Source organism: Lytechinus variegatus, chromosome 7 (genome assembly GCF_018143015.1).
Source record: "Lytechinus variegatus isolate NC3 chromosome 7, Lvar_3.0, whole genome shotgun sequence".
NCBI classification, from domain to species: domain Eukaryota; kingdom Metazoa; phylum Echinodermata; class Echinoidea; order Temnopleuroida; family Toxopneustidae; genus Lytechinus; species Lytechinus variegatus.
In genome coordinates, this window is record NC_054746.1 from 17,780,325 (window position 1) to 17,848,939 (window position 68,615).

At 35.4% G+C, this 68,615-nt stretch overlaps 3 protein-coding genes and 2 long non-coding RNA genes across 6 annotated transcripts; 2 read left to right on the forward strand and 3 right to left on the reverse strand.

Annotated features, from left to right (window-relative positions):
* Nucleotides 1–603: 603 nt before the first annotated feature.
* On the reverse strand, nucleotides 604–15,262 carry LOC121418613 (proteasome subunit alpha type-6-like). The gene is made up of 7 exons (XM_041612592.1): nucleotides 14,837–15,262; nucleotides 12,035–12,129; nucleotides 7,672–7,753; nucleotides 7,094–7,249; nucleotides 5,927–6,105; nucleotides 4,283–4,377; nucleotides 604–2,363 (listed from the first exon to the last, which is right to left on the reverse strand). The coding sequence occupies exons 1-7, from the start codon at nucleotides 14,910–14,912 to the stop codon at nucleotides 2,306–2,308; spliced, it is 741 nt and encodes a 246-aa protein (XP_041468526.1). The 5' UTR covers nucleotides 14,913–15,262; the 3' UTR covers nucleotides 604–2,305.
* On the forward strand, nucleotides 7,250–25,344 carry LOC121418614. 2 transcript variants are annotated; one of them, XM_041612593.1, is made up of 4 exons: nucleotides 7,250–7,284; nucleotides 22,081–22,149; nucleotides 22,698–22,857; nucleotides 24,284–25,344. In XM_041612593.1, exons 1-4 carry the CDS (start codon nucleotides 7,272–7,274, stop codon nucleotides 24,588–24,590), a joined length of 549 nt encoding a protein of 182 aa, XP_041468527.1. In that variant the 5' UTR covers nucleotides 7,250–7,271; the 3' UTR covers nucleotides 24,591–25,344. The 2 variants fall into 2 exon arrangements, with proteins under 2 accessions (XP_041468527.1, XP_041468528.1); XM_041612594.1 differs by lacking the exon at nucleotides 7,250–7,284 and adding an exon at nucleotides 21,712–21,814.
* A 7,936-nt stretch (nucleotides 25,345–33,280) lies between these two features.
* Nucleotides 33,281–34,720, forward strand: LOC121418616 (putative protein TPRXL). Its single transcript, XM_041612595.1, has one exon. The coding sequence runs from the start codon at nucleotides 33,653–33,655 to the stop codon at nucleotides 34,688–34,690; it is 1,038 nt and encodes a 345-aa protein (XP_041468529.1). The 5' UTR covers nucleotides 33,281–33,652; the 3' UTR covers nucleotides 34,691–34,720.
* Nucleotides 34,721–40,498: 5,778 nt separating this feature from the next.
* LOC121418617 lies at nucleotides 40,499–42,392 on the reverse strand. Its single transcript, XR_005970485.1, has 3 exons — nucleotides 42,081–42,392; nucleotides 41,089–41,181; nucleotides 40,499–40,562 (listed from the first exon to the last, which is right to left on the reverse strand). It is a non-coding gene; the product is annotated as an uncharacterized LOC121418617 (long non-coding RNA).
* Nucleotides 42,393–61,043: 18,651 nt separating this feature from the next.
* LOC121418619 lies at nucleotides 61,044–66,319 on the reverse strand. The gene is made up of 4 exons (XR_005970487.1): nucleotides 66,154–66,319; nucleotides 64,106–64,235; nucleotides 63,357–63,469; nucleotides 61,044–61,528 (listed from the first exon to the last, which is right to left on the reverse strand). It is a non-coding gene; the product is annotated as an uncharacterized LOC121418619 (long non-coding RNA).
* Nucleotides 66,320–68,615: the final 2,296 nt, after the last annotated feature.

Here is a 68,615-nt window from a genome sequence, read left to right on the forward strand (position 1 = left end):
AGCCTTTCACACGTAAAAATTTGTACCGTAATTTGTGTGAAACTTAACTGGAAATCACATCCGGAGAAGAATTTGAATTTGTGATAGTGATTAGCATTTGTGATTCAAGTTCGGTTTCACAAATGCTAAAAATTTTATTTTTCACTTGAATAATCATTCAAATTACGATTTTTTTTTTACCGTGTGAAAGGGCGGTTACTAAAATTGGGTAAAAATGGTATCTGGTATCTCTTGTCTTCCAAATTAATTAATTCAGCCATACACGTGTCAGTGACTGATACAAATAAGGTATCAGTAAAGGTTGAAGAGTTGCTCTTTCACATTCTGGAAAAGGTAAATTGCAATATTCAGTGATTATCTCATATCAGCATTCTACATTCGGTTTGCCTTTATTTTGATACACATTGTTTAGGATGCAGCAGCTGAAGTTGATCTACCAGTAATTATCTTGTTTTACTCCTGAATGCAGTCTAGCAATCAATGTTTGAAAAAAAATTGTTCAAAACAAGATTTTATGGATGCAGACACCATGGCAACCAGACCAAAGTGACATCATTCAATGCCAGAAAATAAGCAAAACAACAACAATCAACATTGTATATGAGTGATGAAATTGTACATTTATTTGTTTTTAAATACACAATATGATGAAAACTTGCCCTATCCCACAACTTGTCTGATATTCAACTACCAAGATCCACCAGTGAACAGACATATTTCTTACTTTTTGATTTCTTAAATCGAGAGGATTTCTTGGTATTTAAAATACACTGTGAAATCAATATCTGTGTAACTGTGACAGTGTTGTTGTATGGCCATTTCATCAGATGCAGTAAATGAATATCTGCATTTTTAGGCTTATACATGTATGAAAAGCATTCTGAATTTCTCTTGCTTCACAGGTAATGCCATGAAGAATCTAGGGGACCATTCAATTCAAATTTGCCCCAAATATCTCTTCAAAATAATCTACATTTTAACTGGAATACGGGGTGCTTGCCTCACATATTAATTTTTTTATTCCAGCTTTATGATTTTTTAAATTGCCGACTGAAAAAAAATTAGTGTGACAGTCAAGAAAAGAAAGTCCTCAACAGTATTCAATTAATCATATATTTTGGCTATTTACCGTTAAAAACATAAACAAAAATGCCCTATTTACAGTTGGTCTACAATCATTGCATGGTGTGCATAGGATGATTGTAACCTTCTAATCATACCATCTCCTGTAGCATTCGATGATTGTACAATTTTTGTAAAGATTCAAGATTATCATAGGGACTACGATTCAGTCCAGCATGGAGATAGCTTTCTAAATTACAGGATCATAGCCCTTACGTACATCATAGGTGCATTATAATATGATCATTACGAGACCATGGTCCATCGAACGGATAACCTATGAACAGCATAGGGGTATCGTACAATCAGCTCAGGTACATCGTACTATCCCACTAGGGCCCCTGTAGGACTTTGGATCTGGCCTACACGATGCCAAATACATGAAATTGTACAAAGGCCATAAATAATGTAAATGCAAAAATCATAGCCCGTTGCCACCAAAAAATCATAGGCTAGTCCATGGTCTGATGATCACAAATTTAAACGAGGCATAACAGACAATACACAAAGATTATCTCCACTGACTATGTCAGTGTGAACAGAAAGTACTAACCTAATGTACAAAAGCAGAATTTCAAAGGCAAAGATAAAAATTAATCAAAACATCTGATATGGATATCGCTGGAAGTTTGTTGTAATAGGAAATGTATTCTTTCAGCAGATCAACTTAAACATGTGCATATTTCATCTATATACTTGTGTATCTGACAAAGTATTTCAGCATTTATGCTCATGACCATTAATCTATAATTTTCTATCATTTTACAGAACAGTATCTTTACATGATACATTTGAAAAATGCTAATCAGATATGATTATAATCATATTTTCTTGGCATGGAATTTTCTCAACATTGAATCATAAATGTATTAAATACTTACAAATATGTACCATTATGTCTAGTAGTGTACTCTGTTTACAGACCATTCTGCTAGGTACATACAATAATAACAAACGTTGAGGACCTCACAGATCATCATTGCCTAACATGGCAATCATGTAAGACATTTCTGTATTGAGAGCAGATTTCTCAAGAAATATTGGAATGAAAAAGTTAACCAAAAACTGGTTTTCCACTTTCCAGATGTAACAATGACGTTTGAATTTCTGAAATATTTTGGATCATCTCTGCCTTTGAAATCCTGAGAAAATTTTGGAATAATCATGCTACTGGATTTGACGGTTAATCCTTTTCTGCAATGGCAACTAAGTGAGCGTCAATATCCTCTTCTGACAGTGTTCTGTATAGGAATAACAATAAAGACAAAAACTTGTGTTCAACAACAAATACAGACAGGGCTATGCTATAATGCAAATACATTTGCTGGCAAGAAAATCATTTTATCCAAACAAAGAAATATAAAAAAGTTGTATGTTGATGAGTTATTAATAAAAAAAACAAAATATAAAAAAAGGAATTAAATTTGAACTCCATCAACATTATGTTATACAAGGATATCAATTAAAAAAGCAGTTTATTGATGGAAAAATCTAGTTCCTATTCAACCTAAGGCATTTTCAAAAGAATTGCCTCAAAATAAAATTGTTGCAAGAAAGGTTGACAATCCATCAGACCGACAGGCAAGATGCAAGACCCATATGCTAATTCCAACCAATAAAAAAATGTAACTTTATTCGGAAGGGATAACCACAAATGAATCTGCCCAATTCGAATCTCTTGTGACCACAAAAATATATTCAACTTCAGAGATTGAATAACACATGTTTTACATATTCTGAAACCTTATGCACACTGTTCTATATTGTTTCATTAATGGTGTTTATGTTCCTCCAACTGTCCAGCCCAAAATAATCTAATACTAACCATAACGTCTATTAAATAATAATAATGATAATATAGGATTTGTATAGCGCACGTATCCACCTTGCTAAGTGCTCAAGGTGCTCCTATATTACCCCGGCTAAGCTAGTCTTAGGAGAGGTTCACTATATAAAGCTCCTAGAATGCTAATTTTTTGTGTTAAAATTCTTTATACCTTTGCTAGCATTTACAAATAAAAAAATTGTGGTTCGAAAATGATTTTCCTATGCATTTTATTGTTTTATGAATTTCTTTGGGGTTTTTTTTCCTTTATGATAATTATGCTAAAATGAATTGATTTTGGCTGATGAATATAAAAATAATCATATGTTTATGAATAAGATGAGAAAACTCAATTTACAAGTACACAAAATCACATTCTGGCGCAATTTTGGTCTGACATGCACTTACATAAAGTTGCGTAATTTTTCAACCGCTTACCTGGGCATGGTAAATTTGGTCTCAAAAGATGCGCAAGACTTCAAAGAAAAAAGTCAGAGAGCGGCACAGTTGAAAAAATTTCGCACAGCGGAATGGTCGCGGAAAATGTTGAGGGGGTGATTCACCCCCCTCCTGCGGATTTAGGGTTAATGGTGCGCACATTCAGTGTTGATTAAGTTTTTGAGCCTATCAAACATTTTTTTTACAGGAAAAAATGCAATAAGCCAGTTCGGAGTGGTATTTCATAGTTGGCCAAGTACATTGTTATAGCAGCATGCTAATGCATTAAAAAGTAAAAATACAACAAATACCTTCATAGAGTATTAATTGGTGTGCTATTCTAGTCACCTGTTCTATACAATTTCTGCACCCTGCTATGTAAGGCATGCTTTCAAAATATTTGCTTTGAAATCTGCCTATCATAATGAAAGAAATGATATCCAACATTTTCCTTTCTCTCTCTTATTAAGCTATATGTGTGTGTCCTGTGTTAGTGTCTTGTTTAATTATGTCACAGCTATTGTTGCCAAGGCCAACTGACAGTGCACACTCAGATCTAAGAATTGATGTGTTTTACAAAAGAAAGCAAAGAGCTGCTTTCATACAGAGAGAAAAAAATCAGAAAGAGTGTCGGACATTAGATTTATACATAAACCTAAAGGGGGTATGAGACCTCTCTACAAATAAGCTCGCAATAGCCTGAAATTTTCATTTACATATTCATACCACTATTTAGAACTTTGATCCTTAAGATTTTACTAAGTCAGAATGCTCATTCCACACGCTATTACAAGTGTTTTCCTCCCAAATCAGATGGCGAACAAATCATGTAACATAAATTCATCCCTATTCACCCTAATTCATCCCTATCAATTATCAAAGTCAATACAAATTTACCTGAAGACTTGGTTGTCTCTTGTTACAACTGCTACCTCGATTTCGGTTGGTTTGAAGTCTGCTGAGAGCACGGACGAAAGACACTTGATGGCAGTCTATTATGATAGAAAATAAACAAACAATACATTAGAAGCGTCAAGAACAATAGATATGCCCATTGATTTCAATATCTTTTCAATAAGCTATAATTATGTCTCACTTCTCTCATAAAGCGAACAAATTTAATTTAAGCACTTGCAATATATGGGCATTCTTAAACATCTGAAACTGTCAAATGCTGGCCAAAGATAAAACAAGCAATAACTTACGACTACATATCATGACGACTTCCCCCTAGTACATCCCTAGCCAAGTTTGATTTTGCAAAAATAAAAAAGTCTTAACTTAAATGTCTACCTTTAACTGGCCCTTGACCTCACCATGTGACCTCAGAGAGCATGATATTATTTTCCCAGGGCATCCATGACAAAGGCTTCATTCAAAAGGGAGAAATGCTTAAAAGTATTTTGTCATGCAGGTAAATTTTAACACATGATCTTAGATGACCTATGAACTCATGTGACCTCCAACAGCGGTGCAACATGTCTCTACTAGTGCATCTACCATCCAACTTCAGTTGTCATTGGACCAATAGCTGACCATTTATGAGTCATGCAGATAAACATGAACATTTGAAATATGATCTTTGACCTTGCCATGTGACATCTGATGACACTATAACAAGAAGGTCTTAAGGTGCGTTCGTGACCCATGTGTAGTTGAAAAGAGAGCAACAGATGTAGAGATGTTTATTATCATAGTCTTGCCAGTAAACATTTGACCTAAATTGACCTTTGACCTCACTATGTGATTTCCAACAGCAGCAAAACACAATAATTTCCCTACTGCATCTATCACCCATATTTGGTTGCCCAACAGTTACCCAGTTATAGAAGAATACTATGAAGTTTAGTGATGATAGATGATACAAAGGTTTATTTATTGATTAGATTACTATCTATCACATTACTTCCTTACCTCAATAATATCAACACAATTAAAGGACCAAGGTTAATCCCTGTTAGTCTCCATGATTACACCCTATTTCAACAAGTGATTTCTCGAGGTGCAAGAAATGGGGAATTCTGCAGTTGGTGTGCAAATTAAGAAGTTACCTTGGTAACTGCATCTGGGTAGAAATGTACTGTAAAAGTGAAATTCTTCTTGGCATACTTTATCGCCTTAATTCAGGAAGGTGGTTTCGAGTTTGAGGTCTGAAGTGGCATTTTAAGCAAATTCCATGCATTGACTATGCCTAATTCCAATATGTATGAACTATATTAAGCACAGTCAATGCATGAAATCTGCAGATACCAAGGTGTCATACCACAGATTCAAACAACAGCCCTATGAGTTCTCGACTCAAGCCTAGATACATTAGGGGGAGGGTGTACCCGTGTGCCAAGAGACTACACATACCATGAGGTCTCTGCAAACTGATTGATTCTACATTGTATTCACTCAAATTAGTGGGCCAATGTCAGTTTCAGTTTAACAAACCACAAAGAGTCCAAAGTCAATGCAAACTATTGTGTGTAAAATGTACCACGGATGAAAAAGACATGAGCCAGGAGTTTACTTTAAATAATACAAACGTAAGGTTACCTCTACAGCCTGGTCGTAGGTGAAGTCCTGCTTCTTCTTCAGTTTCTTCTCCAGGAAGCTGTTGGCTTCCGTTTGTTTGACCCCTACGCTGGTAGCCTTGTACCCACAGAAGTACCCTGCTGGATCCGTCTTGTAGAGCTGAGGTCCCAGCTCCTCATCCCAACCAAGGAGAATCATACCTGATGAAAGAAGGGGATCGCAAAACTGGTGAAGGCATAGATATATAAAGGAGGGTATAATCACTAAGTTTAATAATCACATTCAGGTAAGAGCAGACAAAATGAAAAAAGGGGGACGTATGTGGCGTGTATTTCAAATATTATGAAAAACTTGTGCATTGTATTTTTACTTCTTCAGATTTTAATTATTTCAAGTACTAGTATATGAAATTTATATAGTGCCTATATACATGTAAACATGCATACTCCAACTATGGCTGTTTTTCATGTGTAATTGCCAATATCTGAATCATGTTTGTATATCAATAAAGACTATTTTTTTGTAATTGAATTGAAATTGAATTGAGATATGTCAGATTTAATATGAAACTGTTTTAGGATGAAGCAATATGAATAGTGATATCTTGTCTACGTTGAATGCGTTGTGTACTAAACTATGCATCGTTAAAGACGTTTTCATAATTATCAAACATGACATTGCACCAAACTTTGAGGGGAATTCATATTCAATGGTAACTTTAATGATAACCGCGATTGGATAGATGTTTTAAGGTATCACTCAAGGTACCGTCACGATCATAGGGAACTCATGTAATGGGACCGTAAAGGGTGTTTGATGTATGGTAACAAGAAAATAGAATGAAGCCTTACAAGTGCAGACACCCCTGAACATCTTCATCAGTGTGTGCTCATGAATGTATGGCAAGCCATTTCATTATATTGTCCGATTTCTTTATATGAAGAATGTGATTTGTTAAACCAAGATTTGTTATTGGTTAATAAGACAAAATAACAAGAATACAATTCAATTGTACTGATATCAACAATGGAATTATTGATATTAACAAATAAGATTAAACATTAAAATGCTTGATCACACATACAAACACACACACTGCCTACATGTATAATTCCAATGTGGCCAGCTCCTTAATCTACAGATTCCTATTAAAAATTCTTGATCCCTCCCCGACACACATATACTTACTGCATCCTAGGGGTCTCATTTGTGCACTCTGTGTGTAGACCTGTGATATGTCAGCCATCCTCTTGCAAAGCATCTCAACAGGGATCTCATAACCATATTTATACTTCCAGTTGGCTGCCTCTACCCTGGCACGGAATACCTGAGACCTGCTGTCAGCTGGGAATGAAAACCAATCAACATGTTATCACCAGGTAAGACCATTTGTATTCACTTGGTCTATGTGCATAAGGTCTAATTCTCAGGTTGCCTTTTATAATCAAGGCTAAACCCACTTGTTCTATTAGTAGATGTTTTTTGCACATTTCTAATGCAAATTGGTATTTCACCAATTGCTGATACATTCCTCAATTTCGTGTAGAAAAATGGATACTGACTTAATGATAAATTCTCAATATGACAGTACACGATGCTTTTATGACTCAGATGTTGTTGTTTTTTTCATTGTTCAGAGGAACAATGACAGCCTGATCATAGTCTGAATAACACAGGAAATTCTGATAACTATTAGAGTATGTAATAAACACCAAAGCATATATGGAACTAATACAATTAAATGGGGATAATAAATGTGTACATACCTGTCATACCAGTCATTGCACACCCTATGTGCTCTGTGATTTTATACATGTGTGTTACTGTGCTTGGGTCAAGGAGCTTGTCCTGCATTAAGAAGATGAAATGAAAAGCTACAAATAAACACTATCATGGTGTTTGAAGCACTGCTTGCACAGAACACCGATGAATGTGAAAAAGACATTTATAACCTATTGTCTTGCCCATTTGGAAATTAAATATACATCAGTCCCCCCATTAATTAAATTTGGGGAGGAACAACTCTTCCAGATGACCTGTAATGTATGACCTCAGTACCTCACATGATTTTTGACCTTAGTATGTGACCTATAGTACCTCAAAATTGACAATGTATCAGTACCTAAGTTTGGTTGCAGTCAGAGTTACAAGATATTTGTCACAAGAGGGTCTTATACTTATAGCTAATGGTACAGTCACAATTACCTTTCAGAATGCGTAACGAACAAATTCATACCATGTTATGTAAAACAAGTGGGGAGCATCTGGCAGTCTCACCTGCATTACGCAATTCAAAATAGCAGCAGTGCTGACTTTGAAAACTACATACATGTACTATAAAATCATTATTCACAAAAAACACCATTCAAATATTGATACAATACTACGTTCGTTGACAATAAATGACATTAGAACTTGATCATGTGACCTAAGACTTGTCAGTGATACTTGATTACTCCTATGTCCACAATTTAAACTATAGGCTATCCACAAACATAAAAGTTAAGACAGCAATTTAATAATTCACTCAAACATGGCCAAAGTTCATTGACCTTAATGACTTTTGACCTTGGTCAGGTGACCTAAAACTCGCACAGGATGTTCAGTGACACTTATGAACTAGACCAATACATTTTCAGAGTAATGATGGTAATTCAACAAAAAAAAAAAAAAATAGACAAAATTCATTAACCATAAATGACCTTTGACCTTGGTCATACTTTCTAATTTACAAAATGTATGATGACATTTCAAAAACTTAGGTAAGATTCAGATATTGACTCCCCCAACATGGTCTAAGTTCATTGACCCTTCATGTAAATTATGACCTTTGAACTTGGTAGTGGTACCTGAAATTCCCACAGCAAGTTTAAGTTATGATGGTAAATTCAACAGATACTTCAACATGGCCAAAGTTCATTTACCTTTTACCTTGGTCATGTGACCTGAAATTCGCACAGGATGTTCAGTGATACATGTACATGTACTTGATTATTCTTATGTCCAAGTTTAATGAATCACATCCATAAACTTTCAAAAGTTATGGTGCTAACCTTATGTCCAAGTTTCATAAACTACAATGTAGGTCCGTAAGACTCCATATACTTTTTAAGTTATGGTGTCATTTCAAAAACTTAACCTTTGGTTAAGATTTGATGTTGACGCCACCGTCGGAAAAGCAGCGCTGATAAAAACCATTTGTATGGCATTCATAAAGGTTTTTGTGACCATGAAGCATTTTTGATCTAAGAAATGGCCTTTGATCATTGCCTTACAATGTGACCGCCCAAACCAGAATAATACATCAAGCCAAGGGTTATATGGTTTATATTCACTCGGTCCACAAGCAGTTAGCCTACTCCTCAGACAATCAAATTAACACATATGGGATTTAAAAAAAAAACAAGTGGAGTGCCTCTGGTAGTCTCACTTGCATTACGCGATTCAATATTAGCAGCAGTGCTGACTTTGAAAACTACATACTACTATGAAATAATAATTATTCACAAAAAAAAACACCATTGATATATTGATACAACATTCATTGACCCTAAATGACATTTGACCTTGATTATGTGACCTATGAGTAGTCAGTGATATTTGATTACCCAATGTCCATAAACTTTGAAAGTTATGACAGCAATTTAATAATACCTCCACCAAGATCATTGACCTTAATGACCTTTGACCTTGGTCATGGGACTTGAAACTCATAAAGGATTTTAAGTGATACTTGCTTACTCTTGTTTTATGTCCAACTTTTATGAATCAGATCCATAAACTTTCAAAGTTATGATGGTAATTCAAAAATTACCCCCAACTTGGCCAAAGTTCATTGACCTTAGTCATGTGACCTGAAACTTGCACAGGATGTTCAGTGATACTTGATTACTATTATGCCCAAGTTTTACGAATCAGATCCATAAACTTTCAAAGTTATGATGGTACAGTGTAATTCAATAAAGACCCCAAACTTGGCCAAAGTTCATTGACCCTAAATGACCTTGGTCATGTGACTTGAAACTCAGGCAGGATATTCAATAATATTTGATTACCCTTTCTATGGCACAAAGTTCCATGAACTAGGTCCATATACTTTCTAAGTTATGACATTTTAAAAACTTAATCTTATGTATATTTCAATATTGACTCCCAACATGGTTTAAGTTCATTGACCCTAAATGACCTTTGACCTTGGTGAATGGTAATGTGACCTGAAACTCGTGCAGTATATTCAGAAATACTTGATTAATCTTGTGTCCAAGTTTCAAGAACTAGGTCCATATACTTTCTAAGTTATGCTGTCATTTCAAAAACATCTGTAAATATTTGATGTTGACGCCGCCGCCATCGCAAAAGCAGCGCCTATAGTCTCACTCTGCCATGCATGTGAGACAAAAATGGTCCACTGCCAATATGGTGTAATTTCCATTTGATCTAAACTATACCCAACGGGTGTTTCATAAAGCTATTCGTAAGTGAAGAGCGACTATAAGAACAACTGGTAATCCATTCTTGTGGTAAATGGTACATTCATTGGTGATGGTTTAGCACGTAAGAAAAGATCACCAGTCGTTCTTAATTTACGAACAGCTTTATGAAACGGCCCCCTGGTCTGATACATGTACATGCTTAGCCTTTTTCTAAAATAATCAATGCAAATGGAAACTCGGACCAGCATGGGAGAATAGAAACTCAGAACAATATTTGGAGTCCGAGTGTAACAGGCAATTTTTTTCACATCATTTTCATTAAAATTTGGCAATTTGCATACCCATTCATTAGCCTACAAAATTATATTTTCTTGAATTGTCTGTAAATTGCAAACATACATAATCTGATAATTCAAATCAGACAAAAACTAATGTACAGTGCATTGATATTTAAAGAGAAAACATCTACCGTGTTGAGATAAAAAGAGAAAACGACTCCTCACACATCCTCAATTTAAAGGGATGGTCCAGGCTGGAGATATTTGTATCTCAATAAATAGAGTAAAATTCACAAAGCAAAATGTTGAAAATTTGATCAAAATTGGGTAACAAATAACAAAGTTAATGAATTCTAAAGATTTGCATTACTCCGGTGAAACAGTTCTAGGCATGTCTTCATGAATGTTCATTAGATGGGCTGATGTCATATCCCCACTTATTCTTTTGTATTATATTAAATGAAATTAGGTTTTTTTCAAAATTTTACTTCCAAGAACTATAACAATTGGATTGACAACTGATTAGTGCATTAATTATTTATTGCTACAACTTATTTCATCTTTATGGAGGCACATCATTTACACAAGCATGAAAAAACAATTGATTTCATGTAATAACATAAAAAAAGGGAAAACTGGGATATGAATTCATCAGTCCACCTAATGAATGTTTGTGACAATGGCATAACTGTTTTCACAAAATATTGATATACTTCAAAATTCAATAACTTTTAAATTTGTTATCCGATTTCGATAAAATTTTCACCATTTTGCTCTGTGAATTTTACTTTATTTATTTAGATATGAATAATTTCAGCCCGAACCATCCCTTTGAGGGAAAGATATGTCATGAATTGAACACATGCCTGTAAGTGTATATTCTCTCAAGTAATTTAATACAATATTTATGTGGTATGTGTAAAAGCTTGAATGATCAGGAGGTATTCTTTTGCAGTGATGTATATTTTAATTTGCGCCAAAGTAAGGCATAACTCCAATGAATGAATCCAGATGCCTTTGATGTCATAATTGTTAAAGAGTTGCCTTAGAATTAATTTCAAAACACCTTTTCAGTATAAATTCTCAAACTTTTTTTATTAACAAGGGATATGCAAATGTTTACTCATATAGGGTTATGACATCATTGGCATCTGGATTCATTCATTGCGATCATCATGCCTTACTATAGCACAAATTAAAACTTACATCACTGCAAAGAATACCTACTGATTATCCAAACGTGAAGAAATATACCACATAAATATGGTATCAAATTATTTGGGAGAAGATACACTTCCCAACCATATATAATGATTATGCGTTGATGACATATTTTTTCAATAAATTGAATATTTGTGGAGTGTCAAATTTTTACTAAAAGAAAAGGCTGTAATTGTATACAATGGTAATGAACTTACAGGAACTTTCTTCTGTGTGATGGCCACAACACAGTCTGGACCCTTCACTGCAACTGATGTTATACCCCCTTGGTTGATTGCTTTAAATGCATATTCTGGGAAAGAAAATGACAAACAAAAAATGCTGATAACATATTGAAAGAATGCCATGGAATGGAAGAGCCAACCTGGGACCTGTTGTAATAAAGCTACTATCGTGGTAACTTTGCCATCCAATGTTAACTAATAACTACCATGGTAAAGCTAATCAACAGCCAATCAAAATCAATGATTTCATGCAAGTTACCATTGAATAGCAAAGTTATGTCATGTACCAAAATTGTAACTTTTATGCAACGAGGCCGTGATGTGATACATTTCAAATGCTCAAAGGAACACTTAAAGCCAAAACCCAGAGGAAAAAAGTTAAAATGAGTGGGTCAATATTTGAATATAAATTTTATAAGTAGTTGAATCAAAATAGGATAAGGAATTTTTTACTGCTGTTCGAAAGTTTGTTGTATTTTCTACAGGGACCTTTAAATTAGGAAACATGCTTCAAAATGGCTGATTTTTTGGGACAAAACTCTTCACTTTCAGATTTTCCCATTATCTTCCTAATTGCACATTGCCTCCCTCTGAGCATGTGTCATATGAAAATAAAATTCACACTAAGATGATCAGAAACATGTAAAATAAAGGGAGGAAAAATAAATTTTTTGTTCAAAACAAATTGAGAGTCAGTTGGCCATTTCGTAGTATGGCATGTTGTTAATTTGTGGATTCCTATAGAAATTGTTGCAAGACTTCATTTATCCATAACTCTTATTTCATAACAAATTTTAATACTTGTTTTACATTGTCCTATACATATACATCATTACATGCAGGTCCTTTACATGTATTCTCGTTCTCATATGATTGATACTCTCTTTGTGCTTTGGTTTCCTTTAAAGAGGGATAAAACTGCTGGCAAAATAATCAACTTTCAGGGATGGAACTGCATCTTCTCCAAAAAGCCTGAATTTCATGAGAGGAAATTCAGAAGTGAAAAAGAGACAGAAAAAGAAAATCTGAAAATTGGAATCCCTGGGCATATTGACCTTGAAATGTGATTGACGGACTTGCTATGACATTCACAAACAATTATTGCTTGGAAATTTGCTCGAATTCGGCCGGTGCTAAACTGCTTTAGCTTCCAGTTATTTAATGTGACGTGCAATTTATATGTACCAGGCAATTAAGAGAAATCTTGCTCAATATTTTATCATTTCTCAGACTGAGGTACATGTATGAAAGAATCAGTGGTGGATGCTGGGTGGATGTCATAACATAATTGATGACATTTGTCATCAATATTGTCATACCTTTTGTTTTTTTTCTTTAAAAAATGTGATTTAATGAATGCCATAAACCCATATGCAAAAGTTATAAACTTTATTACTAGGTCAAGTAGTCATGAATTTTGTCATCTCTATAGTGAGTGATTCTATTCCAACGGGCCTTGTATTACCGGACGCTTAAAACTTTGCAACATCCTTCCAAAATAAATTTGAATAAATGATAAAATGGGTCCAAAGCAAATTCAAAGTCTTTTTTTCCTCAAAACAAAAATATGGCCAAATAGCTTTTGTGATTTTTTTACTTTAAATTTCCAAAAAGAAATTACACATCCGGCAATTACCATTTTCAAGAGATCAAAATATTTCACATGTGGAGAGGGGTGCGTTTGGAAGCTGAGTGATATAGATCTCAGCGGGAAAAAAATGGGTGACATAGATCTATTTAGCATGTTTAATGTCAAAATTACAAAATCTGATGTTTGTAACAAAAATATCAAAATTTGTGCTTTCTGGATCTTCTAGACCCCTCAAAATGTTTGGCTCATTAAATCATAGACAGCTGGCAGCAGTCTGTTTCGAGTTTTTCAGCATTATTTTTATTTTTTAAATTTCTCCTCATACACAGACGACTCGCTATCGTGCAGCCAACATTAGCCTTAGGGGACTTTCAATGCAAAATCCCCCCGATGGAGCACATAAATTTTTGTCTTTATTTCATAAAAATATTGAAAAAGAATTGAACCAAAATAGAGATTATTATTCCATTTTGGCCTGAATTGCACCAAAACAGGGAAAAATAAATTTATAAGGGGAAAAACAGTGACTTACTTCGGCTGTCGCGCAACTTCACTCCCCCGTTTTATCCGAACATAAATTCTAGGCCTACATAAACATACTGTAATGGCAATTGACTGATTGAGTCCCCTGTACAGTCTCGCGCTAGAACTTCGGTCTCTTTTTGGTGAATGGAGCCAACGTACATGTAATCGCTAGAGGGTATTCATTTGTCTCGCAATCTACATGTACTATGGTCAACAAGGAAATTTGTGATCACTCTCGCAAAAAGTGTTCACTGGCTTTCTAGGAAATTCGTGATCACTCTCGCAAAGTGAACGCTTTTTGCGAGAGTGATCACGAATTTCCTTGTTGACCATAGTAGATTGCAAGACAAATGAATACCCTCTAGCGATTATTTCAATCCGCAATAATGAACCTATTTAGTATTAACGTACATGTAGTTCAGCGGAATCCGCGGAACAACCAACATAACAGAGACCGAAGCTTTTGGTCTAATTACACCACTACCACACCCATGATTCCCCCCCCTCCCATGTCCATGCTCAAAACATATCAGCCGGTATGGTATGCCCAATTGCGCATTTGAATTGTGATTGAATTGACCCTCTCTTGCTCTTCCTTCCCAGTCCCACTTTCCCAAACAATTCCGGCAGCAGTGCCACAGTGAGTGGGATCTACTTACCAACTTGATACAGCCGCCCTTCTGGGGAAAAGACGGTAATGAAATGATCAAACCCAGCACTTGATCCTCGTGACATTATCAAAACTTAGCTTCGGTTTGGGGAGAGATTTTGCTTTTGGGGTGTTGTTTTTTCCCCCTTGGCCTTGGCTTCGTCGAGTTCGGATTAACGTTCCTGCGAGGCGGTGGTGGCTAGTGCGATGCTGGCCAAGACTCTCGAGCTCTCTTCAACTTCAAGTTCCACCTTCCTGGCAGCTCAGAAAACTGCGTAAATAGTTGTTCTTGATCTCTTGATAGAAGAATTGATATAAAACAACGTAAAATTTCAATTAATTGATAACCATCCCCTGAAATATCATTTGCCAGTCGCACTTGTTCTCAGGGTTGCAAGTCACGCACGTTAACGTTGTGTCAATAATTGAAATAAGTGATTATTATTTGCTTGATATTTTGTTGCCAATTTAAAGATCATCATACACTAAATGATCTGTAAGCAAGGGGACAAAACCGCGTTGTGAGGGGGCAATGGCCCATAAACAGCTAAGACTGGTGAGGGGGGGGGGTCGAATTTCATTAAAAAACCTCTTTGGAAAACTATTACAACTAAATAAATCAGTCAAATAACCTATACCCCAAACCCCAAAATGCAACTTCAGCATCAAGTGAAAAAAAAAAATTGTCAACTGTTAGTTCTGGGGATTTATTTTAAATTGCTGGCATTTTTTGTGCAACCAACGTCGTTGATCTGCGGAAAATGTACCGCGAGACTAAAATAAAACCACAAATTTGATAGTCCCGGGGCCCCATCCCCATTGAAGCATCTCCCACCTAATGAGACCTATGCTGACACTTGGAATGAGAAATGTGCAAAGAGATGTTGAATCATTGAGATATATGGCCTAATTAGTATACATCTCTATGTGTTGAATCGATCGCACATTATCTAAGTCTTAATCAATTCTTGCAATCATTTGCAACTGATCTTGTTCTTTGTTGGTATGTTTAGTTCAAACCTATCACTTGCAAATTGCAACTGAAGTTTGACATCACTTGTTTTGCAAATACTGTTCAGTGTCGGTCAGCTCGGTTAAACTAATGGGCGGATCCAGGATGTTTTGAAGGGGGGGGGGGCACATTTTCTTGAAGAAAAATTTGACAAGCAAAAAAATGGTTTTAAACAAAATTGGGTATCTCGTTCACGAAAAAAATTGACAAGCATAATAAGACCATCTTCACTTTCAAGGGGGGGGGGGGCACACTTCTATTTTAATGGCATTTTTACATAACACATTTTGATTGTGCCTCTCAAGGGGGTTGCACGGGCTGGCTGTACCCCCTCCCCCCCGGATCCGCCAGTGGTCTAACCGCAGATTATATCAATAATATTTTTAAAAATGCATATAAACGAGGAGCAATTTAAGGTTATAAAAAGGGAATTTCATGTTGCTATTTGATTAACTATATCTTTAAAAAAAAATGTGAGCATCTTAGAAACAGAAAAATGATTTTTTTCAAAATTTTAGGGGGGTGGGGGGTAATTATATTTGGTAACCATATTGGTTTTAAAAAGTTATCGGATATGGAATTCCTTTAAGTTTGCATTCATTTTACAGATTCGACATTAACTTTGCATGGGCTTTCTGCCTAGGGCGTCCCTAGGAGGGGGGGGGGGGCGGGCTCCAACCGATATCTAATTTTGCCCCTCAATAAACAGTAAAAATAACAACTGAAAGGAACAACAAAATTCTTAGTCATTTCATTTGCATTTCTTTTCTAATTTCGGGGAATGTGGCGTTATGGTTGTGCAGGCCTTATAGAGTATAACATGTTAAAGGAGAAGTCCACCCAAACAAAAAGTTGATATGAATTTAAGAAAAAATCCATCAAGAATAACACTGAAATTGATCAAAATTGGATGTAAAATAAGAAAATTGTGACATTTTTAAGTTTCGCTAAAAAAACAGTTATAAGCACATCCTCGTCGATATGCAAATGAGAGAATGATGACGTCACTCACTCACTTTTTTCTTTTGTAATTCATTATTTGAAAATATTCTAATTTTTTTCCTCATTCTCCTGTGAAATGAAGTTTTCTTTCTCCCTGAACATGTGGAAATACGGGGGCGGATCCAGCCTTCGCCAATAGGGGGGGGGCCCGGAATTTTTTTTTCAGCCATATTTTCCCCGATCGGCCACTCGAATATGATATTTGCCGGGATTTTTGGTTTCTTGACAGGGGTAGTCCGATTAGTCACTTCTTAGCTTTATTCTTATGAATAAACATAAATATAAAATACCATAATCATTATTTATATAATGCGAGCGCGAAGCGCGAGCTATTTTTTTTTGGGGGGGAATCTTATGTACTTTTTTCTAAAAGTTTTGAACATTCTTGGCAATCCTGAAAAAAGATGTGTATGCAAGTGAATTATTATTACGAACGTGAAGCGCGAGCAGAAATGAACTGATGGAAAAGGTACTGTTAATGACTTGCTTGCAGTTAGCCATGAAGACGTTACATACTTTAAAAAAACAAATAATGCGAGCGCGAAGTGCGAGCTGAAATTTGTTGACATTTTTACCTAAGAAAAGGAAATTCTAAGCACTTTTTGTAACTTAACAGAATAGGTATATAACTAAACGATTGGTGCGAGCGCGAAGCGTGAGCAAAAAAAATCGTGATTTAGACCTACTGAACGAGACACTCTATTCAAGTTTTGTAAATCATGAAAAGGATGAGGAAGTGGGGATTTTCCTTACATTAATAATGCGAGCGCAGAGCGCGAGCGGAAAATTTTTATATACGTTTTGAGCTGATCGAAAACGTATTTGTTATGGACTGCTTGAACTTAGCCATGAAGACATTACATATTTCAACATTCAAATATTGCGAGCGCGAAGCGCGAGCTGAAAATTTTTGACATTTCTACCTGAATAATGGATATTTTAAGCACTTTTTGTAATCGTGGAAAGGATAAGACAAAAACTGAACATTATTGATGCGAGCGCGAAGCGCGAGCGGAAAAATTCAGGACACTCTATTCATGTTTTGTAAATCATGAAAAGGTTAAGCTATTGGAAATTTTCATACATTAATAATGCGAGCACAAAGCGCGAGCAGACAATTTTTTCATATTGTTATCTGAAACTGGATAATTATTTAAATGGAGAACAAGCTGCGTATCTGAATAAACGTGTGTTTGAGATATCGACCTAGAATTTGGGTATTCTAAATACCTTTTTTTTTACCATTAAAATCAATAAAGCGAGCGCAAAAAATATATGATATTCAGATCTGAAAAGGGGTCACTTTAAGCTCTGTATTGCAAGCACTTTGTGGAAAAATTGTGAGGTGAAGAAGGATCAGTTAAAACAGAGCAGATATTTTCAATTATTGTTACTTTGAGTTTTGACATAGGACCGGGATATTCTATAAGGACATTATGTCATCATAAGAAAATGATGACTATCTTCCTATTTCTCTTCCTAAGCATGAGGGCGCAAAATCTATTAATATTATGGCCTGAAAATTGGACATTTAAAGCACTTTTGTAATTATGCATAAGATCTATCAATGCGAGCGCAAATCGCGAGCAGAAATTTATGATTAATAATGTCATCGAATGGTGATTTTAAGTAGTTTGTTTTAGAATTAATATTGAGATATACATAACTCACTAATCAAAATGCAAGCGTGCAGCGCTAGCTGATACGTTTTGACAATCTGACCTAAATAGGGATATTTTGAGAACTTCATGGAATACAGGAAAATAATAGGTACCTGACAAATCAAATTTTGCGAGCGCGCAGCGCAAGCAGAAATTGTTAATATTCAGACCATAAAGCAGAAATTTTTACACTTTGCAATTTTTACAATTTGTAAATAAAACAAAATAATGAAAGTTCAATTTCCCAGCTGAAATATGTTTTGTATATTGACTTCAGGATTTGATATTTTAAGGTCCATATTGAGCAAGATATCACCTAAAAGGCAATGCGAGCGCAAAGCGCGAGCGAAAATTTTACATCCCGACATGAAAGATTAAAAAAAAATAATTTCCAAGTCTTCCCCTTATCTTATTTTATTCACTCATCTTCCTCCTCTTATGCTTGCCTTCCTTCTTTTCTTTTCTCCTCTCTTTTCCCTTTTTCTTTTTTCCTTTCTTTTCCCCTTTTTTCTTTTTTTTTGCTCCGCCAATAGGGGGGGCCCGGGCCCCTCGGGCCCCCCCTGGATCCGCCTCATGGAAATACTATTGTTGTATCCTTTTATTGTTCAGTCAAGTTGTCCTTATGGTCAATTCTGTAAAAAGTTGAAACATTGTATGATTCAAACAATAAAAAGAAAAGAAATAGTGAGTGACATAATCTACTCTCTCATCTGCATATCATTGATTTGTGCATAACTGTTTTGTGAAAAATAAGCGAAACTTTAAAATGTCATAACTTTCTTATTTTACATCCGGTTTAGATGAAATTTTAAGCGTTATCTTTGTCTGATTTTTCTCTCTTGATTCAAATGAACATTTTTCTGGGCAGTGGATCTTACCTTTAACATGCAAAGAAAAAAATAAGTGGAGTGAAATTAATAATAGATAACGTCAGTGGCGTAGCTACGGGGGGCTGGGGGCACGTGCCCCCCCCCCCTGAGATTTGGTTGCCCCCCCAGAAAAAATTGGCAGAGCAAAAAAAAGGGAGAAAGAAGGGGAAAAAAGGAAAAGAAGAAGAAAGATAGAAGAAAAAAATGAGGAAGACGAGTGAATGAAATAATGTGAGGGGAAGACTTGCAAAAAGAAAATCTTTCATGTTACTATATAAAATTTTTGCTTGCGCTTCGCGCCAGAATTGCCTGTCCGATGAGATTCATATCTTGCTCAATAGGCTGATATGGAGCAAGTTTTGAAGTCAATATATAAAACATATTTTAGCTCGAACATCGAGCTTTCATTATTTTTTTTTTCATTTACAAATTTAAGTGCTTTTTTATGGTCTACATATCAGCACTTTAAATAAGCTCACGCTGCGTGGTCACATTTTTTGATTTGCCAAGTACCTATTGTCTACGTGTATTCCATAATGTTCCATTAAACAAATGTATTCAGAATGTCCAGATTTTAGGTCTAAATCTAAAACATGGCAATAGCCTGCATGCTCTTTATTTAAAGTGTTCTTAAATTATCCACTTTCACATCAGAATACCTGAATAATTATCTGCTCACGCTTCAGGATCGCATTATTAATGATTAACAAAATATGAATATAGAGTGTCTCACTTTAAGGTCTAAAATCTCAATTTTCTTCCTCTCGCGCTTCGCGCTCGCATCAATTGTTTAGTTACATATCTATCCCATTTGTTAATACAAAAAGTGCTTAGAATGACAATTTTTTAGGTCGGAATGTCAAAAAAATTTGCTCGCGCTTTGCGCTCGCATTATTGAAATATATACTGTCTTCGTGGGTAACTGTAAGCAGTCATTAACAGGTCCCTTTTGATAATGCTAGAATAGTTAATAAAAAATTTTGCTCGTGCTTGGCGTTCGCACTAACCATCTAGTTACATAGGAATCTTGTTCAGGATCACACATAACATTGCCCAGAATATTAAAATTTCAGGACAAAATACATGAAAGAAAAAAAATTTGCTCGCGCTTCGCTTGCATTTTTTATAAGGCTTATGAGATTATTTCATGTTTATGTTGTTTTATAAGAATAAAAACTAAGAAGTGACTGATCGGGGAAAATATCGGTAAAGATAATTTCGGTCCCCGACCCCCTATTGGCGAAAGTCGGATCCGTGCTTGCGACACATACACACACACACCGGAAAATGGTGCCCCCCCCCTGAAAAAGCAAGGACCCCCCCAGGAAAAAAATCCTAGCTACGTACGCCACTGGATAAAGTGAATGATCACAATAATGGTATAAAAGAAGTAACGAGTATATTAATTAACTGATGATAGGTGAAATCAACATATAAAATGAGTCCATTATGAATTAAATAATTATTGAAAGGAACTGGTCAATAGATGGATAGATTGGCATGGGCCCATTGACGGGTGGATGGATGAGTGGGTGGAGGTAACAAATTTAATGGGAAAATGAAATTGGTAAGAAAATAGATCAAGAGATCAAGAGATCAAGAGATTTTAACGGGTAAATGAAATCGATAGGTAAAGTGTGAATAAATAACAACATCCAAAAATACAAAATAAAAATAATTGAATCAACGGATCAATTAGTTAATCAATCAGTAATAATCAATTCTTAGATTGCTGCCATATATACCTTTCAAAGTTTATAGATATAGTTTATAAAATGTGGATATAGGGGTAGGCCTAATCAAGTATCACTGACAAGTTTTAGGTCGCATGATCAAGGTAAAATGTCATTTTTTGTCAAGAACATATAGTATTGTATCATTATAATTATAAATGGTGTTTTTTGTGAATAATTAGGTAGTTTCAAAGTCGTCACTGCTGCTATATTGAATCGCGAGATGCAGATGAGACTGCCATAGGCGCTCTACTTTTTTTCTAATGATAATGATTACTTGTAAATAGTTTAACTATATATGATTTGTTATTTTTGTTTTATACTTGGTTTAGTTTGTGTTGACCCAATAAAATATATCATCATCATGATCTGCTGTACCGGTAATCTTCAAGGGCTCTGTGCACAGCCGGCTATCTCGAAGATAGGCCCTATGCGAAATAAAAATGATTTTGGATATGAATACACAAAAAAGTAAATCAATTAGAAAACACACAAGATAAATTAAGTAATGAAAAGTTAGATAAAGCATTGGATTAACTAAAAAAATAAATTTAAAAAAGGCAGATAGAAATGGATGATCAGCAAATTGGTATACCGTAACGGATGGCACCAATCTTTACAGTCGCTAATTTCTAAAAGTAGATATAAACAAGTTACATGCGGGGAAAAACTTGATTTTAGATTTGATTATTAGACTAAAAAAGACTAAGGGTACGTAATGACCGGCGTTTTTTATGATAGATACCATGTAGGGTAAGAATAGATTCAGAATAAAAACGAAACAAGCAGCTGTACCTTCCCTGTGGCTAATTTATGTGACTAGCCGGCTGGAGCTGTGTTGCACCCGCGCCACCCCACGTCCACTGGCGGGGCTACGGAGCTGAGCCTTGATGATCGAAGCGCCACGACTCAACGAGTTCTTCGAGTGCCTAGCTTAAATTACAGGGTTTTCTTTTTTATTTCCTTTCCATCTCTAGTTTTTCATGGAGGATCACTCAAGATGGAACTAAATTCTACAATGCAAGTTCTTATCATTCAAACTGGAGGTACAGTATTTTGAAGAATTGTTGGAATAAATCTAGGATCTAGGCCTATAACTATGCTAATTACTATAATTATTGTATTTATTGAACTTGTCTCTATCAAAAATAGGCCTAGATCTACTTCATTATACTACATGATATCTTAACCAGTTAAAAAACAACTGAAAATGTACTTGATGAACTCTTCAATTCAAGGCATGTATGTTGCTGCCTTGCCAGGTGTATTTTATAGTGGTGACTGGTGGAAGGGCAAGGTCAAAATTGTGAGTTTTTTAATTGAATAACAGGGCTATGACTCTACAACTCTCTTTTTCTCTTTCATATTTTTTTTTCTATTAAAGTCATGAAAGTTGGGGCGCTCTGGACTCTGGTTGCAGTACATAAGAGATGCCACTGACTGATCTTGCATGTTGTATAGCGGTATAGGGTAAAAATGTAATAAAAACCCTTTTCGATTTTTCATTAGGAGTTTTGGCATTTCCTTCACATAGATTTCTGAGGAAGAAATTCTTAGAACGTAATTCTCTCTCTCTCCCTCTTTTGATCTGCAGGAACGATTGACAAGGCTTATCCAAAGAGGAAAGGAGGTTATGCCTTTGAAATTGGGGAGAGTGCAGCTAGGGGCATCTTAGAACAGCACAAGGTTCCTCTCAGATTTAGATATGAGACTGTGTGTCAGAAAGATAGCCAGGATATCACTGATGAGGACAGGTAATAAATCAAAGAATTGCAATTTGATTGTATAACCTGTATCATTTCCTCTCTTTATTAGCTCATCCAGCACTTCGGTTGATTGTTGATTGACTTTGATTATATTTATTCCATCTGAGAGCTACATGAGGTTTACCAAGGTTCTACACAGAGTTTAGAAATTTTGACTAAAAAATTATTTATGCTTAACTTATATGAAATTTATTCGTAGATCACAGAAAATTCTTCTATGTCACTTCTTCATCAATTTCAATTCTATGTCCTCAATTTATGTCACCAATATAATTCACTACAGTGTCAACTGGGCTGAAATTAAAATTGTGTTAAATTTTGTTGCGAGATGCCAGATGAGCTCCACATCATTGATGTGCTAGTTTAGGTTCTTAAAGGCCAATTCCAACAAGTCGACCTGTGTAAATACATGTAGATGAAAAATCCAATGAGTGTAACACTGAAAATTCCACTATATTCCAGGATCATATACATGTAAATGAGAAATAGAGCGTGACAAAAAGTTTATTGCAATATTACACAAACTTTTTTTGTAATGTTTCATCATTTATCTAGACTTATTTACTTAGAACTGTAGAACTATAGAGGGTACAACATCAGATGACGTGTTTTGATGTGAATTGAAAAGTTATGAAACTTAACAAATAAATTTTATACCCTCATTCAACTCCTCAAACATTTGAAAATTGATGTGTAATCATTGAATGAGCTGTGGACTACCATGCTTCCAACTTGAGTAGGGGAGACCGGGGTTAGTTGGAACATGGGGTAAGTTGAAACATTGTAATTTTCTTTAACGCCTGTAAAAATGAATTTATGCAATACCGCCCTCAATTTATTGCAATAATAATTCCACACTGTTGTATTATTAATAGCAATAAATGGAGGGCAGTATTGCATAATTTTATTTTACAGGCTTTAAAGAAAATTACAATGTTTCAATTTACCCCATGTTCCAACTAACCCCGGTCTCCCCTAATTGTGGAATGTTGATGATGATAACTAAATTGAAAAATCTTTAGAGTGATATATTTTCTTAAGTATGTAGTATATGTATTTATCATGCTGGGGGTCCTATTTTTTCAAATTGTCATAAATCTTGTCATTATTTAGAATAAAAACCGATAAGCATCTGTTATAAAACTAACTGGAGATTTGATGGGATAAAAGAAGCATCAAATATTTGTATTAAAAAAAAAGTTCTAGCTCTACAAATGACCCAAATCTAGTTCTACAAATGACCCAAATCTTTTCTTAATATGAAGCCTTTGCTCAGCCTATCGATGCGCAAATTATCCAATCTAATCGTTATTCGATATATCGCCCTTTCCTCAAGGTTACATAGTACTTAAATCACTGTTATAAAGCTGAATACATTTGAAGTTCTCATGTTTTTAACTGTCTCTCTTTCAAGGTTGAATCTTCTTACAGTATGCAATGACTGCAGTGAGAAGCTCATTCTAATCACCCATGGAACAGACACCCTCCTGTCCACGGCGTCATTCCTTGGCCATCAGAACCTACCAAAGAGAATCGTCCTCACAGGTGCATTACTTCCGGAAAAATTCAAAGACTCTGATGCTGCTTTTAACATCGGCATGGCCCTTGGAGCCCTCCAGTGCCTGCCATCAAATGGGATCTATGTCACTATGAATGGCTTGGTGATGCCATGGAGACAAGCGATGAGGGACCCAGACACTGGACAGTATGTGCCAAAATAGCATATTTTGCTCATACATATGACCAGTGCAGCTTGGATGAACACTCTTCCTTTTAGTTATTACTCTCTCTGAGATGTGGTAAACTACAGCACTTTCCATGGTGGCAGTCAATGTTCCAGGAGTGTGTTTTATTTCGCAAACAGATAAAAGTGAGAAAGGTGAACAAGGTGGTTTATTCGTGCTATGTGTGAGAAGTACAGAAGTCAGATTCAGTACGTGCAATATGATTTAAAAGAACGTTTACTGTATATGTGAATGTATCAGCTGAATCTTTGGCACAAACACGATGCATTATTCATCTTTGGTGATGCAAATTTGTATTGGGACATCACAGCATAGAAATTTGTCTGTGATTGAAAACATTCCTTGTAAATTAGATTAATCCAGTGTTATATAAATAATGAAGTTTATGAGTGCAATGGACAGAATACTTCATGAGGTGAAAGATGAAATGATCCATTCAACGAGGCGTAGCCGAATTGAATGGATCATTATTTCATCTTTTGCCGAATGAAGTATTCTGTCCATTGCACGAATGAAAAAACATTTGGTTTATATGACGCTTAAAAATTGTTTTTTTTTTTCATTTGAAATTCATGAATTTCGATGCAAAACATGCTCATGCAGTGCGAGTTCGGTCTGTTGAATGTTATTACATTACGTCATTACATTACATGTATGCGCACTGCTGGTGCCTGCATCTGCAGTCTCGGTGCGCGTGCAATCGACAAAATCGTATGTATCCAAATTGCACGGTTAATGACGTAATTGCAAAATGGGCTGAATGAACGATATCAAACAACCAATCAACTTACAAGGATCTATCGAGGTGTCATATAATTAATTCTGATAGTTGTTCCATGGACCCTACATGTATGAAAGATGGACGCTGATAGATATTGAATTCATTCACCTGATGTCATTTCACACATGTTGCAACCCTTTGATCTAATCATGACCAAGTCTGCAATAAATGAGCCAGAACATGCTCAGGCCTATGTCTAGAAATGGTCATATGAGAATTTCAGTAGGAAATTGATAGTACTTATAGTTTATACAATAAAGACATGATTATTTGGCTGTAAGTTGTAACACAATGATACGAAATTTATTTTAGAAATTATCCCATCCCTGCTTTAAAAGATGATAGGTCAGGAGAAAATGGGTGTTTTTTCAAAGTAAAGCAAGGTCAGATCATTTCCACCGGTATCCACTTCTGTAATATTAAATATTCATAATTTCAGGTTTGCTACATCTATTCCTCTCAGTGGTAAGACCAAAAGCTTCAGTCTCTGTATTTGGTTGTTCCAGTGAACTGTGTTGGCTCCACTCACCAATACATAGTAAAATGTTAGAAATTATTAAATAAATCCCCTGTTACGATGGTTATTCCTGTCTACTCAGTGGTGTGAAATGACCATATATACTGTGAAAGATGGAGAAGAAATGTTTTTTTTTGTCTGATAATTCACAGCAAATGAATGTCATTATCAATAGGTGACAGTGGAAATGTTGTGTCCAAAGTACATGTAGGACTTGTTCTTGTTGTCCATTTGTTGTAGGGTCCATGGTTGTTATCTGAATCTGACAATTCAGTAGAACAATCAATTATTCTAACTTGTGTTTGTATTTACAAAAAGACAAGTGATATATCTTTAAAGTTAGTAATGTATTTTTTTAATGAATATGTTATTGAATAATGATCTTTCATTAGAATTCAGTCACATGTGGTTATTTTTAAAGTTACGGAATGATTTGCCAATATTTGGTGACCAATCATAGTACATTTTTTCGTGCATGATATGAAAAAAAAATCAGATTAGGTAAAGATGCTTTAATTTTGTAGAACTATAAGTTTTGTACTTAATGTATAGAGAGTCTTCAGTCTTATTTTAAGAGCGATTCTAATTACTGAGCCTCTAAAAAGTAATCACACAGTGCATAATTTGATGTAATTACAAGTATTTTTTTTTTCAGATCTGTAGTATTCACTAGAAATTTATCATGTGATAAGTAAACTTAGATTTTGATTTGGAGATGTGGTTATTTTTATCTCTGTTCTGTGCTAATGCTCTTTCTATGTATTTCTTTTTATATGATGTTAGATAATCTTATTTATCTTGGAGCTACCTGTATTTTTTTATCAGTTTTCGTTCAGAATTATAAGTAGAAAGTAAATAGACAAGTGAGGAAGTCAGGACTTCAGATTATTGCAAAGAATTATGCTGGTTTATCAGTTCCTAAATCATATTAAAGTATATGGCAAGGAATTATGCTTCTATAATCACTTTCTGAAAAAGAAAGTAAAATTTATAATGACTATTTTGCCTTAGTATTCAGTATCCACACAGGGATCTGTTTGAATAAATAGAGAAAAATTGCCTCAGTCATTGAGTATTGTTCCTGCCTTATAACTGCTTCTTCATAGTAGTATTAGCTCTCGATAATAAAGCAGGAAATCACCAGCTTCAATGACTTGTGTTGTAAAAGTACCATGACCAAAAATGATGTATAGACTTACCTATAGTGTGCATAAATTTACTTTTTTTGTAAACTTTACAAATATGTTCTGTAATGGGCGAGACATCTTGGCCCTGATTTTCCAATAAAGATAGAGAATAGAGAAGGTTTAAACCCCCATCAAAAGGGGTGAAGAAAGAATGATCAGATTTAGTACATGCACATCGCAAAAATGTATGATTGGGTCAGGGGTTTAAACCCTTTTTTGTGACTTCTGGTTTATAAATTTATGTTTTTGTTTGGAGCAAGAGGTTTCTAGATTTCAATTTGAAACCTTATTTATTGCTCTGATGTTCAGACAACATTTGCTGAGTTAAAATATTGTGCTGTTAGTCAATATTATTCAATTTGACACTGAATTAAAGGCATTCCAATCCTTTTTAAGTACTTTTATTCATTTCTATTATAAGCATGACAAAAATATAATTACAGTAAAGTTCGGCTTTAGGATTTATGCATTGAGAGGAATTTACCTTTAATGCCTTTATGCTCCAATCAGTAATGCTTAATTCAGGGTTCCCAGCCCATCAGGGAAATCAGGGAAAATTATTTTACTTTTTTTCCAGTCAGGGAAAATTCAGGGAATTTGATTTTAAAAATATGTTAAATCAGCAAAAAAATGCCTCAAATCATGGAAAAATCAAGGAATTTTGATCAGCCCAAAAGTCAAAAGCATGGTAGTCAGACTCTGTTATATTATGTAGCATATCAAAACAACATCCATTGAATGACTGGTTATGGTGGTACTAATTAGTTTTACATTATTGTTTTTATACTTAAAATGCATGTAATTCACTCTTACAACTTAGTTGAGACTTATCTTAGAAAACTTCTTCTTAAAACTTCTTCAGGGAAAAATCAGGGAAGTTTGTTTTCTTGAAAAGCTGGGAACCCTGTTACATTTTACTTGCATGGAAATAACAGGTTATTACTTATCTCAGGATTATGTACTAGTCAATTGCACAAAATAATAACTGATTAGAAAAAATGTACATGTATATGCGAAAGGATCTGGCGCTGGATGTGATACAGTGCTTGACTGTTAAGTACAGTATAATGCTCTGAGTTAGGAGAGAGCACAGATGAGTTTAGTTGAAACGTAGGTTGATTTCACCTCTGGTGATGTACCATTGACACCTTTGTTCAGGAGTTGATCCCAAGCCAATATCTTATTCACAAAACATGAGTTTCTTGATTGCCCTGTTTTCTATGTTACTATGTCTTCGAGTTGTTTTACTTGTTACTTGTCTTTCAACAACAGTAGTGGTATCAAAGTTTTACAGATTTCTTAGGAAAGGTCTTCCATATATTATTGTGTTAATCATGTACATTATCTAATTCAAGCAATTTCCATTTCCCCCTTAAACTGTGCCTTTGTGATCTTATAGTGTGATGTATTATAAAATAGTATATTATGGGGAAACAAATTGAGGAGAAATTTAGTGTAGACTCAATAGGTTATCTATACAAGATATTGTGAATAAATTTCTATCATAAAAACGTTCATTTCTTTAAACAAGGGAATTTATTTTGTCTATATACTTGTCAAATTATGAAATTAGATGTTAGATGTGTAAATTGCTTGGCTGAACTAGTCACCATGAAGTTGAGAATAGTATGTGAAAAAGCAGAGCTATATCATGAGACTGTTCTATGGAAGTTGATAATTTTTTACTAACAAGAATTTAGACATGCAATGTGTTATTTCATCACTTTCTGTCGTTTTCAATTGTTTATACCGTGCACTGATTATTCTAATATTTTTGCTCATTAATAATTCAAATCATGAGCTTTAAGGAATTCGAAAATTATGATGTCAATTTGGTCATTGATTTTGAATGCTATTTCTGAACATAGAACACTAGTTGTGTAGTCTTATCCTACTTCCAAAAATCTAGTGTGCAGTCTGTACATCCTTGTACTTAAATATTACAACAATCATTTGTTCTTTCTTAGTTTGATTTAAATTTTTTTATTATTAAATACAGAGTTATATATAGATACATGATTTTTACATTGTCATGTTGGATTTTTATTTCATACAATTGAAATTTTTATTGGATAAAAATGAGCAATTTTCAATCATGTAAGCTCTTTTCATTCTTTGTAAGATTCATGAATTGAGCTTAATGTTTGAAAATCATTACTATCACTACCAAAATTCATCATTGAAGTGCATGTCCACAGCAAAAAAATGATAAAACAAGAACAATCATACAGGCTTTGTGCTGGAAATTTCATTAAAATTGAATATAAAATAAGAGAGTTGTGAAATTTGAAGTTTCCAATATTTTCATAAAACATTGACACACAAAACACCAGTGACATGCAACTGATATATCCGATGATGCCATACACACACCTACTATTCCATTCTGTATTTCAGTAAGTTATTCAATATTTCATTTTCTCAATATTTGATAATATAGAAGCTCTCCATTGAATGATAATAGGTGGCACGGATGGCATGGCAATTCCACAATGTTCAGATAGGATTCAAAACTTTTATCACTTTGTAATGAAGATAGAATTAAATATTTCATATTTGAAATGAATAAAATAACGAGTGGCTGACGTCACCGACTCCTTCATAAGCAATTCGACCAGCAATACTGCATTGTGATATTAAACAAAATGTAACAACTTTTTTTTACATTTCATATCCAATTTTAATGGAATTTTCAGCATGATGCTTGTTTTTCTTTTTAAATTCAAATCAACTTGTTGGGGTGTAGTTCACTTTGAGAGAGAGATATATATATATATAATTGGTGCATGTTGATATATCTGATAACTCTGGACCATGTCCTGGCGGGTGTTTCATAAAGCTGTTTATAAGTTAAGAGCGACTGGTGATCATTTCTTATGGTAAGTGATATTCACAATAAGTGTTCATTGATGATTATTTAGTGCGTAAGAAAGGTTACAAGTCGTTCTTAAAGTCGCTCTTAGCTTACGAACAGCTTTATGAAACACCCACCCGGACACAATACTCCTTTATTGCAACATAATGGGTTTTTTTCTTCAGGACTACCGAGATCAAGTTTTATGAACTGAATTACTTATGCGTGATTTACGAATGGGAAGGCTGAAATCGGAGAAGAGTTACTTTTTTTTCACCCATTGTAAGATCTGTTAAGATCATTCATATCGCAACGCATACAATTTAAAAAAGTGTACTTTTAAATGCCGTGAAAGGGTCTGGAAAGCCCATACACTGTTAAAAAAACCCTGATTTTACAGAAAAATAAAAGAAGATTTTGCAGAAAGCAATACCAGAATCATTCTTTAAATTCATGAAACAGGAATTTTTCTGCAATTTAACAGAACAGGTCTGTTAGAAAAAGGGGAAAAGAGTGTTTTATTTAAGGAAATTTGTAAGATTACACACACCAAATACCAATTTCCTGTAAGATTACGCAATCTGGTAAGATTCTTCTTTTAGTTTAAGGATAAATTTTCTAACAGTGTATGATACATTTTACCCCTAGGTTTGAAAAAAAATCAGTGTATTAGATTATTTATGATAGAGATATTGGTGGATACATTGACGCTATCAAATTTTGTTGAAAAAATATAAATCGATGATGATTTTATTATTTTAGACGTCATTTCAATTCATTCAGATTTATCATGTTATGCTTCCTTGATAAACATATTTCTCGTAGACGAATCACATCGTCAAATAAGAAGGGACATCTTTGTTGGAAGATATGACGAAATGTCAAATCTTCCGGGCTTTGCGCTGGAGGAATAGTGCGATTTTTGTGGGTTGACGAAGTAGGGGTCTGAAGACAAAACAAAATATATTATACAGTAAATAAAAAAAAGAGATAAACTAAAATGAAACTAATCAACTGAAATGAAATAGCAATCGAAGATACTAATAATCAAAGTATAGTGATTATTAAATTATTTTAAGAAGTGTTTAAAATGATTTGATTTAAGGAGCTAATTATACCCATTTAAAATATGCTCTCCATAAATAATGGGTGATGCATAGATGATCTCGTATTTTAATCAAACATTTTTTTTACAAAGCACACTGTTTCAATTGATATGCTCTATCATGTCTATAATTGATCATTATTTATTTTTTTAATCAATAGTCATTTTGCAAGCTCCCCCCCCCCCCGAAGATTAAAAAAATGGGAAAAGGGAGGGAAAAAAGAAAGAGAGAGAAAGAAAGAAAGGGAGAGAGAGAGAAAGAAAGAAAAAGAAAGAAAAGGTAGAAAGAAAGATTGACGGAAGGAAGGATAGAAAGAAAGAAGGGAAGGGAAAGGGAAAGGGAAAATTGAAAAGAAAATTAAGAAATAAATATAAAAGGGAAACGGAAGGAAATTGGGGAAATGAAGGGAAGGAGGATGTGAGAATGAACAAAATCACCCGAAATGCTATAATACATTAGCATGATTAGTAAGAGAGGGGAATAAATTGAAAAATGACAAAAAGGCAAATAACGAGAGCGGGAAATGAATGTAGAATGGAATGGAATGAGCCAAAAGCTAAACTGGAAAATGAAAAAAAGAGACAAGATTTTCGGGCTGCCGGGGAAAGAAAATAAAGAACGAGAAGTAAGATGGGTGGCATATAACATTATGTATAAAGTCTATTAAGCTTGGCTAATCACCAAAGCAACCAGGGCTCGATCTACCCAAGACCCCTTGCAGTGGGGCCTCTTCATCTGTAACCTTCAAAGGACTCTATAAAGGGCCCCTGTATGAACCATTCATGCATTAAGCTTAAGGAGGGAAGGAAGAAAAGCAAAGGAAAAGCGTAAGATATTTTAATAAATATCACGTCAAAATCTATCCCAAGTTAGATTCTCATGGAAAGGTTTTTATTTCGTCGCTCGCTCGGGACTTATATCAAGCAACTTTTTGCCACACGCGCCAAATTGTGCCCCTTCATTTTTTTTAAGAGCTTCGCCTTTATGCTCGCGCACAATCATGGATAAAATCCTGTTCACAGTGGCGTACAGACCATGGAAAAGAAAAGGGTGAAATATTTCATCTTTTTAAAATAAAATATATTTATTGCCCGATACACAATATCTGGCCCCCTCAAAATTTTTGTCTCATTTCGCCATTGCCTGTTCATGCCATGATATGATCTGGAAATTTTGGTTCCCCCCCGGCCACTGACCCCTGTTAAGCCCCTATCATAGAACTATAACTGGAGATGGACTAGCCTCTTGTTGAGGCCCTGGCGGCTGCTTCCCGAGCGAAGCGAGGATTTCCTAATTCGCGAAGCGAATTAGACTTGGCGTCTTGAGGCGCTCTGCTTCGCTGTATCACTTGCTTTGCCATATTCGCTCGGAAAGCAGCCGACAGGGCCTCGACAAGAGGCTTGAGATGGCCAGATGGGCATTCATTGAGATGTTTCAACATAACTCGCCCGCTTTATTCTATGAAAATAATAAGTCACGCGAATTTAAAGAGCTATGTGAACGTTTGCAAATTACCCCCTCTTGTGTCAGAATTTGCATCGGATGTTTGCCTACGACCATGCCCCATGCCATGCTGAATACATCGATTTATACAGATTTCGTCTTCCACATATACCTTCATCGGTTAGAGAATTAATAAAAACCAATAAACACATATTAATAAAACTTTATTATATGAAAATCATTACAATTCAATAAAACAATCGAAGTTCTTCATACTTATTTGTTTATTCACTGATATTTAATTGCAATTAATGAACTTTATAGAAACTTTGTTTCAAAACAGCTTGCACCCTATTCATTCATAATGTTTATTTAGTCATCTTATTATGGGAAATGAACAATCTTGCCAACGTACAACCTTTAGAATTCACCTGTGGTACGGATCATGATCGAAGATTTAATAAGCCTCTCGGGAAGCCTCTACACTTGCAAAGCCCCGGTTATAGTATGCAGACTGAGATATCATTGATCCATTTACATTTCACACGCCACATCAACCCTGAACTGGATGGACCTTATTGATTTTATGAACAACAATGCTAATATATCACACAGTCCCATCGGAACTATATTGATCATCATATCCTTGTTCTCTTCCATATTGGATGTGAAAGAATAAGGATCTCAAACTACGACCTCTTCGTTAACCCAACGGATGAAAGGACGTGAAGAATAGGGTGGGTTGCTGAGGTCACAAAAGGCTTCAAGGACCATTGTTCAAATATTGGAAGTGCGGCTTTCAAAAATCGTTTTTCAATAGCCCAGCTGATTTTCGTCGAATGGGGTTAAATGTGGATAAAGTCTGTATATACCAAACACATAAAAAGCAAACATAAGTCGCAAAGAGCGCAGATGTTTTGCAAACTTCTCTGCACACCTAGTTGACTCACTCACGCACACGCACTTCGCTCTAATCTGGGTATGCTTGATTCATTTTTATTTTCTCTCTCTCTCTTCGAAGACAAAACTTTTGATGCACATTGTTCCAAAGTTCGACGATAGTAATGCACTTTGCTCAGCAGACGTATTGTCTATCAGGTAAAGTTTGTGGAAACTAACCCCGCAGCAGTTGGATCGCTTTCAGTCAGCTATGGCTTCGTGTCAGGATGGTTGTGATTTAAAACCAAACCAAGAAACGGTTGTCGACAATGAGTCAACGTGTGGCCAGAACGATTTTCATCAGCTGCCGTCCGTGACGGTGCGTGATGCAAGGACTTTATCGATCAGTAGTGCCACCAGCAAAACCAGCGACTGCAGATATAGTTCCAGTGAAAGCTATAGCCCATTCAGCAGTCCTGAGAGCTCTCCTAACTCATCGTTGAGTTCTTCATCATCATCATCATCATCAAGCGACATGATGGAGCTTGGTAGGAGAGGATCTCACCGGTCTTCACCAACCAACATGAGTGATAAGGGAAGATCAGAAGTGCATTTGGAATTGGATGCCTTGGAATCGGGAGTGAGCCAAATGAGGGATAAGTTTGAGGATTTGAGCAGCAATAATAACAATCTGCATTTCAGCTCACCTACCAAAGATAAATTACGGTACAACCGCCGTAGTCTGGTGAGATCGAGCAGCAGCGCTTGCAGTAGCATCTCAGAAAACATGGAAGATGAGTGCTCATCGGAAGAATCTGACGCTGACAGGAACTCTTCCTCCTCGTCTTCCTCCTCATCACCTCGAAACAAACCGCCTCTTCAGAGGAGTAATGCCATTCGCGGGGATGATAACATCCAGCCATCTCCTCGGAGCCTCAGTCCCATTAGCCCCGTCGAGGAACTGGAAACCTACTCGGGGATCAAGACGGTTGTAAGACGACCAAAGAAATCTCAAAATGGGGGAAGTAGCCCCAGCTGGAGATGGAGCGTAATGGGCGTGGGTACTGGGGACTATGATGCGGTTACCAAGGCATCCTATAAAGGGCGTCACCCGCCTCCAGTTTCGACGTCGACTCCCACTGGTAGTAGTAACCATGGTAATGGACACGCCCCAGTGTTAAGAAGGAGTTCGGTGGGGTTGTCATCAACGTCAACGTTGGTATCACCGAGGTCGAATAAGTTATCAACGGAGTTCAGAAGATTATCACTGCAGATGGATATGCCATGGAGAGGTAGGTATCAGAGATAACATGTCACCCTTTATCATGTTTTTCGTATAGTTAGTGTGATTTCAAAACTATGCAATCAGATGCATATTGCTTTCAAAACCAATTGAAGTTAATTTTAGCCCTTTAAATTTGTTTCATATCCATAGTCATATATTGCTTTTAAATCTATATAATATACAGTCGTGTCTGCCGTAGGTCTGTTATTGTATCTCATTCTCATTCATTATGAGCACGATAAGTAATAATGATGGTCAGCTTGTGTATGATATCGATAGATATAGTCATTTTACCTCATGAAAATGAAAGCTATTTTGTATACGCTCAATATAAATAGGGATGGGCTTATAAATGAGGGTATGTCTGTATCATAGTTGATTGCGACATTACATAATAAAGCACAACGCAAAAAATTCATTCATTAAACCACAATTCAACGATGACTTGACAAGATGGAAGATTAGTCTGCTGGGCAAACCCTTTGCTCGAGTTAAGGGTCTGAATGTGCAGCCTACTCATGCCTTGTGTACTGAAGCTTTGTATGTGCTAGTCTTTGCGTGGAGGCATATTGTTGATCAAAGTTCCAATGAGGGTCTGTGCCTGCAGACTAATGGAAGATTGCATCGACACGGATGTCGAGCACCCATAGATGCAGGCTGTGTATAGATTGGGTTGAATTTAATAGAATCATGTATCCGGGTACCATGATTTGAATTGTTTCAACCTTCTCTTGGAAGCACGCCTGTCCAGTTAAGACATTTCTAGTTAGTCCCCACGTCAAGTTTATCACTTTCCGATTCAAAATGGAAAATAATATTTTATACTGTGCATGAAAAATTCAATTTAAGGGTACATCTCATTTGATTTTATTACTCGAAATAATTGACGTGTCATTGGCTTCATGACTTCTGTTACGCGAAATATCGCGCACATTTTCATTATATAGTTATACAACAATATGATATACACCTTAATGTGTAACAGTAAATTCACTTAAGCTAGTAAAATTGTTAATCATTGCTGAACATATTGCTTTTGTTAAGAGTTTAGGAAGTTGTTTTCATGATCATTGAAAGCGTATGGTTGGTAAGCAATCAAAACAGTAAATCATATTTCATGAATGTAATCAACTTCAACATTATACTTGCATAACATACTCATGGAAGAAACATCTATAATGCTTAAGATATGAATGGTGTGTTGGGTTGCAGTAGACTCTGAACTTTATTAACATGGAGGGTAATATCTAGCTCAAGGTGCACAAACGAATTTTTTTTCACAAATCAAAGATCAAAATGATAATCTTGTCATAATTCGACTCACGAACTCATGAGCCCGATTCACACGATCACAACCCCAGATAATTTTGAAAAAAAATACATCAACGTTCCCGATAGTATCTCCAGCGCTAAATGATTGCCATCAGTCTGTTTTCCTAACCCCTAAACCATTTGAACATTGATAACCTGAATTGTATCGAAAATGTCAGTAGCATGATGGGAAAGAGTCCGAAGGAATTGAGAGGGGGGGCACAGCATGACGTGTGTGACAAAATTTCTTAAAATTCTAGCGAGCGGGCCAAAATGTTGAACTTGAAATAACATTTAAAATCTAATTTTGTGATAGACTTTGGAATGATAATTCAGAAAAAAAAGTAGAAGATATAGTACATCTTTCTTGTTCTTTTCTCCTTTTTCTTGTTCATGGGGGAGGGGCATGGCCTTGAACCCCCCACCCCCCCCCCCATCTGTAGGCAAAAGAATAATATAATAAATTCACTGGATGTTCTCATCTCATTTACAACATTCATAGTTCTATTTCAATATTGTCCTGGCCTTTTTTCCTTCAAACTCTCTCCCATCAAATCTATGATTCTAATCTTTCAAATTTGTTTGGTATTCCAAGAGTTGAATTACCACATAATTTAGTCATTAAAAATCAGTCTAATGATTTCCTTTCATGATTAAAAATTAATATGGCAAGAGATCTTAAATTGGGAGGGATACAAAATATTTGAATTCATTGTAAAAGCTACACAGTCATGCAGTAAGAATTATTATTCTAAAAATTGATCCGTATTTGCATACTTCATCCTCATATATCCATGATATTCTTAAATGGAAGACTTAATGACGCTTTTGTATAGGGGGCTACCAATTGATTTGCTGTCTAGTTCAACGATTTAGTCCTTTGAATCCAATATTCAATTCGTCCCTGTTTTCACGAAGTGACGGATGTGCGCGCAACTTTTTAAAAGCCAGTTTTGAGTAAATCGCTTGCAAAGGTTTAGACCTCAATCTCAACCTCTTTAATATATGCAGGGTGAATAAATATCATATTTTCGTAGAGAGCATATTCTAGACAATCTTCGATTCCAATCATTTGCATTTTCCTTTAGTATTTACGAAGATAGTGAGCTATAAACAGAACCATATTTTCGTGAAAAAAAAATATTACGGGACACGCTTAGATTTATTTTCACGAAGTGACGGATAGTGCTCCGCGCGCATAACCGTCACTTCGTGAAAACCCGAAATTCAAGGACGCGCTTCAATTTTGTTTTTACGAAGTGACGGGAAGAGGTTCCGCCTTAGTCCCACGTATAGCCTAGTGGATGCAATTCCATACTTATGTTTTAGATATACACAAACTCTTTATTTCCTATTGCAAACAAAATTAATCCTAAATGTGAGATTAATAGGGCCTGCAGCTTCCGCTAATAAGTACAAAAAATTACTTCTAATACTGTTTTCTTCTTTTTCACGTAATAAAAGGGAAGCCCAATAGACACACGTTTTAAATTTTTAGGCCTATCTTATTTCAATATCATATTCATTTTTGATAGATAAACAATGAAATATGAAAGCTTTGTATAACAGGTCATGAAAAATGTGACTACAATGTAGTCGAATTGTCTTTTGTTCTTGTTAATTTATAAAGAGTTTAATTATATACCCTTTGTGTGCTCTGACTCCGTTTGGAAATTGAAAATTCAACATTATAAACTTTTGTTAGTCTATTAACCTCCCTACCCCCTTCATAAAATGAAATCCCGATTGATCAATGTCTCTTAAATGTTGTGTATTAATTCTTTGTTAAGGCCGAGTTAGTAATTCAACATTATTCTTTGAGACTAATACCTCGAAAATTGTAGTCAACTAAATGTGGACCTAACTTGTCAAAGGCAACAAGAATTGGTAAATTATGACTAATTGCTACCCCCCCAAAAAAAATAAGAATTTGTCAAAATAAAGCGAACAAATTTCGAGTTACATATCACTCTCGCCCCCCCCCCCTCATTCTCTCTCTACTCCATTTTTCCTTTATCACAATGGTCATGTATTCTCTCCTGAAAATCCTATTAAAATATCTTTTCATGCAAAATGAGAGTTATGTCATAGATCATTGAAAATACTAACGATATAAAATAAATTCTTCAAAGTTAGCAATGTGAATAAATTTAGAAGAACACTTTTAATTCTATAACATATAAAATCATAGCAGCAAGTGACAAATAGAAAATTAAAATGTAACATTTTTTTCATATCAATCATTTCGATAACATGATAAAGGTATGCTTAATAAATTCATTAAAGTATCATCTCCATGCAATGTTAACAAGGGAAAATATATTTTTGACAAAATTTTAAATTCAATAATATATAGGACCATAATCGCTGGTGACAAACACATCAACATTCATAATTATTAAAATTAATTTAATATTGCACTGTGAAAGGTATAGGAAATGAACCATCAGGTACACATTGTCAGAATTTTGTCATTTTATACATTTCATAAAACTTTAATATACCGTTATGCAACAATGTATTTATTTGTATATCATACCTTGCTAAACACAATCAGTATAATCCTAGTCTGGGAACGCCACATTTAGAAATACAGAATTGCTATCATGTACCAAATTCTACATTCAAAACATTCCAATGACAAATTAATAAACTTTCAATTACAAGATTACTGGAAAATAATTAATGCTAGTGGTGCAGGAAAGTTGTATTCTCTAATGTATATTTGTATTAACATACACAATCATATACAAGTATAATGGCCTATTTCTTTTCCATCAAAATAGAAGTAACATAGTCAACATTACTTATTACATTCACTACTCTGGAATTTTTTAATGAAAAGAATGTCATAATTAAATCAATTGCCTTGAGAGTTATTTCATGTTTTTACACACTGTCAAGGACTAAAAAGTCCAATAGTACAAAAAGCTTATCTTTACCGAAGGAAACATGCAAACATTTGAATAAACAATTATAAACTATGATGGTCAAAGAAAGAAATATAATTTTAAATCAATAATTTAACGTCATATCAAACAGGATAATTTTTTAAACAAATTTATAATCAAAATTCCAAACAGCGACAAAAGCAAAAAAAATGCAAGGATAAAAAATACGAATGACTAAGTAGATTTGTATTTTTTCCATCATTCTCAAGTCATTAGCTAAATAACATTCATCAATACATTTTCCAATCAAACACTTGTTTTTTAATTGCAAATTATTGTCAGAGTCCAAAACAGGAACATATATTAAAATACACCTTAGTTTCTTCCAAATCTGAAAACTTTACAAAAAATCGTCTTCATGGTTTTAGAAAATAACATCTTTGATCTAGTGCGATTAAAAAAAAGAGTAAAATTCTTACTACAAATAGACAGAAAAACATGTGCTGCAGTGTATCTTTAACCTCCAGCTAAACATAATCATGTATTACTTCTTTCGTGAATAACAAAATCTAACAGTTGGATTTTCTGGAATAAAATTACGACACATCAACTGCATGAACCAGGTGTGTGAGCGATGACAAATAAAGACCTGAAAATTCTGTAAAGAGTTGGGGGATTAAATTGAATGAGCTCTCAAACTATTGTACAGAAATGGGGGATATCAAGCTTAAAATAAAAAGCAAAAAATAACTAAAATCAGCTTAAGAATTCCCACACCCCTGATAAACCAATAAAACATTACCTCATGGAAGAGGGGGGGGGGGGGTGTCTGTATTAATACATTTGGCTTTTGAAAATGAATTTACAAAAACCTAATATGATTTTCACCCCTACATCCTTACTAGGATGCAGCTATCGAGTTTCACAATGCATGTCAGTCTAAATTGTATGATTGTTATTATTAAAGAATATGTAGTATTAACACAATTCATTTAAGCACAATACAGCTAATAACATTCAGTTTTATTTTAAATGTAGAAATATGCAGTATTTCTGTTTTTTAGATAGCACCAAGCAAAATGAAAACATGCGAATCAAATGAATGAAAAAGGGTAATTATTCTGCATCCATATGTGGACGATGTGTATAAGCAATTTTAACATGTAAGTATAGAAGATAAGTGACTATTCTGAACTTTATATTTGACTGTATATATAAAATATTTTTAAAGGAGTTCATAATCATATCACTATAAGAGCAGAGACTTATAGTTCAAGCAGTATAGTTTCTTTATATAATACACTGCTCTAAAAATGAAACCAGATTTGAAAGTCCTATCAAAATTAAAACTAAACTTATGTTGAAGTCAAAATCTCAAGAAAATTAAAATTGATATCAGTTACCCAGCTGGAAAAAGAAAAAGTTAGATGACAGCACTGAACCTGAAAGGCCACGAGGTAGAGCCAACTCCTTCACATTTTCACAAGTGTAGACAGAGTTTCATCATTAGAATTGCAGTCAGAGTTCTCAGAAGATGTTTCTAGTTTGGTTACTTCAATAGTTCAAAACCAGGGCACACTAAAAATCCAGTCACTACCAATTCCACTGTCATGTCACCAAATCAGATCATATCTGTGATGTTCAGGGAATCATCAATGACACATCTGACAAGCGTGTCGGCCCCTGGATCTAACCTATGTGTGTGGAATGAAATAATGTACAAATTATCTGTTTGTTTTCAAAGTTTTTTGTCAATCCAATATCAAGTTTGTAAAATAGATAGCAGACTCAATATTTTAAATTGCCCTTACCAAACATAAACCTCCCCAGTCAGTATGGTACAAGAATATACTTTATACACTCTATTTACCAATGATAATTTAAGCAAATATTTCAATTAGATGTTTCCAATTTATAAGAAAGTTTCAGCTGAAAATATGATCACATGTCAAATTTGTAATGCTCTAGGGCAGTACACAAAGCATCTGTTAAAATGAGAATAATGTTCTTTTACAACTTAGAAATACATGTATATCTGCTAAATTATAACGTATTCCAAAATTAATATTTTCTGATTATAACTTTGAATCAACGTAGTTTTATAGCTTCATTGTTTACCAGATTTGCAATTGAAATTAATTTTGGTAGTGAGTGAAAATCAATGAATTGCTTATACTGACAGGATGTCATGTGAGTTTATAACACTATGAAAATTCTCACCTGGAATTGTATCTGACCATCAGCAACAAGTGTACCAGTTCCAGGACTTCTCTCATTTGTTCTCTGAAACATCACTTATTGTATATACTGCATCTGAAAAAAATGAAAATATCTTCATCATCATGATTATGATCAAATCCGAGGTGCAGTTATTTATGTAGATTCTTTCAGTTTCTGTAAAACGTTATAGAGATAAGGGCGAGGAAGTGGCCACCAAACAACAAAGTATAAAGCTCTATCTACATTAGATGTAGACTGAGTCTGGACTTGAGATGATTTATTTAAAACATAAATCCCCAGTAATCTTCAGTTTAACTAAGGTCTCAACTTATTTGCCCACACAGGTTGGCCACTAACTTTACCAAATTAATTCATGATCTCAGCATTCATATTGTTATTTATAGACCCCCCCCCACCCGGGGGGGGGGGGGTATCTTTCCATTACATATTTTTTTAAGTATGTAATTACATGATGAGTTCACTATAGCAAAGCAGATAATAAAATCTATGTATTCATTTGTGATTTTTTTAATGGAAATTTATTGCAAATACTATTCATATGGCCTGGGAACTTGTGAAGACAAGTTAGAACTTAACGAGTATGAGTTAACACAAAGTCACAATGGCAATGCATGTAAATTAGACTAGATCTAGGCTAGGCCTAAACTTTTGCACCTATATACGATTATTTCACCAAATCCTCAGCCTTCATTAAATCTATTTAGTCTTGATAAATGTTATAAAATATTCTAACCCTTATGGTTTGACTGAATTTACATTCAAGTTCGATTGAGTGACAATAAAGTACACGCAATACTCAGTTCAATTTTCACTGACACGAAAATAAATATGTGGGGCAATGTATGTAGAGATTGGACGTTATTTTAAGGATTTTTGCTATCAGAGACGTTTAAAAAGGGTTGAAATCACTCGAAATGACTTTAAAGGCTGCATTACATTTATTTCCTTTCCTACATTTACAAAAAACTCACCATTTCATGGTCTTCGGCTGTTCCAAACTGTAAATATTTGCCTTCCGTCACTTCGTGAAAAAACTCTTGAGTGCAAAGCGTATTCGTTTGTTTTCACGTAATGACGGCTGCTTATCCGTCACTTCGTGAAAACAAGAAATCATTTTACCCGGTATTTTATTGAATGTCATGTCGTCATAGCAACGTAATTAGACATTATTGTGATCTGAAACTTTTTGAGGTTCAAGATATAAGTCATAGATGTCCAAAAATGCAAAAAACTCAAAATTGAAAAAAGTGACAATTTTCCTCTTATCCGTCACTTCGTGAAAACAGGGACGAATTGTATCCGGGGTTTCAATAATTGTTTACCTGATGTTATGTTTTGGGGGTTTATTATGGAAATAAATACAAACACACACACAGACAAACAAACAAAGGATAGACGTGTTTGTGAGAGTATGAGATGTTGCCTGAACACGATTCATAAAACCTATGTTGTGCACCTCGGCCCACCTTACTTTTAGGCAAGGTTAATGAATCAAACTCATTCGTTTTCTTTGATTTTGAAACAGTCCTAAATGATAGAATGATTTCTATTCATGATAAGAATGAAGTCAAACCGCGACAGAGTTCAATATCAATAGCATATCCTCAGGCACATGAATTGATGATAGGTGATGCATGAAATGTGGCCTCTGCAGTCTGACAGTAATATATCTCAATCATTGATCGCAGGAAACGAAACAATGAATTTGGAGTCAATATAATAGTGCGAGATCAAGTAAACTAGGTCTCTCAATACAAATCGGGTTTCAATCAATCCATTATGATAGTCATTGATATAAAACTCAACGTACACAATAATATATTTTATGGCAGCACCACACAAAAAATAGACAGCATAATAACAGTCACATAGGTCACCTTTTATGTGATGTAAATATCTGTAGTGTAAAGCATAGGGGAAGGCGGGGTAAGTTGTGACAGTTTTTGCTTTTTGCATGTTAGAATTGATATGATTAATAATCTTGTCGAAATAAGTACCTTGCCTTGAAATTTAATTATTCTGAAATATTTTCCACCTATATATAACTTTCTATCCCCACACTGAAAGTCATTGTGACCTTTGAAAAAAACGATAACAAATGGCTCAACTTCCCCCATATATGGGGTAAGTTTGAGCCACCTTCTGGGGTAAGTTGAGCCACAAAAACTATGTACAAAATGTATGAGGGGAGAACCAGCATGTCAATTTTTTGTTTAAAGTCTTTTCACTTGCTAATTCTCTATAAATACTAACATCCTTTAAAAGGAAAAGAACAGTCATGTAAATTTGCTCCTTTCAGCCAGCATTTCAATCGAATTTTATGGTTTGTTTGTTTTTTTAAGATACATTACCATAGGAATTACCATGGCTCAACTTGCCCCATGCTGTTTGGCTCAACTTACCCCAGTTCGAACTTAGTGCGATAATTTTGTATCCACACATTAATTATGCATCCATCATATAAAAGACTATGACAAGAATGAAGATCCATACCTGGACTAATAATGTTGTTATCATGTCTTTATTATATTTAAAGACGTGTGTGTTTATAAAGCACTTATCTATTTCACACTCTTTTTTACTTTTTTGGCTGAAATTCATATTTTTCCCTCTAAAAAACTACTTTTTGTTTCAAAGTTGAAAACAATATGGTGGGGTTAGGGGTTATGCTATGGCAGTAGGTCCATGCTATGGGTCATCAATACATGACACCACCACAATGTCTGACTCATTCGTTATTGGCCTGGGGCTGGTGGCTCAACTTGCCCCTATGCTCAACTTACCCCGCCTTCCCCTTTTGTTACTTCAAATGTCGAAAGATTAGACATGTTAGAGGTGGTCTAGAGTTTGAAAGTTCATCACTTTGTAAGGCTTTTTATGTATATATATTCTCGTTGTAACCATATTCTGCAGTCAGAAAGTCGACAACAAATGCTGTTACATCGAAATTGATACTTTTTTTAAAACTAACTTTGGTAACATTGATTTTCAAAATAAAAACACGCATTGATTGACCTCATATATCATATTTTGACTGAATGTTACAAAATATTAAAAAAATTATAAAGCCAAGGCAAAAAAATTGTATCTTTCGTAAATGTTATCTGTTTAAAGTCTGCACTATAAACCAGGCTGATATGGAATTATTCTTTTTATCTTCTGTAGTCATGGTAGCATACAACAAACATATACCATGTCAATAGTATTGTGATAATCAAACATTCCAATGATACTGGTGCTATATGTCTACGAATGATTTTATTATGACTAAGTAATGGTCTATAGTCAAGATGGTACTTTATGATTTATATATATATATATATATATATATCAATTCATTCTTTCTTCCCACCATGTTCTTCAGAAGAGCGTCTGAATTCAGGCTTAAGAGCGCAACTGTGAAACAAAACATTTCACAGTACAGGGTCTATTTATATCAGCTCAGTTGACACACAAAATTAAAACATGGGAAAAGAGCACACTAAACAAAAGAAGCGATCAATGTCAACGGGAAAAAGAATCAATGTAAACTCAAAATTGACATTTTCGGCCTCCCATGCATGATTTTAAGTCAGAGATAGACCATGGCCTATGTTAAAGAGAAATTACAGTAGTTGCAGTTAACACTGATTTCATGAGAAAGTCTGTAAAACAAGGCTCAATTGCCAGTATATCATCGAGGATCTAGATCTGGTACTGTTACATTAACTGGACTTTGTGAAATCTTGAAATCTACGCTGAAAAATGTTCACACCGAAAATCCCCAACACAGATAAGCGCACGTGGGACAATGTATAATTATATTGCTTAGGGCGTCGGGCCCGACGCCCTACCCGAATCCCGTGCTTATTTGCTGATTTCTCAGCAATTACACAATTTCTTCCAGAATCTTTTGGCACATGCGTTTTATTTATACAAACAGACACTTTAGTGGTCATTTCATTGGATTCTGTACGAACTCATTTCGATATCGTTACCAAAACTAGCATTTACCTTTAAAACAGACATCAGAATTATGGGCAGTATAGCGAGTGTCTAGTGACCGGGCGCGGTATTGTTTCTCCCACCTTGAACGTGGTTTAAAGGTCTTGGGGTCTTGGCGTTGGCAAAGTAAATCCAGAATTCCAATACCAGCGGGATGCCACTTTAAGTGCACGGTGGCTTGTTCTTGTTTTGTTTTTCTTCTGAAGACTAGAGGCGCATACATGTACTTGGGAGGGACTGTGGTTCAAGAAAGTGCCCCTTCACAGTGGGAATCCGAAAATAGGCCTACCCAAGGTGGGTGTGATCATGGACCTAATAGTAGGTCCATGGTGTGAGATATATAACAGAAAACGATAATAATCCGATATTGAAACAGTCCCCAGGACCTCAACAACCAATTTCAACTCTTCCATGCACCATCTCATGCACGGTCAAAGAGATATCAGCCACAAGTTGGGCCATTGCAGTTGTGACAAATGATGTTTTGCAGAGCATCCCTCTCATATAATTATATCCACTCCTTTTACTTCTTCTTCTCGCCCCCCTAATTTTTTTTACAAAGAATTTTAGTTATTTTCAGAGGGTTTTGACATTACCAAATCCCTCCAGCCCTTCTCCTTAAATCATCAAAGAACCAAATAATTATGTATCATAAATAGAACAATATACAAACTAAATCATAGAAACAATTAAAAAAAGACACACACAGAGACCTGTTGCGAAGAAACTATGTATATACCTCATCCAGTGGTTTGTTTGTATAATCATCAATGTCATAATTATGTAGAGTTAAAACTATAATACGGGATTAAATTAACCATGCATGCAGCCATTTCGATTTTGCAAATTAAATAAACGCTTCAATACTTAAAATCGATTGTATTTTTCCTCCGGTTTTTAGGATTTTTAACGACGATTCAAATTACTGATATTTTTAAACATAATTGATCGGGGGAAAGTGACTTCGCCCACCCTTCCATTTTCAATATCAAGTTAAATGATTGTTTTTGGAAAAGAAAGCACCCTGATTTAGTCCTTCGTAAAAGGAATATATATTATTCTGAGTAAAACATTCAATATTGTGAAATTGTGGTCATAATTCTCTTTTTGACGAAATTGGAGGATTTACCTAACCTACATCAAAACGAAAAATACATAATGTGGCAAGTTTTACCAACCTGTGAAAACTGAGTAATATAGAACACTGAAAGTTATCGTACGTAATGCGATTCATTGATAATAAACAAGAGAGACTCTTGATGTTATTTCTGTCTTGGATCAATGATCTTAGTCTCTCACGTATACTGGTTCAAGTGCATAGCCATACGTAGTGGGGGGGCAGAAAGTTTGAAAACATTTTTTCTTGAAACTTTTAAACAAAATTCACCAAAAGTGTGCACGAAATTCTTCAATTTCACTTGAACAATGTAAAATCGCGAGTTTCTTCAATTTTTTTAATGCTTCTTGCCCCCCCCCACGGGAAGAAAAATGTGGCGTATACGGCCATGATCAAGCGTTCAAACGTGCCTCTGTTTTCAGTCTTTACCCTGTGCCTAAGTCCAAAATGACGAATAAAACAAACTGGAGGCCTGTGTCTTGCAACAAAAGTAATCTGTTTTCACGCGACATAGTCATAATTTTCTGCTGTATCTGTTTAACATTTTTAAAGAACACCCTATTCACATTTCTTTGGTTAAGTTTTGAATAAAAAATATCTTAATAAAACCTTAATTAGCAGTCTTTTCATTTAGTTTTGTCTAACTTGATTTAAAGCACAAAATGTGATTTGTTTTCTTCATCTTCCTTAGTTAGAACATACTAAATATGAACTTTACACAGACAAAATAACCATGAATAATGTGAAGAGATAAATATTCTCTCTAAAAAAAATCTACATCATAATCACAATAGAAACGTGATAGTATATAGGCTTCCTCTAGACTATAAACAAAGTCTCCATTGTAATAGAATTCAGTATAGCTAATTTCAATGTAACCAAATCATGCATTTCAGGTACCCGTTTCTTTACAAGGTAAATTGAGATTGTTCTCGTACATGTAATAACATTTTAAAGGGGTTCAAGCGATAATGGGATCTAGCGCATGCATTTCAATTTAATCGCAGACGGCAATGTTAAAAATCTAATTATTTTTCACGCGTATATTCCCACTGATTGGAAAATATGCCATTGAACAACACATTAGTATCTTTTATTCATTCGCTGTATGCACCATGTCGCTCAGGGTCGAAACTGTCATAAGGGGGATACTTTCTAAATTTTCATATTTTGTATATTATGATCTGCCTTGAAGCTAGCCGAACCCAGACTATTACCCAAAGGCCAACTTTATCCAACTTGAGAGTTGAATACACACATCACGAAGGATACCCTGTCAATACACCATGATTATTTTAACGAAATGAATCCATTAAACGCAATTTGCCATTTTTCAAATGGCACAGAATTAACGAATGTATTGTCTGATCCTAATATACAGTTGGGGCCAAAAGTTTACATACACCTAGTAGACAAACAATGATCCTCAAATTTTTACACTTTCACTCATTCCTGCCAACATATGATTTCATGGATGCAGACAAGTGTGGTCTTTTCTAAATATATCTGGCATATACTTCAAATAAAAACACTTGGAGACATATATATGGTTCATAATAGATATATTTCCAGTTTATTGGAGGGTCAAAAGTTTACATACACCAGCCCTAATACTTGGTAGCACTGCCTCCATTCGTCTTCACATCTCTCAGCCTACGTGGCCAATTCGACACTAGCTTCTTGCAGACCTCCAATGGGATTTTTTACCACTCTTCTTGGCAGATGACATTGACTTGAGTCACATTCCTTGGTTTCCTTGACCGAACATGCTTTTTGAGTTCTGTCCATAGGTTCTCAATAGGGTTCAGGTCTGGACTCTAGTGTTTCGGGTTAATTGTCATGTTGGAACCCAATTTTGACTAAGATTGAGGTTCTTAGCAGACCTTTTCAGGTTTAGCTGAAGAATTTTCAGGTAGTCCTCTTTCTTCATGGTGCCATCAATATTCAGGAGTGAGACAGTACCACTTGCTGCAAAGCATCCCCACAACATGATGCTGCCACCGCCACTGCCCAGGTGTTCATTAGCATACTTCAGTCTGGCTGTACGGTGTTGGTCCTGGAGTTTAGGCTTCTTCCCCGGCCTGCAGCCTCTCAGTCCATGATCATGGAGGACTCGCTTTATGGTAGAGAGGAATACCTTGCTTCCTGAAACCTCAAGATCCTGGCAAATCTCTTTTTTGTCATCCATGGGTTAAGCTGAACTGTACGGACAAGCCTGTGTACTGCTGTCTGGTTGAGTTTTCGCTTTCTCCCTGATCTTGGTAGAGTCTGCCCTGTGCCGAGAGTGTTATGCTTGCGTAATATGGTTTGCACAGAAGCACGAGGCATGATTACAGTCTTTGATATGACTCCTAAAGAGGAACCAGACTTGTGTAAATCAACAACACGTTTCCTACGGTCTTCGGTATAATGCTTTGACTTCTCCATGGTGCTAATGTTGCAGTGCTGATCAACATGGTATTGGTGGTAGCATTTATAGATACCAACACTGAATCACTGCAGGAACTTCGGGGCAACATTTTTTGCCATTTTCTAGTCTACTCAAAAGTCAAAAACCTATTCATCGGTCATATTCTAGCTTTGCTTGACAAAGATGGAATGTGAATCATGCTTCAAATGTCCAAGGAAGAGGTATGCATAATTCTGCAGCCATTATTCAATTGACATTATAGCATTATCACATTCCTCAAGTCATTTAAAGGAAACCAAGTCCACTTGAAAGCCATGGCACCTCTTTTTAAACGCATTTTATCACTTCAACAGTGAAGTGTATGTAAACTTTTGACCCATTGATTTTTCAGAAATATAGATATTATAAACCATGTTAAAAATATCTGAGCATTTTATATGAAATATACACCTTGGGCATAAAGTATATGGATAATTCTTCTAATCTAATTGGCAATACAACTGGTTGAGGGACAAAAAATGATGAAAAAATGAGAAAAATATCTTTTTCACCAGGTGTATGTAAACTTCTGGCCTCAACTGTACATTGGTCATTGAAGGGATACCCCGGGTTGAAAATAATTGTGTCTCAATAAACGAATAACAGTTATAGAAGAAAATGCTGACAATTTCTTCAAAATCTGATAAAAAATCATGAAGTTGTTGAATACAAAGTGAAAAAATAGCTACATGCACGCCATCAGGAATATACAATAGTTGGCAGTGGCGTACCTGGGATTTTCCACAGGGGGGGGGGGCAAAACCGATCGAAAAATTTGTCAAGCAAAAAAAAAGGCCTTCAAGCTCGTCGGGGGGGGGGCAAAATAGGTATTCAAGCTCGTCAGGGGGGCAGGGATATGTATTTTGTATGGGTTGTGACTTGTCAGGGGGGGGGGCAGACTGCCCCCCCCCCCGTAGGTACGTTAGTGATAATTGGGCTGATAGTGTCTTGCCCCGCCTTTCTTTCTTTCATATTTTCATACATTGTGTTTATGATATATCTCCCTTGTAACAAACAAGTGACATCAAAAAATTTTAGACATACATGCAATAACTGTCAATCATAATCCATTCTTGTGAAAAAAGGATAAATATAAATTTATATAATAAAGTACTAAAGAATAAGTGGGGATATATCATAAGCATGCTCATTGCATATTCATGAAGAAAGTACAGAAAACTCTTTCATCGAAATAATGCAAAACTTTAAAATCTCATAACTTTGTTTACCCCTTGTCTGATTTTGATGTGATTTGAACTGTATTTTTCAGCTTGGTTACCCCTTTACCCCTCCTCGAAATGATCATCATCTCTATCTATAGCAATAGTGACACTGGGCGTGTTCCAGTTCTCACATCTTGCAATAAAACACAAATGATATCAAGATAACTGACTTTGATATTTTATTGGTTTACTGCCGTCTTATCGATTACTTACATCGCCCTCCTGCTTCCCTTTTCTAGGGGTTAACGCGCGTGCATTGGTTCCTTTCCGAATTAATTTCATGGGATCATAACGTTTTAAAGGTCCTTGTCAAGAGTCAAGACTGGGGAACGTTATAACATTTCTTCTTGACGGTAAATTTTTGACTTAAGATACCTGTACTCGACTTATTCCAGTAATTTTAATCGATTAGATACTTCCCATAACTTATTCAAACGTCTGGAATTAAGGGAATCCTGTTTTCAAAGTAAATACAAGAACTCAAAGGATTCTTATTTTATCTTGATGTTGATAAATATGTTTAGAAAAAATACCATCTACAGCAATAATGTTCTTGGATCTTGCTGATTGATGCAAGTTCTCCTTTAAAATAACCAAATCTTTGCATGAGCGATGCTTCAAACGCACATAATGTCAGGGTCCCATATTTCTAGGATGCTTTGAGAGGTCAACTTTGTTTAGTTTCCCGCTCCTCTCTGGCCAATCACCTGCTTATTTCCTTCTCATATCCAATCAAATAACCTTTTATCAGTAACCACTTGTTCCTCTACTTTGTTTTACATCCTCTTGATAAAACTTTGTGGGGACCTCAGAAGTGAAATATCAAATGATAATCTTAAATCAGGACTATTTTTATTCCATGTATGTTATGATTTTTTTTCATATGTAATATAAATTTATTTTGAACAAGTCGGACAGGTCATAAACTGTACGATCTCATCCAAATGGATTTCCCATTTTGATTAACACTTAATGTGCTTGATTAGCTGCTTATGGTGATTAGAGTGCATTTTTATTGACGAAATAGACTATAAACATATTAACGTCAACAATTTTAATGCTCTCTTCCTGAATGTAAAACTGCTCAATCACACGACCTCGAATTAAAGCACTTTAGGCAGTTTAATGTAATTGATTACTTTAAACTAACTACATCACTTCATCAACATTATGTTAAATACGAGAGCCGACTGTCCAGCCCCCTTTTAATGGCCGTCTGATAAACATGTATGCACTAAGTTATTCATAGAATAATTATCATAATTATATCGAGATGTTCAAACGTGACAATTTTATTTATTCCTTCTTTAGCATGACTAGTTGTACTGACCATGCTTATTAATTTTGAAACTCTTGTGCCAATGATCTAAAAGAAACATAACTCGATTTTATTTGGAAGAAAAATGTAAAATTGGCACAGTGCATTATGGTCACAATTTTCTGAACCTCTTCCCTTTGCATCCCAGTTGGTCATAACCACTGAATCGTCCAGGGACTATGTTAATTGCATGTTCCTTCCAAAATCTGCCCAGTTGCTTTTCCATGACTTCTTTCTGTTACGTGCAGATTGAATTTTAAAGACAATCTGTGATCAGAATATTATATTCATCTAAAAATACACTCAGTGCGATTGCAAAGCATCCAATAAAAGATATTATCGAGTATATTATACCGTCACTGATAGGCCTATATTATGATATGCGTATCTCATATATTTTTCCTGAAAGGTTTATAAATGATTTTAAGATTAAAATTTAGAAATCAGGGAGCATCTATTAAAGAATCATGGGGAAACTTTAGTCACTTTCGACAATGTTTGGATCCAGGGTATTTTGATTAAGGGGAGGGGGAAAGATGGGACATATTTCTTCTCAATTGAAAATGAATCATGGTAATACAGCGTTACATGACCTTCTTTTTCATGCTATTATTTCTTCGTTTTTTTGTTGTACTTTTTGTTCTTTAGTTTTTGTCATTTTTACACTACTAAAAATCTAGAGTGGAGGTGGTAGCCTCTGCACCCCTACCATGTAGCGCCGCCCAATGTGGATACCACCCCAACATATCCCATACACAGGAGGAACCTTTATAGAACCTAAAAATTCATTATAGAATGTATAATGTACGAAGCAAAAGAAGTTGGGGTTTTATAAAATAACTCGCATTATACAAACATGCAGTTTGATTTCGATTAATTAGACAGGTGATCATTGAAACTGACATGCAAGTGGGGCCAGGATTACTTATTGAGTTGACATGTACGTGCCTATTTAGATGGGGAGATCCCGAATGTAGACTAATTGATAGAAATGACTACAATTCGGCTAAGCCTGTAATTTGAATCATTATCTGTTTTATCACTGCCCTTGTCCAGAGATGGAGAAAAGAAACAAAATTAATAAAGGGGTTAATTGAAAAAGTTTTTATGTTTTTATCGTGTTGCGGAGTATTCGTATATAACCGATGGTTCTGGTATGGAAAGGGACAATGTTTGTATGTAGATGGTTTGAATGTTGCGCAAAACTCTAAGTTTCAAATGCAAAAGATTTTGCTGATAAACATATAATATGTACCCATTGTTGTTTTTTAAATAACGTTAGTCAAATTTCCCTAAATGGCAGAAAGCGTAAAATCTCAATTGACATTACCTTTCCCCTTTTGTTCATTTCAACATTCAGTAAAAAAAATGTATTTGATGGCAGGTGTATCCTTTTTATCAATAGATCTCATTCATTTAAATATTGATATTGTCTCATATAAATGAGTTTGCAATAATATAATAGATCTCTTCTAAATAATTTATGTGTCTGATTGAATCACCGAATACCCCAAGATAGTATACCTTTTTAAAATCTACAATACTCTAATACAAAATATCACAGGAAATAAGTAAAAAAAAAACTGTAAATAACATACTTATTTAGAAAGAGCATAAGTAGAAGATAAATATAAAGAATATTTCAATTCAATATACAAGATTAACTTGTATATTGATGCCCTAATTCTAACCCAGATGACGGGATTAATATTCAGACTGATCATTAATCCCAGGGGATTTAGAAAGCGGAAATGTGGAATTTAGAATTGTCTCTGTCAATTTAAACAATCGAGCTTCGGAGAGACTTTGTCTGTTTTCCAGGGGCTTAGCCATGCACTTAACCCAGTTATAATATCACCGAACTTCACCTTCACTTACTACTCTTCTTAACAAAAATCATTGAGAAAGTGTGTTTTGTTTCTCCCCTTATTTTTAAGAGGGAGAGGAATTTTGTTAGGGAAAATTAATTCATCTTTAGTGTTAGGATTTTATGCGAAGATTCATATTTTTCTTGTACTGTCTAATTATTATTGACCCAACTTATCTTTTTCTTTTATCCTCTTAATCGAGGTGTTTATGAACCCAGCTTATATAACCTTGATGTAATTGTAAGTATAAAGCTTACATCATTCAAATTCCCACAATAATCAAATCATAACATCAATAATCAAGATAGCCTTACATGTAGGCCTCTGTACGAAGTTAATATTTTTAAAGTAAACAGTGTTTTAAATGCTTTCAGTGCTTTTTTCCCCTTTTTTAAGTTAAGGAAGGAATTTGTGATGCTTAGAAGAAAATACCCCATGTCCTGTACGTACAAGGGTATTTATGGTCACTCGTGTGAATCATAGATTATTGCGTTGCTTGGCAACAGCGCGGTATTCTTATCCAACGCGTACGACTTCTTTCCCGTTCTTGATCATTTTTTCTATATGCAGTACTCATACAAGGGTATTTAGTTTAGAATCAGTTCAAGTGATGGTTCACCGAAGCCTCATTATATCCTACAAGTTTACCGACAGTTTTTGTCCCTTTTTGTGAAGTTTTCCTGTTATCCAGTGGCGTAAAGAGCCATGATAATGAGAGCACACCGAGGCGTGAGCAACAAAATTTCTTGAAATTTCCGAGCGAGCAAAGCGAGGGGAGAAAAAAACGAACTTTATTGGAATAAAAATATGAATTTGGGACAGACATTTGACATGATATTCAGAAAATAACATACTACTCTTTTATTTTTCTTTCTTTTTCTCCTCCTCTTTTTTTTTCTTGGTCGATGAACTTTTGGCCTCCATGCTAGCCCCCCATCTGCACGCCAGTGATTTTGTAACCCATAACACCCCCCCCCCTCTAGCTCTTTCTGCTTTTCGACTGGTCAGTCCTATTTCCAGCTCTTCTAGCCATGATCATGTAAATCACAATATTACGCTTATGGAAACGAGGACGAAAGTACAACCATGGCTCTATGGTACAACGTAACCACACAAATCCCAGGTGTGAACTTCTACGTGTTTATCATAATATATAGTTGACTGTACTTCTGGCTTGCCTTGTCCTAATCATTGCCAATTTGTATTTTTATGAAAACTTTTAAAATGGGCCTCTGTCGTTATCCACCTTAAACTAAATATTACACCATTGGACTTTTACTATTACTATATTTGGTCTGTAAATTATTACTCACATTTCCTGTTTGTATAACTCTGAATTTAATGCAAGGTTATCCTGAAAAATATGTTGAAAGGAGATTCCAAAAACAAGTGTAAAGTTGTATGTAAGAAAGAAGTAAGTTCAGACAAGCGATGGATAAAGTTTTGAAAAGGGACTTACAATAAGAAAGTTAAAAAAATAATCAAGGAACTCCTATGTTTTACTCTGGGTCGTAATTTTCTGTTGTGGGAACATAACAATGTCTGCTATATTTTTGAGTCACAATTAGTTTCCCCAACGACCCCCTCCCCGTCTGTTAATCAGTGGATAAGGCATCCTCCTCATTATTGTCCTACACCCACATACTTTAAAAAAAAATACTTTTCATTCTCCATGCTCATGCCGTCAGATTCGATGGGATTTAGAGCTTATTAATTTGGGTCAGGCTCAATTGAAAAGATCAAGTGCAAAGCTTTTAAGTTTGGCGTACTTTTAGCAATTGTCCATTGTCACAGGAGAAATGTAATATTCAAGTTTGCATTTTCAAGATAATATTTATTTCTAATATCAACCTGCACAGCAAAAACTTTGGTGTTAACCGGTGTACATAGAGGACCACACCAGTTATTTTACACCGGTGTTAAATTGGTGGTGTTAGTTTTACACCTATAGGTGTTATTACAACACCTTTTGTTGTTACATTTACACCCTTTGGTGTTATGTTTAATCTCTAGGATGTAATTTTAACACCTCAGGTGTGGTCCTCTATTAACACCCATTGGTGTCAGTTTTAACACCGCAGTTTTTACAGTGTGTGTATGATTGCCGAAGACCTGCGAACAACTCGATATTTCGATCAAACTGTCACCATAATCATGATGTTTCCTGGGTCTATCCACTAATATCAGCCTAAAGTGCTGTACTTGCCTTATGCCAAACACAAACACAGCGTATAATTTTCCTGGGATACATGATAATGATATACAATGGAGCCCAGATATTGTAATTAAGGTTTACCTCTTTGCGGGCAACAGTAATTGTACCTCCCCGGGGGGGCCACTTACATTGACGAGTGGATACCATGCGCGACCAAAAAAACACGTAAAAAGGATGTCCTTTTCACGATAGGGCACGTTACGTACGTAACGTGATAAGGGTGTCAAAAACACAAAAATAATGAAAAAAGGGTATCTATTTCGCAAGGAAAATTACGTGTTTAGGGTCGAATTTGCGGAGATGAAAACAAAATTAGGCCCAGTCACATATAGGCGACGCACGAGGGGCGCACGGCCCACGTGTTGGCCCGGTCACATATAGGCGACGCACGAGGGGCGCATGGCCCACGTGTTGAATTTTTGCTGTTTTGGTCAATGCGTTGTTACTCGCTAGGTCTGCGCTATTGTTCGTTAAGCGTTCGACGAGCGCGTTTTACCAACGTTATGTATTCGACGGTCTTCGCTTGTGCGTCGCGATTTTTTGAGCATGCTCAAAAATATGCGCAGAGCTCGACGCATGACTCTATACGCCATGAACTCGCTAAACATTCGCAAAGCGCGCTAGACCAACGCTAGACGTACGCTAAGCCTACGTTAAGTATTCGGCGGCTGATTTCGAACGAACGACTGGCGCACACATAACGTGCTTTCCAACGAACACACAACGAATATGAACGAGCTGAACGAATACTGAACGAGTGCTGAACGCGTCTCTAACGCACACAACGTGTATCTTGCGTGTTCATAACCTATACCCGGCGTGTGTCTAGCGTGTGGTCGTAGTAGACTGTGGGATGGTCGCTAAAATTGTGACTTTCCGTGGGGCGGCAAATACAACCACGGTTCTTGTACATGATAATATGTAAAATATTATTAGTGAATACATGCACAATGTTGCCATCGGTAAATTTTGCTCCTGACCTCAAAATTAAAATAATAATATGCAAAATCGTACCATTGATTCGACTGGAAATTCCGCCATTCACCCCGTGTGTTAAGGACTTCCGTGAACGCGCGCAAGCGTGCACAATGCATGTAACCTCGTTCGCGTTTTATTTTTTTTTATTCGCTGTACATGATATACGTTATATACAGAATGTACGATGGCGGATAAGATGTCGTCGTCTTCGTCGTGTTTTGACAGCGAAAATGACGATTTATCACTAGCCAATATATGCTACACGCACGTCTTACCCAAGGAAAGAGGGCCAGTAAATTCCTTTCAAGTAAAGAGCTAGAACAAATTTAAGCCTTTGCTGCATTTGTTGATGTAGACTACCTGGGACTTCAGAATAAAAATAGCTATTCGTGCAGCAGAGAAGTTTGCGATTGACTTGCATGCAGCCCGGCCCCGGGAGACCAGCCCGACGTCCGACCAGCATTTCAGCAAGATCCGAATGGATCAAAATAAATATAGATGTTCGATGTAGGCCTACCGCGTTTACATCTTGCCCAGAGCCAGGTCAAACATCGTTCGTATATCACCAGCATTGAGCAATCAAGCGATCGAAGGTAATTTGTTTTCACTTTGTGCTCTTGCATTTCACTCTCTGCAAAAGTGAAGCGGTGCAAACTTTGATGATTTTTGTATAGGTCTACATCTAGATTTCTTAATTGAGTCGATGAATAATGTGACTCATGACTTACTTCGTCTTCTATTCATAGGCTTGTAAATGTGGCGGTGAAGTAAGTCATGACATGAGTCACATTATGTATCGATTCAATTAAGAAATCTAGACCTATACAAAAATCATCAAAGCTTGTACTGCTTCACTTTTGCAGAGAATGAAATGCAAAAGCACAAAGTGAAACAATTTTGGCATGAACAAAGATCGCTATAACAAGGATCACCATCTCAAAATCATCCTCTGTATCTTTTTCACCTTCGATTGCTGGAATGCTGGTGATACGAACGATGTTTGACCTGGCTCTGAGCAAGATGTAACGCGTTACATCTATAACGTTAGTTTGATCCATTCGGATCTTGCTGCAATGCTGGTCGGGCTGGGCAGGAGCGTAACGGGTCGGTGGCCATGCAGGAGGGGCAAGAGCAAAAAAATCTCCGGTCTTATCGGCTTATGTCGAAAGGGTGGGTGCTGTCCCCTTAGGGTGCGTCAACGCGAACGCGAAGATTCGTCCAAAGCCCCCCCGGTTTGGCCGAAAGGGTGCGTTGGGAGCGCCACGTCGCGTCGCGTTCACTGGAACGCGTCCTTTCGTCCAAAGCCCCCCCGGAAGTGCCGAAAGGGTGCGTTTTATTTTGTTTTTAATAATAATAATAATAGTAATAATAATACTAACAATAATAATTACAATAATAATGATAATGATAATAATAATGGTAATATCAATAATAATTATGATAATAATTACAATAACAATAAGAAGAAAAAGAAGCGGAAGGAGGAGGAGGAAAAGGAGAATAAGATAATGATGATGAAAAACAACAACAATTACAAGAAAAATAATATCACCAACAACAATGATTAATAATGATAGTAAAAAAAAATAATTACAATATGAAGGAGACGAAGAAGAAGAAGAAAAAGAAGAGGTAGTAGTAGTAGAAGAAGAAAATGATGTAGAAGAAAAAGAAGGAGTATACGATAATGATGAAGAACAACAATAACAAAAAAAATATCACAGACAACAATTATGAAAATACAAATTTAGTAATAATTATAATGATAGTAATTATAATAATATGAAGGAGAGGAAGAGGGATGCAGAGGAAGAAGAAAAAGAAGACAAGGCAAACGCCAAGCGTTGTCTCGCCTGCATATTGCAGTCATGAAGAGAATGTATGTCAAAACTATGCTGTATGACTTCCGAGGCTGTCAGCAGTTTAGGGGGTGAATTGTGGTTCTGACAGTTTACATATGCAATAATGCTATAGGCCTACTTTATCCCTAGGAAATGAGATAACACTAAGAATGCTGTTAATACTATGAAGCTACATGTATAATGACTTCCATGGAAGTAAGGAAATTAATGTTAGTGAAAAAGAATGTAATTCATAACAATGTGAGTGAAAATTTTGACAGCTTTTCTATTGTACCTTTGGCAAATTTGTGTGAATATTATAAATGGTGTCAAGAACTATAGCTCATTAAATAAATAACAACAACAGCTTTTAAAGAATAAACAAGTAAAATACAAAATCTGGTTCAAGTATAGAGAGTACTGAGTTCTGAAGTAAAATGTTCATTGACCTTTGACCTTAATCAAATTCAACTCACATTCGAATTTGACCTGCACCTTCAAAAGATGGACCTCTTGTATGAATTTGGCAATCCCACCTCGAAGCTGTAGAAAGTTATTGGGTGTACAACATAGCACAGTGCCAGTCATGGAAAGTTCATTGACCTTTGACCTTATTCAAATTCAACTCATATTCGAACTTGACCTGTGCTTTCACGAGATGGACCTCTGGTATGAATTTGGTGATCCCACCTCGAAGCTGTAGAAAGTTATTGGGTGTACAACACAATTGTTGACGACGACGCCGCCGACACCGGAAATAGTGATACCTATGTCTCGCTCCGCTACGCAGGCGAGACAAAAAACCGAAGGAATTATTTTAATTACAATAATAATAATAAGAGGAAGAAGAAGAAGAAGGAGAGGAAAAAGTAGAAGCGGAAGAATAAGAATAATAATAAGAGGAAGAAGAAGAGGAGAAGAAGAAGAAAAAGAAGAAGAAAAAGATGAAGAAGTTCGAGGAAGAACAAAAGGAGGAGAAAGAAGAAAATAAAAAACGAAGGAATTATTTTAATTACAATAATAATAATCTAAATAATAGCATGCTCCTTCTCCTATGGATAATAAAAATAATAATAATTATAATGATAAAATATGCTTAATGATAATAATAATAATAAAAATAATAATAATGATAAGAAGAGGAGGAATAAGAAGAGGAAGAAGAAAAAGAAGAATAAAAGAAAACAAGTGGAATGCCTCTGGCAGTCTCACCGGCATCACGCGGTTCAATATAGCAGCAGTTCTGACTTTGAATACTACTCTAACTCGCACAAGGTGTTCAGTGATACATGGTTACTCTTATGTCCACTTTTTATGAACGAGACCAATAAACTTACAGAGATATGATGGTTATTCAACAAAAAAAAACCCAACATGGCCAAAGTTCATAGACCTTACATGACCTTTGACCTTGATCATGTGACCTGAAACTCGAACAGGATGTTCAGTGATACTTGATTACTCTTATGTACAAGTTTCATGAATCAGATCCATAAACTTTCAAAGTTATGATGGTAATTCAACAGATACACCCAATTCGGCCAAAGTTCATTGACCTTTGACCTTGGTCATGTGACCTGAAATGCGCACAGGAGGTTCAGTGATACTTGAGTACTCTAATGTCCAAGTTTAATGAACTAGACCAATAAACTTTCAAAGTTATGATGGTAATTCAACAGATACCCCCGATTCGGCAAAAGTTCATTGACCCTAAATGACCTTTGACCTTAATCAAGAGACCTGAAACTTGCACAAAATTTTCAGTGATGCTTGATTACTATTATGTCCAAGTTTCATGAATCAGATCCATAAACTTTCAAAGTTATGATGGGAATTCAACAGATATCCCCAATTCGGCCAAAGTTCATTGACCCTAAATGACCTTTGACCTTGGTCATGTGACGTGAAACTCATGCAGGATGTTCAGTGATACTTGATTAACCTTATGTCCAAGATTCATGAACTAGGTCCATATATTTTCTTAGTTATGAAGACATTTCAAAAACTTAACCTCAGGTTAAGATTTCGATGTTGATTCCTCCAACATGGTCTAAGTTCATTGACCCTAAATGACCTTTGACCTTGGTCATGTGACATGAAACTGTAATAGGATGTTCAGTAATACTTGATTAACCTTATGTCTAAGTTTCATGAACTAGGTCCATATATTTTCTCTAAGTTATGACATCATTTCAAAAACTTAACCTCAGGTTAAGATTTGATGTTGACGCCGCCGTCGCCGTCGGAAAAGCGGCGCCTATAGTCTCACTTTGCTTCGCAGGTGAGACAAAAATGAAGGAATGATTTTAATTACAATAATTATAATAATTAATCCAAATACTAACATGTTACTAGTGATATTGATCAAAATAATAATAAAAAAATAATGATAATAATAATTATAATAATAATGAGAAAAATAATACTTAATGATGACGATAATAATAATAACAATAATGATAAGAATAATAATGATAATAATAATATCAATAATAATAATAATAATAATAATAGTAATAATGATAGTGATAATAATAATAATAAAGATAAGAACGATGATAATAATGATAACATTTGAATAAATTCCCTTTTTTTCATTTCATTAAGAAAATTCAAAGAAAATGTATTTATCTTTAGTCAATGACAAATAAAAAGTAGACATTTCAAGAATCATATTTTCATCTATAAAACTATATTTTCATAAATATTATTCAATACACAGGAAACATCTTCAAATGTACACAATTTTTTCACACATAATTTTCTTCAACCTGAATAAATCATTGTGCATTTTTTAATCAATAATGTCCAATAAATTCTAAAAAAAACTGTGGTGTCATTGACTTTTGTACAAGTTTTTCAACATTCATTAGTGTTGTTGGTGTTGCCGCTGCTGTTGTCATCATGGTTGCTGGAATTTATTTTCTTTTTGCTGCTGCTCTTGGTGTTGTTGGTGTGATTGTTTCATTGCTGGTGCATTGCTACTGATGTTGCTCAAGGTGTTGCCTGTGTGGTTGCTCTTGTCATCGCTGCTACTGCTGCTGTTTACAAGTATGGCTGTTGCATCCCCTGATGCATTTATTGATGTTGCCGCTTGTGTTGTTTCCTGTATGATTGCTTAATCCTTGACATTGGCTTTGTTTCTACTGTCGTTGTCGCTACTGCTGTTGATGTTTACCACTGTGGTTGTTGCATCTCTTGATGAAGTTATTTATGTTGCGCGCGATGTTCCCTGCATGGTTGTTGGAGCTCCTGCTGCTGTTGATGTTGCCAATGTGATTGTTGCATTTCTGCTGTAATACATGTAGGTATTTTTGCTGTTGCTCTTGATGTTGTCGGTGCGGTTGCTGCATCTCTTATTGCAGTTGAGGTTTCGGCTGCTGATGCTGTTGTTGCTCCTGCTGCTGTTCATGTTTATTGAAGTAACTGAAATGGAATTAATTTATAGAGCATGTGATATTTTATTAATAAAGATATTAATTTCCATGATTATTGATACCAAAGTCATTTATTCCTAATTTAATTATCGCTGTTAAAATTCTGCGAAAAATCTCACTGCTCATTGATTATGAAAATTTATGCGTAAAATCATAAGTTTGCTCTAATAGACCAGTTCGTAGTTACTTCGTGGACAATTTTGGTCAAATGACCTTTCATTTCTTTCATCATGATAGGCAGATTTCAAAGCAAGATATTACATAAGCTTGCCTTACATAGCAGGATGAAGAAATTGAATAGACCAGGTGACTAGAATAGCACACAAATGAACACGTAATGAAGGCATTTGTTGCATTCCTACTTTGAATGCATATCTTAGCATGTTGCACAATGTACTTTGCAAACTGTGAAATACCAGTCGTTCATGGAAGCATTGTTGTTTTTTGTGGATGAAAATGAAAATGACAATTCAAAAGAATATATGAATAATCAAGACATCAAAGTTGGTGCTTATCTCATTAGATTTTAAAGCACCATGTCACTTTAGTACAAATGACCTTCTTCTGATCATGCATAGAATCTTTTGATCATGCGCAGAAAGGAACTACGAACTGGCTTATTAATAAAATAAAGCCCCTAAAATGCTCATTTTTGTTTCACATACTCTAGATAGGCATCTGATCAAATTTATTTTTCAAAAATGTACACATCACATTTATTTTCTTATGTATTCTATTGTTTTCTAAATTTCTTATGTATTTCTTTGTTTTATGACTTTTTGCTTTTCATTGTGTTTTCAATGGAAATTTTCGGGGACTTTATTTTTACCATAGACAAGATAAAATTAAATGATTTTAAGCAGTAAAATGAAAAATAATGATACATTTTATGAATTTTGGCTAAAAACACTATTTGCATTGGATTTGTACACAAAGTCATGTTTTTGAGCAATTTTGGGTCTGCATGCACTTACGAAATGTTGCGTAATTTCGGAAACGCGTACCTGGGGGTCACAATTTTGGTCTCAAAAGTTGCGCGAGAGTCTTGAAAGTAAAAAGTCAGCGAGCGACACATTAAAAAAACTTTGAGCAGCTGATTTATCGCGAAAAATGTCGACCCCCCCCGTCTTCTTAGGGTTAAACAACGAAAAAAAAAATGCATAAGAAAAAAATTAAAATGTATACACAATTGATTTTAATGACTTGAGTTTTTCTCATTAATACCAAAATAAAGGGAGTCAAAATCCAAAATTATCACATTTGTTTTTTATTTCGTGATTCAGAACCAACCTGCTGATTTCTGAAGTGAGTGCACAATCTACAGGCAAGATCCTGAGCCACCCCCCCCCCCCTACCAGGATCATTTGAATAAGTGAGGTTTAATGACTGCTTTTGTAGTCATTAAATTTATCTGATTTATACAGGCCTACAAGAGATATAAAAAAATTGTGTTCTTTTTAGGGTAATTTTGCAGTGTTCCTAGCTGACAAAGCAGAGGGTGATGGTGTGTGGGGGTCTAATAGGAATGCAGAACAATGGAACATTCATTTACTACTTTGGCAATAGAAAGCAAGTCACAGCATCTAGCATTGATTGATATTGGATGTTTTACAACTGTCCAAGAAATATCATCATTAATCATTTAAGCATCTAAGCACTTATTATCTTATAGACTTATAGATGTCACTGTTTTCAAATATTGACTGCTAGAAGACCAAATAAAGAAGAGAACAGTACTGGTAATTTAATTTTTTTTTAATGTGACTACTTTCTTCGCCAAAGTGAGGCAGTCATACTTAAAGAGTGTTTTAACTTACAAGTGACATCACATTTCCTGCCTTCTTGTCTGGCTCTCCAAAACCTTCAACCATTTATACTTGGGTAACTTTGTATCTCGCATCCGTCTGAAAAGTTTGGGTGAAGCCTACACCTGAAGGAAAAGAGTATTGAACTAATTAAAATATTTGCCACAATCTTGTATTTCTTCTCACATGTATATGTACATGTCTAAAAACAGGAAATAAAACATCTTTTGATTACCAGAATTCATATAGAAGGGGGTAAACAAAGGGTTCAAGCTTTTATTATGTTAATCAAAAATAAAAATAGTAAATGACATATGCTCTGGCTGAGAAACTTAGAGAAATTATTCCTCGTAATGTAGCTTGTATGTACATACACATGAGCAAGTAGTGAAAAATGGATTGAGGGGTGTGAGTAGGGGCTACGCAAACAGAAGGGGGGGGGCTGGGGTCGCATGTTAACTGTTGAGTTTTTAAAGTGAGCGACCATGCAAAAAATTGTGACCAAATGGTAATTTTTATGTTTTTCAGCTCCCGCACTGTTTTCCAAAACCATGTACAAAAATGACCATCTGGATGATTTTTTGCATGGTCATGGTCTTTCATGTCTATGTAATGTCTACATTACAAACTGACTTTAAAATCTGGTACAGTGCGATTTCATTATCATTGATGTGGGTTTTAATGATTTAACATTCTGCAACCTAAACAATATCCTTCATTTTTTTGTCATCATTATAGCATTTTACTAGTCTACATGTTACCTGTGGTTGCATTTCAATCTCAGTGTTTCTTCACCCATTGCCAAATCTTCTGCCACATGTTCATCAGATTGGCCCCTGGCACATTCCTTGCTGTAGTAGACCAGTCAGAGCCAAGCTCTCTAGTTCCAGTCTGAAATTAGAACATTAATATTACATTGATATAACAAAGAAATATGTAGATTGACACAGTGATCATTGAAAAATATTGCACTTTCTATGAATATTGTTGACATTTTATAAAGGGGAATGATTCAAATATACCAATCATTTTTCTTTCTTGTTGTATTATCCTGAAATTTCTAGAATCGACTAACAATCGGTCAACAATTAATTCTTGTTAATTCATGTAATTTCCACTTGATTATAAGCAAGAAAGTCATTAACATATTAATCATACAAATAATAAAACATTTTTGTCATTAATATATTTTTGAATTAAAATAAAAGTTTTTTCTAACCCAATAGCACATGGATACCTTGCTGGTTTAATTTACTGGACTTTGTTCAATAGTACTTTATTATGAGATTCAAAGGCAAAAAAATACTTGGGCTTGATGAGATCCATTGCATATTCCCCTTTATTTTTGTTTTAATGAATGGACCTTTAAGTACCTTTACGTGCTATTTAAGGTTAGGTTTGACTAGATCTAGACTCTAACTTTATGTGGTACGATAAAAATGAAAAATTGAAGAGCCCCGACTGGGGGATTTCGCATTGTAAGTCCCATAATGGTGGCTGCACGATAGCTAGACAGCTGTCTGTTTCGAGGAGTTTTTAAACATTTTTTTTTATTTCTCCTCATACACAGACGGCTTGCTATTGTGCAGCCACCATTAGGGGACTTACAATGCAAAATCCCCCCGTCGGGGCTCTTCAAAGTTCAATTTTGTCTTTAATGAATAACAATTTTGAAAATTAACGCGACCAAAATGCAAATTTATATTCCCTCTTGGCAATAATTCCCCAAAACGGAGAAAATTGAAGTTAAAAGGAACAAAACAGTGACTTACCTCGGCTGTCGCGCAAATTCACTTCCCCTTTTTATCCGATCTTAAGTACGTAAACATATGGCCATTGAGTCCCCTGTACAGATCGTGCTAGAACTTCGGTCTCTGTATTTGGTGAGTGAAGCCAACGGAGTTCAGCTGAACAACGAGCAAAACAGGGACCGAAGCTTTTGGTCTACTGCCACGGGTGCACCATTTAAAACTTATAATATCTAGATTTTGATTGGGTGTGAACGCACCTCTGCCACATAACTCCCCCCTGAATCCTCGCCTGCTGTCGAGTGCCTCCATTTCGTTTGACTTGTGTTCGCTAAGCCTATATGCTAAATAAGTTGAGAATATCCAATTTATCACTCACACTATCAATATGTGATTTAGCTCCTGTCCAATTCCAATGACTGTAAGTACACAGAATTGGGATGGCCACATTAAACATTGGAATTTTGGATTTGTGTACATCTATTGCACACGCTGGTAATCGAGGATATCCCCGACCACACCGAGCAACAAAATTAATACAAAACCAAAGGAAAAGAAAAATTATGATTTTTAATATAGAATGTCAGGCCAAATCGTGGTTTTGGGAACCACTCGTAGATTTGTGTACGCGCACTTGTGTACAAAGTGAATGGAGGTGGAAATAGTTAATAGGGTAGTGCGTGCGCGTGTGACTGAATAAAGCGCTGCTGTATGAAGTGAACGGTGGTTCCCTATATCACGATAATGCCGAATGTCATAAAGGTAAAACAATATAAAGATTTCTCTTAGCAAAATTACAGCCCTGTGTGGATCATAAAAACGTGTATGGACAGGGTCGCGATGGGTCGTTGTGTGGACCTCAGTCAGATACTTAGTTCTGCAGACACAGAAACACGGGTATGGGACTAGACTGGATTATGTACTGTCAAGTTTGTCGATCGTATCGACAGGGTTCCTGCCAGAAGATTATCTTTTCTTGTAATTCAATTGATAATTACGCACCACAAATTATTCATCACCTTACATATAATATGAACGACATTTCGAATGGTTTTACTTACGGTAAAATCCTCATTCACCTCTCCGGTGACCTTCACTTCTGCTAATTTCTTCGTTTCATTTCGAATCGTCGCGGCGAAAACATCAAACAAACTTTACATTTTTATCAAAACTTTGGGAGTGGGCGTGGCCTAATTAGTCAGCGAACCTCGTTCAAGACGATTTGTTAAATAAAAATGTACTGAACGCGAAGGTTCGGGAAAAGCCCCCCCCCGGTTGTGCCATTTGGGGGCGTTGTCGACACTGACGCGCCCTAACGCTCCCAACCACTGATCTCTCCCCTAACTGGATATGCGGGGAGGGTCCTTTGTTTGAAGCCCGCGAGTTCTATTGTCCGCCATACCAGTTCCCCCAAAAGATCGCGATCGCTCCATTCGCATGTGCATTGTGAGCGATACGCTAGCTGTCTGCACACTGAGCTCTCATTGCTTTTCATACAAAACTTCAAATATTTAAGGTGCCAGAATTCGCAATTTTCTTGAAACCATGGTACTTTCCCAGTATACATTTCGGAAATATAATTTTTAAGGGGTTGGTGTTTTTCTCACCTAAGGAAGAATGGATTGAAATCCTTGACTTGTCTAGGGGTATTTTGGAGGTTTTTCCAAATAACATCTTAGGATCGACATGGAGGACTTTCTAGGTTATGCAGGCTTATAACACTGGGTTTGAAACCCCCTTTAATTTAAGTCAACCACACCCCCCACCCCCCCAAAAAAAAACAAAAAAAACAAGCGTAACACCGAAAAATTCATCGCTTAAGTGAAACTTTAAAAATATAACTTTCATATTTTACTTCTGATTTTGAATAAATTTTGAGCATTATTGTGTGTTTTTTTCTCTCTATTCAAATAATCGTTTCCATGAGGTGGACTCGCCCTTTAAAGAACAAGTCCACCCCAACAAAAACTTGATTTGAATAAAAAGAGAAAAATTCAACAAGCATAACACTGAAAATTTCATCAAAATTGGTTGTAATATGAAAGTTATGGCATTTTAAAGTTTCATTTCACAAAACAGTTATATGCACATCTCGGTTGCTATTCCATTATTTTAACATTTTGTGCTTCCGGCAAGGAGGTCCTAATCGTCAAATCGTAAAAATTGAAATATTGTATCGTTCAAACTATAAAACACCGTAAGAAATAGTGAGTAACATCATCGACTCTCTCATTTGGATGTAACTGGCTCGTTTATATCTCTATTTTTAAAAAAGAAAATAAGCGAAACTTTGAAATTTCATGACTTTCTTATTTTACATCCGATTTTAATGAAATTTTCAGCATTGTGCTTGTCTGATTTTTCTCTATTGATTCAAATCAACATTTTTCTGAGGTGGATTTGACCCGTTCTCTCTCTCTCTCTCCTTCTGTCACATCGATCGACCGGCCCTCTTCAATTATCCTCTACCCAGTTTGTTCATATAGGCAGCGGAAGCGGGGGGGGGATCCTGTCCCCCTAAATTTTAGGTGGGGGACAGACCCCTAAAAGTTTATGTTGACAACTTTTTTTGTTCTTTTTTCTTACGGTCAGTTTTTTTTTCCTGCATCCCCTAAATTCAGGTGGACCCCCTAAAATCGTTGTGGTCCGCCCTAAAATTATGGTTGATAACATTTTTTGATGCTTGTCAGATTATTTCTTTTGTTTTTGCATCCCTCCCTAAAATTTTGGGTTGATAACCTTTTTTTTGCTTGTCAATCAGGTTATTTTTCTTGCGTCTCCCCCTAAATTTCTGGTTAATAATCCCCCTTTTTTTGCTCCACCGTGACATTTTTTCTTTGAAGACATTCGGCATCTCAAAATAAGTTTTGTGAAATTTCTGAAGTCTGTAAATCAGTCTCTGTAGCTTAATGTCATTTTTTACGTTCTTTTTTTTTTAAAAATGAGTTCTTGGAAAAAATAATTCGATCTATTGTTGACAGAGAAATATCACAAATTCACATGGCACAAGTTACTGAGCCCCCTAAAGTCCTACCGTACATGTACCTTTAGCTTGTAAATTTTATTGTCCTTTCACAAATAAAAGATAAAATAATTAATCATTTTTTAACTCCTCCGAAACGGCAGATTTTCAGTCTTAAAGGACAAGTCCACCCCAACAAAAACTTGATTTGAATAAAAAGAGAAAAATCCAACAAGCATAACGCTTGAAATTTCATCAAAATCGGATGTAAGATAAGAAAGTTATGACATTTTACACTTTCACTTCATTTCACAAAACAGTTATATGCACATCTCGGTCGGTATGCAAATGAGGGAACTGATGACATCACTCACTCACTATTTCTTTTGTATTTTATTATATGAAATATGTTGATTTTCTCGTCATTGTCATGTGAAAAGAAGTTTCATTCCTCCCTGAACACGTGGAATTCCATTATTTTAACATCTTGTGGTTCAGGCAAGGAGGTCCTAATTGTCAAATTCGTAAAAATTGAAATATTGTATAATTCAAACAATAAAA

What these genes read in the sequence shown, in the direction of transcription:
- LOC121418614 (XM_041612593.1), top strand. An exon ending in TCTTATCATTCAAACTGGAG is followed by an intron (nt 22,150 to 22,697) that starts GTACAGTATTTT and finishes TTTGATCTGCAG; the next exon opens with GAACGATTGACAAGGCTTAT. An exon ending in GATATCACTGATGAGGACAG is followed by an intron (nt 22,858 to 24,283) that starts GTAATAAATCAA and finishes CTCTCTTTCAAG; the next exon opens with GTTGAATCTTCTTACAGTAT.
- LOC121418613 (XM_041612592.1), bottom strand. Translation starts at nt 14,912, where the DNA reads ATGTCACGAGGATCAAGTGCTGGGTTTGATCATTTCATTACCGTCTTT. An exon ending in AGGGCGGCTGTATCAAGTTG is followed by an intron (nt 12,130 to 14,836) that starts GTAAGTAGATCC and finishes TTTCTTTCCCAG; the next exon opens with AATATGCATTTAAAGCAATC. An exon ending in TGCAATGACTGGTATGACAG is followed by an intron (nt 7,250 to 7,671) that starts GTATGTACACAT and finishes TTTCATTCCCAG; the next exon opens with CTGACAGCAGGTCTCAGGTA.
- LOC121418616 (XM_041612595.1), top strand. Translation starts at nt 33,653, where the DNA reads ATGGCTTCGTGTCAGGATGGTTGTGATTTAAAACCAAACCAAGAAACG.